Consider the following 72089-nt stretch of genomic DNA (forward strand, 5'->3'; position numbering starts at 1 on the left):
CTATGGTCTTTAAATATAACACATCTTAAAAAGTAGGGTTGTGTGTATATTGTAAGGTCTATTTGGCCGAGACTTAATCTATTATGTCACTTAACATTATATTCATTGACTCCACACCCTAAAAGTTAATATGGCAGCAAGAGGGCTGAAAATCCAGAATTCGTTTATCATTGTGGCAATGGTACTTGACAGTCGTGAATATATAATGTCCAAATATTCATTTAGAATAGTGTAATTTGACTGAAATTTTCAATATACATGTATTCGTTTTTAATTCTCTTTTTCTGAACTATTATAGCAAAAAAAAAGGCCATTTCTAAATCTAAATTTTACGTAATGTCCCTTTAACTATAGTCGGTGTTAATCAATACCTTGGTAAATCAAAGATAGTGAACAAATGTCTTGAAGAATAAATCAATATTTATTGATATGGATAATAATAGAAAGTAGGAAGACAAAAGTTTCATAAATATGCGAAAACAAACATATATTTAAAATAGCTTTCTCTATAATTCCAAGTATACCGAGTTTATTATATTCTTTTGAACTTCTGTAGGAATCGTTACGCTTGTAATAAATAAAAAAAAATCTTTTTATAATTTTCTACTTGAGTAAATGTGGTTCAAATATTGATATATTTCTTGTTATCTGAGCTATCACGTTATCAGGAACATTGGTCACGGTTTAAAAATAAACCAAACGAGAAATTATAGCGTTTCTAGAGTAACTTAACGATACGACAGTTGAAATAAGGCTTGTTATCTTAAACATACTTAATAGCAACTAATTTTATCGATAAAATATCAGCTGAGAAACTATTACGATCGGATGTAGAAGTTGGAAATACGGGTAACATAATATCTTCTTCGACTTCCTATCTAAGACTTCGAATTACCAGTAAAAAAAGCTCTTAAGATAATTTGAAGACTACATAATTTAATGTGTCCGTAAGGACCCCCTCCCTCCCACCCACACACACACCTCGTTTTTGACTAGAGTTTATTAGTTAATTATTATTATTCCGTTTTCTTTTCTTTATTAGGTGGGGTTGATTAGTGGAGTCCCAACATTCAGATTTCTAGAAAATTGACTATATTTCGAAGCGCCCCATCCTGGTAAATAAAGTTGACAAAGTATTTATCGGTTTACAACAGGCTGTTATATCGTGTGTAAGTATGAAATCCTGAATAAGTACACACAAACTTTTGATTTCTGATTAATTCTTATAGGCACCACACCGCCTTAATTAGTTCGGCTTGGGATAATTACATGTTATATAATGCACGATCTATCTAATTAAACAAGCATGTCTGTGGAAGGTTTTTTGGTTTGTTTAAAAAAAGAATTCATTTGATTGACACAACATTGGCTTAAATAATTAAGCTACACCATGAAAATCAAACGCTACACATCCCAATTTAAGCATGCAAATCAGTGCTAAGGTGTAATACAAGTACGAGCTTACTATGGGCCGAGATCTGTGCATGATGTTATCGTGGCCATCATGAAATTGTGACGTCATATCAACATTGGAAATCCACCAATCTATGCGCAATTGTACTTGAATTGACGGAGCCTAGGGCTTTTTTCGAAGAGCGTCGTCCAAAGAACAAGATGAGTAGGTTTTGGGAGTCCAAAAATGATGGCCATGTCTAAACATTAAGGCCACCTGCACATTTCGTCAAGGTCTCGAGATGTAAATAGGGTTAGGGCACATGATTGTTGACGGGATTGTGGATAAGGGCTAGGTCTAGGGATATCGCTAGCCCTGTTTATATCTCGTGACTTTGTCGAAATCTGCAGATGGTATTAATATTTAGACCTAACCCTGTCCTATCTACTTAGATTACGTAACTACTTTAGAGCGGTCGCATGGTTTGACGAAAGCATCAATATAACACAATTTGTAAATTTTGCTAACAGGTATCTAAAAACCAGCCATAAACTGAAAAATTGTATTCGCTGGATCCCCCCCTCCCCCCCCCCCCCCAAAAAAAAAACAAACAAAACAAAACAAACAAAACGAAAATCTAAGGTCCCTTGTACACGTTGGCATGCACGCAAGATGACACTTATAATTCAATTGTTGTCCGGGAGTAATATTTCCCTTATAGCGCACTGTGTTTGTTTATTTCCCCCAAAACACACAACACAGCGTACAGTATGGCCATCTCCATTAGCCCGATTGGTGCAGAAATCTACGACGTTAAACCCTTTGATTAGGTCTTTACACGGGTGATATTTTAACTAAACTTAGTAACCTTATGTTGTTAAACAGCGATGCACCAAAATAGCACGTGCCATTAAAGAACGATCAAGCTAAATGGATCATAAAGTTTGTGGAAACGCTTAAACAAAATATCAGAATTAATCACAGGATCAAAGAGAACGTGTTTCTTTAACCATTGTTTCCTGTTAACGTTAACTTTCTATTACTTAAAACTTGAAGGTCTTATCCGCCAGATTAGAAATGAAATGAACTGGGGTTTAACATCCTATAGACTATGCAGTGCGGGAAATTTTGCCCAGACAGGCCGTTTTCGCAAACTCTTCATAGAATTCCAAATATCCATTAGTACACTGGTATACATCTCGATCGTTTTGCCCCATTCCTCATACACCATGCTGACCCAGGAGAAACCAAGAGAGCCAGTGCCTTACTCACTGTGCCACCGTGACTCCCCGGTAAGCTAAACAGTAGTAATTTATGTAGTTCAACAGGTAGACTCAATAATTAAAGTAAGGATAAATTGCGTTTTAAATTTCTGAATCAATTTCGACGTGGAATAATTACATTAACCATTCTGTTCCCAGCATTTGCAATATGTTATTAAACACACCATGCTTCAATAAAGCTTTATAATTAAATATATTGTTAAGTAACATGTAACATGCATTGTTTAACTTGCAATATGTTATTAAACACACCATGCTTCAATAAAGCTTTATAATTAAATATATTGTTAAGTAACATGTAACATGCATTGTTTAACTTGGAAAACCTGAAAAGTATTTTTCAATATGACATTAGAAGCAAATACAGATGAATAATCTGGACCCATTTTCATTTTATAACCTTCTGTCAGTATAAGATCCAGGGACTTCGCATAGTTAATCAAGTTATATACATGTATTATTACACACCTGTCTGTTGTGGTACTTTAGTAATAAGTGGCATAATCCTGCCTTTTCAAAGCGTACATCTGGTCTACCTTTTGACGCATCGGATCGAGAAAAACTTTATTTTCACAGTAGACTAAATTTATTTTAATATCTGATAACAGTAAAAATAGACACTATTTACTGATTGCAAACTCTTGTTACAAGAGCCCCAGAGAATATTTCACTTGTAATTTAATAATCTTTTAAAATTATCCAGATAATATTAATAGATCACATTATATAGAACACTACAGTTATAAACTCGATTAAAAAGAGAAAATCCCAAATTAATAAAGTCTGAAATTATAAATCGTGATCAGCATCAAAGTAATTCTTTTTTCTGAAACTCTTTCGTTTCTTTTTAGTTTTACGTGAACATAAATTTGATTACTGGGTGGTATGTGTTTCAAAATGTAATTTTCAAAGACATAACAAGAACAAACGCGGTTAATTACACATAATGTTGCTTACTGCGTTTGGAAGTCAACTACTTGCTTAAAGCGTAATTCACATGCTTGCTATAAAATCTGCTTTTCGGCTTTCCAAACATCGAATATCCTTCTATTTAATCTATATTTTGAATCGATTTAGTTCACATGTGTAACTTTTAATCTATACTTTGCATGGCCCGAAGGGTGAAATGAATGCGTGTCGCTCTATGGGAGACTTAAATTTTACTGTAAAAGGAGAACTGTTTAATCTAGTAGTCCTATTTTATGTAAATTATGTAACATAAAACAGTTAAAGAGGCATACCCAGTTTTCACTGCGTATACGGGTTTAAAATACCACAAAAACGAATTTATACACGCAATATAGGTTTTTGGTCTATACATTCGACTGTGTATTGTTTCTTTATTTTAATTTTATTTGACATTTTGACATTTTGTTCCTTCATGACATCAAATTACAGCCATCAATTTAACTATGCCGTTCTTAAATCAAAAAAAGAATGACACTACCACATAAATTGACAAATGACTTATACCCCTTGGCCACCAGCTTCGATAAATACAAATTAAAATATAAATGTGGTTTTGGATTTGAATCTGTAGGTTATGCGTGGCGTTGACGGAAGAGATGTTTTATTAATATTTTTTTTTAAAGAAAAGAACGCACTTTTAACCGAGACGAAAGGAAATTGGCCTAGGGGTTTGTAATATTTTGAAACATGATATATTGATGATAATTCATTTTTATTTTCTTGTGTCGCGTAATCTTCAACAAATCAAATAAAAAGCTACAATACTAACGTGGCTTTGGATCACAATTTGAAATCTTCAGTTAGACACTGAATAAAATTTTAACAAAACATAGGGATGAAATGCCAGGATAGAAATTTGGACTGCAACGGGGTCTTTTACACACACACACAAGCCCTGGCACGCACAAACAAGGTTCTTACCAGAATCCAAGCTTACATTCGGATGAATAGTCCGGCATCCACGTTTTCTTTTGTTATTTTTAACAAGCCAACAGTGAGGCTGATGTCCCCCGCGGAAATCCCACAATAAACAGATGACACATATTCATTAATCTTCGATCTCCATCAAGGCATTGACCCAATAAACACCTACACCAAGTTTGAACACCTATCTCAGTTAGAAGGAGAGTTATTGTGTTCCAAAGTCTCAGCCAATCAAATTGCTTATCACTCTGCTTACCCTGAGCAGAAAATGCTCATTATCGAACTTAGTCAAGGTATTGATGTAATGAAACTATACACCAAGTTTCATCACTCTCACTTAAATAAAACTAAAGTTATCGTGTCCCAAAGCATCAACCAATCAAATTGCTTATCTCTGCTTACCCTAATTAGGCATGCTCCATCAAGGCATTGACCTAATAAACACCTACACCAAGTTTGAAATTCTAGCTCAATTAGAAAGAGTTATTGTGTCTCAAAAAGTAGGACGGACAGACGGGCGGACACATTTTAATAGTCCCCTGCTTTCTTCGAAAGGCGGGGTACACATATAACATTATTTTTGCTGTAACAAAATGTCGAATTTGGACTGCCGTAGGGTCTTTACACACACAAGGCCTGGCACGCACAAACAAGGTTTTTACCAGAATTCAAGTTTAAAGCTGCATTTCCTTTAGTACCGATCCGGTCCGGCTCCGGTCCGGTTGCGGATAAGAAAAAAAAACAACACTTTCATAGAATTTTAGTAAGAGTGTTTCCTTATGTGCGAGTGCGGTTCTGTATGCGGAGTCCGGCACGGTTTTTCGAAACGGACCATGTAGCGTTCGGTACGGAAACGCATGCGGAACCGTGTCCGTATCAATGTTTTTTCTTCTTTTACGAACCTTGGCAATGCCAGTGTCATGTTGAAAAGAGGGCCCTTCTGCTTGAATAACCGCATATAAGGATACACAACCTGCCGTGTGCTATGTCTACTCCCGAGCCGGAACCGGTTGCGGATACGGAAAAAAATCACTTTCATAGAATTTTAGTAAGAGTGTTTCCTTATGTGCGTGTGCGGATACGGTAATCTATGCGGCGTCCGGTACGGTTTTTCGAAACGGACCATGTCGCGATCGGTACGGAAACGCATGCGGAACCGTGTACGCACATAAGGAAACACAGTTTGGGTAGCCCGCACGGCAAAAAGCTAAAAATAGGTAGGTACATTCCAATTTTCGCCCTTTCTTGGACACGTGTTCATCAGAGAGAAAAAAAGATGAAAATCGAAAGAAAGGACATAGAGAAACTGATTGAACTTGTAAGTCGCCATCGATGCCTATATGATGCAAGCTGTACAGAATATAAAGATGCACAAACTGGTGCACAATGTCTGGGAATCGATTTCCCAGGCCATGGGATATGATTCTATATCAAAGGTGAGTGATCTAACTCGATGCATAGTGACTGATAAGCAGATTGTATTCTATCATCACACCAATCAACTGTATCGCACATATTTCATTGCTGTGCCATCGTCAGTTTTGCTATATAGTTTACATTAAAGCTGCATTTCCTTTAGTACGGATCCGGTCCGGTTCGGTTGCGGATACGGAAAAAAACACTTTCATAGAATTTTAGTAAGAGTGTTTCCTTATGTGCGGATACGGTCTGTATGCGGCGTCCGGCACGGTTTTTCGAAACGGATCATGTAGCGTTCGGTACGGTAACGCATGCGGAACCGTGTCCGTAAACGCACATGTCATAAGGTTTTTTTTTCTTCTTTTCCGAACCTTGACAATGCCGGTGCCATGTTGAAAAGAGGACCCTTCCGCTTGAATAACCGCATACAAGGATACACAACCTGCCGTGTGCCATGTCTGCTTCCGGACCGGATCTGTACTAAAGGAAATGCAGCTTAAATTCTGACCAATAGTCCGGCATCCGCGTTGGTTTTTTTTTTTTTTTTTTTTTTTAAAATAAATATAACATACGTTTATGCCATAAATAACTATGATAATTTAAAGCCCGCGTGCTTTAAGGTGTAATACAAGATGAAGAATAGTTAGCCACAATGGAAGACGCTCAGTCATAATATAGCTCATGGATAATTCTATCTGGTGCTGATATAGCCAATGGATAATTCTGTCTTTGCACAGTAAAGGAATAAAATAAAACCAAGTACGAACAATCCAAACCATTAGACAAAATTCGAAGTCCTAAAAAAGCGGTATATGCAAAATAGTGCAATAAAGCAAAATAGTGTAATCAACATATGGGCTGTTCACCGTGTACAAAATACACGACAAACCCTGCCTGGCGCCACACCCGCCATAGCTGCATCCAATCTATTAGGCGAAATCTCGGTAAAATAGCCAATGGACTATCGGTATGCAAAATGCACGTGATGAACAGTGTTAACGATACGTAGCAATCAATATATGTATATTTGTTATGTTTTTGTTATTGTTCCTAATTAATATATGGTTGGGGAGAGAGAAAAGACAATATAAAATACCTGCATGAAAATTATGTATTATTTTATTCGAAAAAAAAGTTTGAAACCTTCAAAATTTGGATGGAGCCAAACTCCTGAAAAATAGTACCAATTGGATAAGGCTTCGGATTTCCAATAAAACGTTAGTGTATATTTGAATTATCTAGATAAAATTATTCTATAATGATTAAATGCTGGATTAGGACAACACCACGATCTCGAGGGGCTGTACAAATAAACAATATCTTTCCTTCAGTTTTTTTCCCATATTCCATCCGAGACGACAACGTAACGCTCGACAATTTGTAAAGTCCACTCACATTGGTAGAATTGGGCATAAAGTATGTCTTACGCCGATCTATTCTGTATTTAGGACTCAATTCCATGTTATTTTTGCTGTAGCAAAATGTCAAACGTCACGTAAAATTAATTCCATCCGCAAACACATAACCTCAAATGGTCATTATTTATCATGCAATATCTGTGGTTCTTTTTCGCTATCTTTGGGCACTGTTACGTAAACACTCATATGAAATGGTAATTCAGCTAAGCTATCCTAATATATGAATATTAAATTCATTTCTTTTAATCTTCCTGGTGGGAGTAATATGTCCCATATGCAAAGAGCCATTTATGTAGTGACATAACGCGTTCTCATACCTGTTTTTGTTCTTATTAGTTTCGCTTACTCCACAGTATTTCTGTTTCGTTAAAATCTCAGGGGGGGGGGGGGGCATTTTTAACTTCATAAATCTTTGACCATCTTTGATTCCCACAACATATGAGATAAGATCTTGTATAGAGAATATATTATTATTCTATCCTGAATAATATTCGTGTACGTTATTTCTCATCGGGACGCGTTGAATAAGAATATAATTAGAAACAATAGACATTTGGAATTTTTTTTATCCATGTGGTATATTATGATGTCAAAGCCGTCGTGGGATTACTTTACTAGTATCACTCAGTAAAATCTAAATCGAAAATTGCCAGCTAATAAACTATACTCTATTAAAGCTTGATGTGTACGCCACGTATACCAAGCCAGAAATTAGAACAGTATCATGAAACAGCTTATAACCAAATACGTATCTGACTCTTTCTCTGGCATTCATGATGGCCAGGTGGAAGTCAAATACAAATAAAGCACCGTTATTGTCATTGTTCAAGGTCGTTAACCATCAAAATGACGTGAGCGCCGGGTTGTGTTTCCACAATTATTGTTAAAAGGTATTCATGTAAATCTGGAAACCTTCTATTGGTTTAATTACATCAAATATTAATTCCAATAAGACAGTCTTAAAGACTTGATTTAACGTAGAGATAATGCACAATGCTGCAATAATATTTTGTATTTGACTACAAGTCAAGGCCTTGAGTATGGCTTCAGGACTTGAAGCCAAAGAGCATACAAGACAATGACCGAAAAGTTCAAACACCGATCTAAACTGCAAGACTTCATCTGAATTTCTTTTATAGATATACAATCCTACACTGCAAACAATCGAATCCTTAAAAATGAAACGGAGGCGTAGAGCTATAGCAGGGTCCACCATACCAACGATTTTACATTTGATTACAAGTTTTCAATTCTTCTTTCAGTAAGATGGTGTAGCTCACATTTCTCAAATTGTATTCTTCTTGTGAACTTTGTAGTTCGTTGTCATCATACATCAAGTTATATCAATCTTATTGTCCCCCGAATTTCGAAGAAAGCAGGGGACACTTTTGGGACACAATAACTCTCCTTCTAATTAAGCTAGAATGTTCAAACTTGGCGTAGGTGTTTATTAGGTCAATGACGTGATAGAGGTCGAAGATGAGCATTTTCTGCTTAGGGTAGGCAGAGATAAGCAATTTGATTGGTTGATAACTTTAGTTCTAATTAAGTGAGAGTGATGAAACTTGGTGTAGAGTTCCATTACATAATACCTTGACTAAGTTCGATAATGAGCATTTTCTGCTCAGGGTAAGCAGCGCGATAAGCTATTTGATTGGCACAGACTTTGGAAAACAATAACCCTCCTTCTAATTGAGTTAGAACGTTCAAACTACGTGTAGGTGTTTATTAGGTCAATGTCGTGATGAAATTCGAAGATGAGCATTTTCTGCTTAGGGTAAGCAGAGATAAACAATTTGATTGGTTGATGCTTTGGGATACAACAGAGTGATGAAATTTGATGTATAATTTTATTACATCAATACCTTGACTAAGTTCGATAATGAGAATTTTCTGCTCAGGGTAAGTAGAGCGATAAGTAATTTGATTGGTCGAGACTTTGGGAACACAATAATTGAGTTAGAATGTTCAAATTTGGTGTAGGTGTTCATTAGGTCAATGCCTTGATGGATATCGATGAAAAACATTGTCTACTTACGGTAAGCAGATATAAGCAATTTTGATGCTTTGGGGCACGATAACTTTGGTTATAATTAAGTGAGATTGATGAAACTCCGAGCATAGATTCATTATATCATTATCTTGACTAAGTTCGATGATGAGAATTTTCTGTTTAGGCTAAGGAGCGATAACCAATTTGATTGGTCAAGACTTTGGGACATAACAACTCTGCTTTTAATTGAGGTAGAATGTTTAAACTTGATGTAGATGTTCATTACTGAGTTCAGTGATTAACATTTTGAGCAAAAGCGGATAGTTGCTACGTTTGAAAAAAATAAATGTGCGATTAATTAATAGCCTATGTGTCATCTATTTATTTTGGAATTTCGGCGAGGGACATCAGCCGCACTGTTGGCTTGTTAGAATTAGTGTACGGGCCGTGATTCACAGCGCTGTCTTAATAGGATCTGAACATGTTTTCTTAATCCACGTTTTAAGGTTTAAAATAAACTATAATTTAATTAAACAGTGCTAGACTTTCTGACACTATGATAAGAGTGAGTTTAATACATCTCACCCGTAATATTTAGACAGGAGAGAATTTCTTCCGCTTATTCCAATAGAAGCCGAACTAATCGAGTTATTCTAACAAATTGGCGACAGATAAAGTAAAACGGATTTCATCTCATTTGATCTTCGGTCTGAGATGGCATTCATATGAGCAAAATTGTTGTTATTAACGTAGACAGAGGGCTATATAAACGATTGACTAGATCTTTTTATATCTTATGGGATGAAACATGAACCAAATTAGACGTAGGACGAGGAGGTTAATATTAAAATAGGATTATACACATTTGTTCCTACGTAGACCTAAAGGTCGAGTATTGTCGTAAATTGTGTCTATATGTACACTTTAATAAGATTTTTAATAGCAGGACATGGAATTTATATTACAATTGTGGATGAATATTGGACCTTACAATAATATAACAAGTCTGGACGAAGGAAATATCTGGTTGTCATTAGATCGATTGTGATTCGCTATATGGAAATGTTTCTGAGCGGTCATTTAATCTGCTTTCGGTATGGCACAATTGCATTTTCGGTGAACAACACCAGCTGTTAATGAAGTATTATTCTTTAAGTTTAAATATCAGTAAAGGTCCGTAAATCGGATTCCTGTTATTACTTACAGTGATAATATAGTTCTTTTCTAAGTAATAATCTACTAACCAGACGTATGCGTTGGGTTTAATCTCCTCATAATGGTGTTATGAATCAAAATGTTTACTTTGCTGTAAATGGAATAGTGATATTTGTTTTCAATGGTTATGGAAGAGTATTGGAAATGTTCGTTTTGAAGTGTTTGTTCGCTGACGCGTGGGATGAAATCGCTCAACGACTTATTCGTAATTCTCTTAATGTGTTGATGAAAATAGCATTTGCTTGGTGATAAATGACCAAATAAACTGTTACAATAATATATAAACAATCCCCAAAGATTAACCATCTATTTTTTTAAAATTTAATAGGTATCTAAGAAGACTGGGAAGATTTGAAAGTGTGTGACATTAACATCTATGAAAACTCTATCCCTTATAATGAGCAAAATGCCAATATCCAATTTGATTAAGGAATTTAACCTAGTTCTTAATATTGGACGACAAACGTTTTTAACCATTATATAGTTTCTATTAAAATAGAGACCCGGTCTACATTTATTTATTAGCTATTTCATTTATATTGTCATGTACACATTATGTAACAAAACTTCAAAAGATATCAATTGCCCAAGCAAGGTGCCGTACTTGTGCCTTTTGGCAATTTTTAGATATATAAAGTGATTGCGATTTTGTACCAAGCTAATTTAAAGATGGCGGACTTGAAAACGAAACAATAAGTAATAATATGTATAATTTCTGTTATCGCTGGGAGGCTAAGTGAGTAAGGCGTTGGCGTGGTTTCCCCTTGTCAGTTGTGCAGGACTGGGGGACTGACAAGGGCAGCTGTCTAGTCGTTCGGATTGCATGAGAAAACCGAGGTCCTGTATACACATTGGCGTGCACGTAAAAGATCCCCTGGCAGTAAATTCTGAAGTCATGTGCAATTCAAAGTGATTGGCCCCGTGAGGAATGTCTCCCCGGCGACCAAGCTGCCAGTCCGTATAAGGAGCTTTATACGTATATAATCAAGGTAATAGTTGAAATCACGTCAAAACATTGAGTACCTTAATATTTATGGTAATTATATATAATTCAAAACAAAATATTCATGATAACTGTCGGGCCAAAGAATACTGGTGTGTGCAGACTTCTTCCTTAGATGATCTGTCAATAATTGAAACAGTTGAAAGTCCAAAACGATATATCAAAAAATTAAAATGGCATAATTATTAATGTCTCTGACAATCAATCATTGGTGGACCGGAAATACATCCGTCTGGAACAAATTCGCAATGTCGTGAGTAATTACGTTTCATCCTAAATGTAATCGGATATTCTCAGCCATTTCCGCGTCTGAGTGAAGCAGAAGAAAATACCTAAATTGCTCGATTTAAATACTGTACGGAAACATAAAATGGAGGCTAACGTCTCTAGAACACAAAACTTCAGTCATTTTGATATTAAAATACGGTTCATTTTATTTGCCGTGATATATTGAATACCCCGGATGAATATTTTGCCTGGAAGAGAGAGAGAGAGAAATGAGGTTTAACATCCACTCGACACAAACTAGAACATTTCGGGACTAACATATGGTTTAATTTTATTTCAACAATTCGCTTGCGCGTTGGGGTCTTTAGCAGTGAGAGGAAACCGGAAAAAACCCACGAGGTTGGACAGGCGACCCTGCTCCTTGTCACCGGGCATTCGGAACCACGCCAGTTGACTCAATGGCGGGCCTTATGATACAGCGCGCGGAACTCATGTGAGTCCATATACAAGTCTCGTCTCCATCAGCAAACTAATGGTTATATACCTTTCAACTGGGTCTTCACACACGAGATTATTACTATACATGGAGTTATCACAATTTCGCTAACTGGTATCAATGTATAGAGTTCATATCTACATTGGCCATACATGTGGAATTGATATAATTAGTGCATACTTGTTTAGAACAAAGTGTATAATTGAAAAGCCAATATCACATAATATCAAAACCAGCTGGGGTCAATAAGTTCACTGCATCTAAATAATAATATGTCTTATTTTATACGACAGACAATTTTATGAAAGTTATTGAGCACTTTGTCACAGCTTGTGTAATAGAAATGAATTTGATCCTTCTTCGTCTATACCTGTTAATCATGTTCCTGCGAAACTTGTTACGAATCTTCGTGGGATGAAAGTGGCTGTTATTTGTAACTATGTTATTGTCCGACAGGTGAGCACAAAACTATCACGCGTGGAAAATTTCATATATTCGGTCAGTTACATCCCATAATCTCTCTTTATCTCATTCAACTTTATAGATTTTTTAGTTTGCTTCATTTTTTTCTGTTTCATAATCGGTTGCTTTTGATAATATCTTGTAAAAGTCAATAGCGCCCGGGCTTGTCAGTTTTTTTAACTTACATCTGGGGCTTGATAATGACATATTGCACTGCTCACTTATACCAGCACCTTTTTACTGACAATATCAGTGTCTTTAACATGAATATCGTTTTTCGTAAAATATCGTATCTTTCACTTGAGTCTTCGTGTTGAAATGGTGTCACTGTTGACTTCCGGGTTCTGGACACATATGTTTTTTCGATTTACATATTCGTTACTATTGCGCGTATACAGGTGTACCAATTTCCATTATAAAGTTCATTACATAGTTCCATAAAATCTAGCAAAGTTTGTCCTTGTAGCTATAGTTAGTAGAACGAGTACTGGACTCTTAACATAACATAAGCCCAATGGCGGTCAATTTTCCACGAGGTGAATTAGCCACACATGAACATATCTAATTTAGATAAATTTTAATTATATTGAGACGCAATGAAAACGTTCCTGCACTATTGTAACAGGAAGTGCTGGTCAGAAATAAATTTGTATAGCCGCAAACTAATTAACCCTTTCCAACGTCGCCACTTGAGGGGACAAACTTCTAAATGGATCCTTCTCCACAATACTACGTCTGGTTGCGCTGATACTCAAGCCCTCTCGGTGATCAGGTGTCAACTTGAGCATGTCTTCCACTGCAGAAGTTGCACTAGCCCTAGGTTTTTTTTTTAAAAGTCGCAGTTTACACCGTTTGTTCTGTCCCATAAATTCGTTCTCGAATTGGCATAATATCTTCCACGGTACTGTAGGCATTACTCGGACCTTAACTGTTTTAAAAACCACATTTCATGCCCTATATTCTAAATCACAAAGTTGTTGTCACATTTTATAGCCCATGTCTGCACTATAAAATCATGATCTTCGACATTTTCTTTCGGTTATTTTTATTTTATACCACATTTCATTCAATTGTTCATATTAGTAATTAACATTAATTGGATTAAATAAAAAATACACAAAAAATCTGAATTATTATTATTCCGTGTATAACCAAAAAGAGAAGGAAAGGGGAAATTATTACCAAATAAATTTCTTTATACAATTGTACGTGTAGAATATTGCCTGCAGAAAATCAGGTATTTTTTTAACCAGGAAATTAATAAATTGGTTGACGAAAAGCAAAAACACATTGCCGGAAGTAACAACTTGTAAAGAATATTGTAGCAAGCGTTCTATTAACTGCGTAACGCATGATATTTTCTTCCGGGTAGATATATCTATAGAGTTACAGTTTACACTCGATTCTATTTCGAAGATGGGAGCTGAAGAGTTCTCCTGCAAAACAACCGGAAATTAAATACGCCTGTTTACTAACGATCGTCAATGGGTGTTTTTTGTTTTGTATGTGTAATTTTCCCATTTATTGGCCTACTTTTGCTGAAATAGTTTCGCTGATCATCTTGGGGAAATATGTCTAAGGCACAAATACAATAAGGATTATAATTTGACTATGTTGTACTGTGTATGTTCGCCAACATACTTAATTTATTTATACCCATAATTAATCATTTAATTTATATAAGGGGCACTGTGTCCAGCATTAGCCAACTATATAACGGTATTTTTTGTTGATACGTGGTGTCCATTATTAATCATTTATATATCGGTGCTTCTGTGGGGCCAAAAACCGACAGTGGGCATATAGAAAGTCCGACAGCAGTCGCCTCCGATAGACCACGACAGGTGTGGGCGCATCCGACACCCTATCGAGCCAAAGGCCGATAGGCGATTTTTCTGTCGGGCAAATAACCACATCTAGTGGTTCGATAGGCATTCCTCAACATGTGGTGAGTGCGTGCAGACGCGTGTTGTAAGGATTTGGACGAATGATGGATGTATGGATGAACTTTTTTTCTCTTTCTTATAAATACAGATTTTCAAAGCCAATATTTAGAGAGTTATTAGAAACCAACAGCAGTCGGCTGTTTTTACGAAAAAAATGTTCATCCATAAAGTTCTCAAATGGTTTCACTCGATGCCGGAACACTCTCAATGGGCCGCGAAATTCGTCCAAATCCTTAAAAAAAAACGCGTCTGCACGCACTCGCCGCGTGTTATGGAATGCCTATCGGACCACTAGTGGGTTTTTTTCCATTTTTTTGCCCGACAGAAAAATCACCTCTCAACCTTGGGTCCGATAGGGTGCCGGAACTAATCAGTGTTTGTATGCGCCTTCCCCCGGTCGTAGCCTATAGGAGCCGACCGCCTGCTTTTTTGCCACACAGAAGCACCGACAAGGCCGATATTTGGACCGTTAGATTCCGTCAGTTGTTATCTGAGTTACTTGGCGGCCTCCCCTGGGGTCTTCAAAATTGACTATTTCCTGGATCTCGTTGTGTATAATCGCGTGGGCAATTTCATTGTTCGACACAGAGAAGCCAAGTGAACAGTCAAACATCTCAAAATGGCTAATAAATGCGCCCTCTCCAGTCCTGGTCTATCGGAGCCGACTGCTCTGGGCCTTTCTATGCGGCCCCTGTCGGCTTGTAACAACTATCCGAATATTGGTTTGAAAAATCTGTATTTACGAAAAATATGTTCATCCGTAAAGTCCTCAGATCGTTGGATTATAATCATACATTTCAACTTTCATCAACATCGGATAAAAAATGTGACTTCTAGAGTATCCACAACCTTGTTATTACATACTTTTACACTATTTGCGTACAAGGAGCGGCCATTTTGTCCGGCAGTTTGGTTCAGATTTTTACGAAATTTGAAACTCAACCTTCATTGATGTGTAACGGTGATATATTTAAACGTTTTTTAAAATTGAATACAAATTGTGACTTCTATCGGGTCCACGAGCTGGAAATGCGATTTTTCGAAAAATCAGGGGCCATAATCAAGGACGTTACGTTCGGATATGCGCGAATATCGAAAGGAATCAAGATCTTTGGGTTATAAACATAAATTTAAAGTGTCATCAAAATCGGATCAAAATTGTAGCCTCTAGAGGGTCCACAACCTTGATATACCATATATTTACACTATTTCCGTAAGAGATGCGACCATTTCGTCCGGAAGTTTTGGTCCGATTTTCACGCAATTCGGACTCGACCGTCATTACCGTGTAACGGTGATATATTCGGGCAGTTTTTTTTTTTAGATCGGATAATAATTGTGACCTCTAGAGGGACCACAAGCTAAAAATGCGATTTTCGTACAATCAGGCGCCATAATTCAAGAAGCTACGATCCGATATGCGCAAATATTGAAAGGAAAAATGAAAGCAGAATTCATATCTATATAAACGTGCGTTGGTCATAAATGTGGCGGGGTCAGTTCCCATTGGTAAGCCAATAGTTGTATTATCTGATCCCCAACCTCAAATATGGCGTTGTCAATTAAAAAATGTATAAAGATTTGAAATGTAGCTTTGTTGAAATCCACAGTGTCAGTATTTCGACGTTATAATCTATTTAGCATCTTGTGTGTAAATGACCATCAAGTTTCCGAAAGCGCCCGTTCAAATTATCTGAATGTTGAAGCATAGTATATAAAGTAGAAAAGTCAAAGTTTCTATTGATTTAGCATTATGTTTATGATTACTTTTCTCTAAAGTGTCTTCACCAATTATTAAAAGGGATGCAATATCTGTAAATTGGTCTGTGAAATACTTTATACCTATGTGAATTTGTAACAACTTAACTGGATGGAATGGGTTTTCTGGAACACCAAAATTGACTGTATTGATTTTATTTGTGATACGGATGCCAATTTCAACAACCGTAGAAAAACTAGCAATTATCACAAGGACATGTTAAAATTTGTGACGAAAAGAGAGATATAACTGGTTATTAATGTGGCTTTTTACCGGCTTTTAAATCTTTCCTTGAACTAGATCGAATGAACTAGTTCTATTGCAGTTTGTTTCTGAGATGTATGCTGTTTTTTTATTTATCAATTTACGGATTTGAATAGCTTACTTGTATTTTATCTATTTGTTTTTCTAATATTTTAAGGGACTGTAATAGCCATGTAACGTTTTCTGTAAGGAGCGAACCAAGGTAAAGTATGTACGAAAAGTTCTTAGAAATTAAAAGGAATGAAGTGTAACATATTACTATTGTGCTAATGGGGAAGGAAAAACCTCTTTTAACCATTTATCCTAGCCCCATACGACTATTTGAACCTGAGTAATTAAAGGTCAAGGTCATCTTTAAGAAAACTATCGAATACCGCGTACCTGCTACTTTGCTACAAATAATTGTTAAAACATTTAATAATTCAGAAACGAATAGAAGTTATCATTGTAAAATTAATTTTCTAGAACGAACTTAATCTAGTTGCATATTTATTTTTCAACTGCTATATCATACATACTGGTTCACATTACGGTATTGTAACACAGTTATCAAAGACTTTGTTGCACTGGGCTAATTATCCTCCCTCCATCCCCCGAGTGATCCCATGTAGCATTAAAGCGGAAGACCAACGATTTTCAACAAGCTTTCCATAAATCTTAAATATATATTTCTGTATACTCCCCTCTGTAAAACAAACAAAAACATGTTTGTAAGCGAGAAATTAAACATACAAATTTGGCATAAGTTAACTGCTGTTTTTTGTTTACGCGTCGTCCTTTGGCCAAAAATTTGATGGGCTGGGCTGTTTATTAGGATATCAACACGAATTTATGTTTTTTTTAACGTTTAGTACACAAAGCCGTCGCGTAAATTCATTCACACTGAACAGTACGCGGTGGCCCAATTCACGCCACATATATAATTGTTTACATCACGTGGTTTGTTTGACAGCTTGCAAGTTATGGAAGTATAACGTTGCCAATATTATTTCATTGTTCACGGTGCAAACTGCATAGTCAGTAGTTCAAAATACGTATTTTAGTTTTACAATTTGCAATTTCCATTGCTCAACAATACCAATGCCACGGTGTTAAAATACAGAATACACTTTTCAATAATACAAAATACAGTAGAATAGTTATTTTGCACATTACACTTCTGCATTCTGCATTTTGCATAATAGACAAATGCATAATAGAACCTTGCATAGTAGAACATATACCTTATATGGGATGTACGACGTACGTCATTTACATACGGAAAAAAATCCGGACTATGACGGAAATTAATGATTTGCGCGATAAAGCCATAAGACCGAGGTCATTAGAAGGGGGGGGGGGGCAGTTCTCGATTTTGTTAGTCTTCAACGTCCAGGCTCTATAATGTAATCAGTTCGACGATTAGAGGATTCTGAAAGATAATAGTCTGGTTTAACGATATTTCAAGTGAATCAATTTCTTGATAAAAATTAAATTGAATATCTTATTTAATTGACAGGTCTCTAAAATCCCTTTTTTGGGTAAGGTTAAAGAATCTTATAGTAACCGAGCGGAATCTCTCACCCGTATTCCAGCGCCAATAAAAACCTCGATATAATTATCAGGAAAATAATTGTTACCTTTATATTAGAAAATAGCATTTTAAGACATAGTAGACCCCCCTCCCCCCAAAGAAATTTGCTGAAATAAAGATCCAATTATATGTCGTGAATTCCTGTTTAGAAAATCTGATCGGCCAAAAGGTCGCTGACCTATCTAAAGGCCTCTCCGATGATGACGATGATGAGGATGATGATGATGATGATGATGAGCCACCAAAGCTAGTTTAGAAGCTATTGGGTGCGCAGTGAGCCTACCCTAACTCGATTCCCCACATATTTAGTAAGTTTACGGTAATATATCGTCAAAAGCCAGCATAGAAGGCTTCTGGATTTTTGTATTCTCGTAGTTTATCCATCCCTTGACTCTGTGAAATACAAAACATGTTGTAAAACTAAAATACGTATTTTGAACTACTGACATTTGCAGTTTGCACCGTGAACAATGAAATAATATTGGCAACGTTATACTTCCATAGCAAGTGACATGTATTCCGTCTGCTTCGATGTTTTTGTGCTTGCTGGCAGTGTTTTTCAACATAAACAGACCAAAATTATGGGCATGTGAGAGATGATATATAGTGCATTTTGGCACATAATGTCGACGTGAACGACTTTTCCATTGTTTCTTCCATTTCCTCTTGAGAATAGCTGGGCTTGAATCTGTATACGGCATTACTGTAGACCCATAGAAGCGATATCTTATATTCCGATACGTTGTTGTTTGACGTTGACATGCTTTGGAAATTGATGTATTTCTTTGAATATATATGTGCCACAAGTCCGTTGAAAAAAATAAAACCACTGTCCGCAGACTCAGCACGCACACAAACATTCTGGTGCTCCTAATAGAAGTGAATTTGCATAGTCCATATGCGATGTTACTAATGCTCTAACAACAGCAAGCATCCGTATTAAGATTAGAGCGTATTCTCGAAATAGCTCTCATTTGAAGGTGCATTTTCCGTATGATACTATTGATTTTGGGTTTGACGTAAAGATTTTACCAGACAGTCTCATGATGTTTTTCAAACTCGCCAGACGGTTCGATGACCTTAAATGATGAGACGCTACGTGACAGGTTACAAGGTTTTACACCACGACAGCCTTGTCATAAACAAAACGAATTTCATCTTTAAAATAATGACGCATCAATTTATTTTCCTGCCTATTTCACGGATATCTATATTAATTTTTTAGTAAAAAGAGGAAGAAGGGATTATTTTTCCCAAATTCCTAATTCATCACCCTAGTTTTTAAACTGACAAAACTGAATGGCAGAAGTTAAGATGTGTCATACATATTGATGCATGGTCACACTTTAGATGAACTGGCAGTTTTCCCTTGCGTCATTTATAAATGGAAAAAAAAAGATCAAGCATGGAAAAAAAAAAGATCAAGCACGCTTTCAACTAATATAAAAAATAAACGGCAAGAACATTTAATTTGTGAGAACATCCTTTAGTATCGTGCTTTAGCTGAAACAAAACCCCCTTAGCATCGCGATTTGTCGGGTTTCTTTTTTATTGAACAACATTGTACAATATTATAAACATTAAACGCTAAGAAAAAAAATCAAGATAATAACAAGACAGCTCCACTTTTATCTTCACAATATCAAGATATAATAATATACCTTGACTGCATTAGTCAACCTTTTAAAGCAAATATCGAAAGAATTAAAATCGGAAATAAACCATTGACGTGTATCAAGATATGTGATTGTACGATTTTTGAGATCAATAACCAGCAATATTCAGATAACTTCCGTGATACAACAATTTGTGTCAACACTACTAAGGTATTAGACGTATATAGGAATATTTTGACACTGTAAAGATTCTTCACTGGTTATTTCTACGATATAATTAAGACATTCAGGAAATGAAATAAAATGGGCTTTAACTTCTTACTGTTCTGCTCCGACTGGGATAATGAAGACGGGCATACGCCATACAGTGTGCTACTAGGAGGCAAATTTTGCCCTGACAGCAGCGCTAAGGCCTATTCTTATATGGAATTCCAACTGCCACGGCATCTTTTACGTGCAATCTGTACACGGGACCTCGGTTTTTCGTACCATCAGAACGAATAGACAGCTGTCTTTGATAAGTCTGCGGGCCTGCACCACTGACAAGGGGGAAACCACGCCGGAAAATCCCACCGATGACATAAATTTGTTAGAATTAAAATCCTTTCACAATCGCGATCAAAACTTCCCCAAGGAAAAGATCGATGAAGAACCTTGTTTCCTACTTTTCAACGGAACCACCTTGTCCATGTTTGACTCGTAAATTGTATATTATGATCGGCCTGCTCTTCGTTCATATAATCATCACTCTCAGATTCAAATCCGGAATATTGTAGCCACTAAATTCTACACTCTAACAATGTTATTCAACTAGAAAAATTGATGTTCTCTTTTTCATTTTCTTGATTTGTCAAGATTTGTCGTGCTTAGTACACATATCCAATTCTTCAAACCATGATTCATTGCATTATGTCTTATTTGTTCAATTCAACTCCTGTTTTCAACCAACTTTATGTTTTCTTTTACAATAAAAAACCCTTTAAAATCTCGATTTCTTTTTTACACCACATCCATTACCTATCAAATTTAATTGCACGTATTCACATTAACCAATGATTAAAGAGGTTTGAAGAACGATTTCTGTGATGTCTTAAGATAGTCTTTATAACCCGTTCCTGTCATTGTTTCTGGTAATTGAAGTTCAATGATTCCATGTCAAGATGTTTTTGATCTCAGATTTTGTAAGACAATGATCACACAGTAGTCTTTATTAGCAACCCATTAAAAACATTTAACGATATTTGCTACATTCAAAGTCCCAAACGAAGTAACTGATCTACAAAATTAAAGTTATTCTTGGAAAAAGAGACGAAAATGTCTGGAGAACAAATTGAGATTTTTCCCTTAACATTAATGTGGGAAATAAAATCTATGCTGCTGAATTGCGTATAGTTAACGTACAGTACGGTAGATTGTAATCTTAACCCTTGGTAGGGGATGGGGTCCGTGAGTCATGGAGATAACCAACGCCATCATTAATCACTGACAAGCAATCGACAAACAGAAGGCATATTGATATACGCGTTCTATATTTGTTTTTTTATTTCGACCAGATACAACAGTATGCCTGTTATGCTTGACATACTAGCATTAATTTCGACATGTAGAATATCTGACCTTCATAATCATCTAAATCACAGCTCTATGCAGAAGAAGGGTGTCTTCACATCAATCTTTGATTTGTACAGCAATATCTCAGAAACACAAGCATCCAATCGAAGGTGTATTGACCCTTTGTTACGAGCCATGATGTATGATATAAAGTCAATATCGATACTATTTATACGACAACATCTATCAGCTACAAAAAGTTTTGCAATTGGTTTGTTTTTCAAACCTTAGAATCCCATCTATTGCGAATTATACCATACGCCACAACTTTGTTGATGGTGATACTGGGGACGACAATGGACACGTAGTCATCCTAACTTGTATACAGTTTTGGCAATTGCTAGGACAAGAAGGGTGTCAAACATGCGATCCAGATCCAGATCCGGCCCGCTAAGGGGTTAAATGTGCCCCGTGGAACAAATTTCAACAAACTGAGGGGGTCGATAATTCTTAGAAACTAGCAGTGGAAATCATTTATTATTGTTTTCCGGGTTCAGTAAAACTTCTGTCCTGTATGTCAGAGGTATCTAAGTTGTATTTATTACAAAAGAAAGTTGTGTTCAACATTATATCTTGACAATTTGCAAACCAGTTTTAAAAAAAATCCCTGTGTCCATAAAGTTCAAGGACGTTTGGCTTTATCTTGATATATTTTCGTATATCTCCGATCCACTTGATATAATATTTTAGTCTCATGTGGCCCCTAAATCGAAATGTGTTTGATACCTCAGATTAGTTAAATGAAGCTGTGTTCACAATAGGGGTTTAATCTGAATTGAATTCAGAATAAAGTCTTATTCCGGACTTAGGCGTCACACTCAGTTCGCTAAAATTCGAACTGAATCTGAATTAACGAATCCATATATTTTTCCGAATTCAACCTGGAACAATTATTCCGAATTGGGTTATTCGCAGATCAGCAGTTTTACCGGAAACGATAACTTTACGCGCATGTTCACTTCTACTTCCGATTTATCGTGAGAAATCGTGTATGACATTAAATACTGTGCATAAATTTAAAGTTAATCATATATTAACATTAGCCTCTAGAGCGTCCGACGGGCGACGGCAATATACGACCACATTTCAATGTGATCATATCAAAATCTAAATACAAAGATAGATGTGTTAAGATCACAGCTTACCATTCACGGTCTAGACCTTGGGGTGGGGCAGGCAAGCTTTAGTCGTCTCGAATCTAGTGGAGTCTATCTCTAGCATGTATTGTATATGATTAGTGCTAAAAGGATTTGAATTATGAAATGGGAGCCACTATGTTTCAGTGAGTAAGAAATACATGCATATACGTGTTGATGTATAGCAAACGCTACCAAAAGAGTAATCATCCTCATTCGCATTTGATTTTGGTGCCAACGAAATCGTGCCCGGCGCTGCATGGCAAGGTGCCTAATATGTAGCCTTGCTTGCCCCAGTAAATTAAACATAAGCAACATAAGATCACCAATACGAATGTCTGGCGCATCCATCTTGAATATAAATGACCTTCACTGCGCATTCAGTGTGGCGCTTTTCATTCTGAATTCAATCCGAATAAGCTGTAATGTGACACACCTCTTTTAATCCGGGAAAAACCAATCCGAATTCCGGAGGCCGGTCACCGGAATTCGCATTGAATGCGCATTTAGTGTGAACGCAGCTTGAGAGAATTACTGCGCCACCTTTGCTCTTGTTAAAGGTTACCAAAACCATTTCAGTCCTATACCATCCAAATAAATGTCAATGAATGCATGTACTTAGAATAAAATGGAGATAAACGACCCAAAAACAGTAACTTCTATTTTCGTGTTGTAGATTGCACTTAAATCTTTCTCAATTCGTAAATGACGGAAGATTACCGTTAAGGACTAAGCAATTCAAATCGATTTAAGAAATCAAAAAATAAAGTAGCCCTGTAATAAGATGCACTAAATACGACCGCAGTCGATGAGTTTGATTTTATCAGATGAAATAAGAAAAACATACTGTTGATCAGCAGAATAAAAAGTTCAACAAAATTTCTGGTCTATTAAATTTAATAGAAAATCGCTACTGAATTGTAGACTTATTAATTGTTGCCAAAAATTTGTATAAAACGAGTGACCGTTTATTTGCCATGTCGTTTCGAATTTCTTTATGGAAGAGATTGTCAAATATCGTGCATCCAGAACAGAAAGGTTGTTATCGTCGCCATCTTTTTGTAATAGTTGTTAATGAACTTGTAATTGCCCACAAGATCAGAATTTCAAACTGATACCTTAAGAAAAATATTACATGCCGTTGTTAATGAACTCATGTCGATCACCTCTCCTTGGGCGAACAATCCCAGCTGATTAATATTTTTTATGGTAAAGCAACAATAAAATAACATGTTGATGGTTAATAATCGTCCGTCGACCGCTATAAAATCTACAAATATTACACGGATCTGAAGGTATTAGGATGATAAAAGGTGTTTTTGATGTTAATCTTGGCAATAGATACAAGCACTAGAAGTATTTAATGCTTGATTGATCACCTGGTTATTAGGCATGAAATCAGCATGGTGTTTGAAGCAAGCGATATTTTCACGCCATAATATGCTCGTGTTGAACGACAGGATAAAAGTGTACAGTGGCCAGCCAGTATGTTAGACGCGTACCCATAACGTCGTGTGACTTAGTAAATTATTAACTGACTGCTTTAACGTTGAAGATATTTGTATTATCACAGGTATTAAAAGCCTTAATGTGATTATATGTTCAATTACAAACGGATACCGAGTGTTAAAACTGGACGTTTTTGAGGTAATTTCTTTACAAATTCAACATCAAATATTTACTACAAACATCAATTAAACAATGTGTCAGCTTAGAGAATAAAATAAATGTCTGGTAATCGAAGAAGACTATAGTCCTCATCCGATCACGAACAGCAACGCGTTAAGCACATCTTTGTTATTTCTTCATAATATTCCAAGTGTGCGTTGACAAAAGGAACTGTTACAGATATCAGAAAATCAATATAGGATTTACAAGTAGTAAATAATGTTATTACACCTAACCATAGCTTATAAACAAGTTCATTCATGGATGTTTTAAATTGGATAATAGTTTTTAAGAGGAAGTTAACAAAATTACAGTAAGTTGTAAAGGAAAATTTTCCTATATTACATTTCTCATACATGTTTACTTGTTTTACTCAGGATACTTCTGCGGTATGAAATAGAAATCACCTTGCCTTTTTTTTAAAGAAAAAAGGATATTGTATTTTCATTTGTAGAAAATTGTATGAAAATGGAAAATGACTTCTTATAATGGAGCGTCATGCAAGCGTCTCATATATCAAAATAGCTTTTGGATTTTTTTCATAGAAAAACGATATTTATTTTCCACAAAGGACAAAAAAAATATATGACATCATAATACTAATGTCTCTGTCAAGAATATTTAGATAGTTTTCAAAAATTAATGACAATTTTCAATAAAATGAAAGGCCATTTCAACTATTTTTTTTGTTTTTTTTTTTAAATAAAATTATAATGTAATTATCCAATTTATCAAAGGCTTTATTTTAAATTTCGCAGCTGTCATTGGTTTAAATATTTCTGTGTATAAATTTAATGACCATTCCTAGTGGAATTCAAGTTTTGTAAAACTATATTAATGGTTTCCGGTATTTTCTGGGTTGATTTCCCCTTGTCACTGGTGCAGGTAGTATGACCTGGCAAGGGACACCGCCTGGTCATTTAAATGACATAAAAACTGAGATCGCATGTATATGTCAGCCTGCACGTAAAAGATCCATTGACATTTGGAATAAGAGGAAGCATAATGCCCGCGTTAATTAACTCGGATGGGGCAGTAATTTATAGGACGCTAAACCCCATTTCATTCCACTTAACTTATCGCTTTCCATCACTGGATTTGATTTTTTCATATGGCGAGTTAACTTAAAATTGCTATGGTAACTCGATTTTACCGAATTCTTCCCCAGGTTAGGGTCGATTATGTTTGATTTTCATATGATAGATTTTTCTTCGGCATTCATCAACATTAAGTCAGTAGACCAACTTGATCACGTACATCATATATCAATCAGATCGTGGCAATGCCACACTCGATATATGAGTGTTCCTTCTGTTACAAAATAACAACATCGCGTTTACATCGATTGGTATATCCTTAATTTTACAGTTATAGAAAAAACAGGAGGGGGGGGGGGTAATAGTTACATAAGAAGAAAAAAAATGAACAGTTAGCTGGGTTTTGTTTTTAAAATCAATAAGAAGAAGGGTTGTTTTCCATTTGTGTTCTATTATAATTATTGTTGGTCTTCTCTCTTCCACAGATTGAACTACAATACCAGAAATAGCTCCGGGTACATTGGTTGACTAAAGATTGTCTTGGACTCAGTGAAGTTTAATCCAGAGTATTTATTAACCTTCTAGATCTGGCAAAAATAAGGTCAGTTATAGGTTGATGTATTTGATTGGATTAATGGCTGCTGATATTTTATGATATTATATCCAATAAAAGAAGTACAATCGAGTCGATAACCATATGGATTTGATCAACTAAACAATAATTAGGGTCTCTGATACACAACTTAGCAGTGGCGGGTTTCGCGAAAAAGTTGGGATATGCTTACAATTTTTAAGACATCTGAAAGTGATTTCACTGGAATAAAAAATTAATTGTTTCGGCGGCGGGGGAGGGGGCTAACGCGAAAGCTTTAGACCACAAGGCTTGTCATTACGTTTATTGGTGTGGTTTCGATCCTAAGCTTGTGTTCGTGACAAATAGTAGGAGAGCCTGTCCAGACTCGACGGATTTCTCCGAGCTCTTCGACTTCCTCCCACTGATAAAGTCCCTAACGCACAAATGAATTATTGCGATTACGTTGAATCATGTGTTAGTCCCGAAATGACCTAGTTTATTTTCCCTCAAATCGGCGCAAATCACGATTTCTCTATCTCCCCTCCCTCTTTTAAAAAAAAATCCGTTTGATATTTTCTGTTAGATCAATTTATGTTTTGATTATCAATTTAATCACCCTATTTATTACATTTATTTCTTTCGTGACTAAAAAAGCAGTCTGGTCCTATGTTCACCTCACTCATCATTTAACTATTTTAATGGGCGTTACGCTGCTTCAGCTAGCCACCCAATTTACAAACCCCGTCGATAGTTTCATCCTACTCGCCACCCTTGAGTGCAGAATCGTATTCTGAAGATCAAAACGGTTAGAAATAAATATATTCCCCAGTAATTTAAGCAATCAAACGCCTCTTTCCTGTCGATTTTGAAGACACGTGCGGGAAAAAGAGTCTAGCAATCAGATTACATAAACTCATCCATATATATTTATAAAAAAAGAACAAATTGCACATCGTTTCCCAAGAGGAGACGTCTGACGCTTTTGAGAAATAAATAGCGTGTTGCTTCTACTTCTATTAAGATATAGATAGTTATGGGCGGCAAATAGTCGGTTGATTATGTTTTGTATTTCTAGAACACCGAGTTGATACCACCTAACATTTTTGTTTTAATTAACTGATCTATCAACCAATTAATTGCATTATAAGTGTATTATATATCGTTCGGTATTAGAAGGTATCAATGAATGTCTAGCCAGACTTTACACACTGAATGTAGTCGATCATGATGAATTGTAAGATTGTGAGCAAAAACATTAAGTATCAATCTAGGCAGCGCCAGTTTAGGATCTGTCATTGAGTCAAGTGGTGTGTTTTCGATTTCCCCATTGCACATGACCAGGAGTAAGGTCGCCTGTCCAACGTCGTGGGTTTTCTCTGGGTCCTCCCACTATAAATACCCCTACGCGCAAGCGAATTATTGAGATAAAATTAAACAATATCTTAGTCCCAAAATGCCAGCAAGTTTGAACATTCCACTTCAATTAGAAGCAGAGTTCTTGTGTTCCAAAATGCAATAACAGACGGATGAACTCATTTTGGTAGTCTTCACCTCTCCTCGGCTCTCTTCGAAAGGACAAATATCTTATAAATCTAAAAATAAAAAGATTGATTCCAATGACTGTCGGTAACGTTTGGATTAAAAATTAGTTCAATTTGTACGGTCATATGATCACGGACAGTAGGAAATGAAATGAAATAGGTTTTAACGTTCTACATTTCTGCAGTAACCTAGTTAATGAATCTGGGACCATGTAGGAAGGATGATTAATAACATTAGATCCATAGATCGCAACAGTTATAATTTATATGGATGTTATTTAGCATATACATGTAATATGTTTTATATCTAGGTTTATTCTCTGTGTTTGACAGTTTCAGCCTACAGGGATAATACATTAATCCAGCGGTCCAGGAAATACTTATAATTAATTAAATCCGTTCTGGCCAATATGTGATCAATTTTATGGATGTGTACAACTGTCATTTATTAAACTAACGATAACTATTAGAGTTTATATAAATATATACATTCTGCAGATGACAAGGAATAAAATAAAACCAAGTACGAACAAACCAAAACATTAGACAAAATTCGAGGTCCTAAAAAACGGTTTCAGCAAAATTATGTAATCAGCAGATAGACTGTTCACCATGTACAATATATACTGCATTCATACGGCTGTCGTAGAAAATAAATATCGTTTTTTATTGTGTTATTTTGTACAGGAAAGGGTAAAATGAAATGAAATGAGGTTTAATGTCCTACTTTTCTGCTCCATCGTGGCTAATGAAGGCTGGCATAGCCATGCAGTGGGCTATGAGAAAAAAATTGCACGGACAGCGGCGTATACTCTTATTTCCAATTCTAACAAAGTTCCTTTTTAGGTGCCCGCCAGATTTTTCGTCCCATCCGATCAACTAGATTCTGTTACTTGGCAAGCCCTCCACTCGTCGCCGCTGGCAAGGGGAACCCACCGGAAACAGGAAAATCCCGATGGACCTTCTCGACCAACACCGGGATCGAACTCGTGACCCCCATGTTAGCGAGTGAGTCTGGGAAAGTGTAAGGCGGACCTTGAGTAGAAATTGAATTAATTCTTTATAATCACCTGTTTGTATTGACGAACTTCTAGATAGATATCAATGGTTAAATTGGACATCGGTCGGAATTAAGAGTTGAAAGTAAGGAATGTATGGTATGAAATATGTAAGAGCTGTAGATGACAAGATAAGCCCGTGGGGAATAAACTATACTTCAAACAGGTGTATTAAATATATCATCTTGTCATATTTAATCAATAATTCATAAATTATTAGTTATTTGATCCTAATTTGCTATCTTAAATCAATAACTGAAATCATTTTAGCAAACTAAGGTAAACAATTCCAATAGCTATACTTGTATTTCTGTGCATTAAATATCTGGAAACACAACCATTTCAAATCATTCGCTGCTAACGTATACATTGTTGTTAGTGTGTATTTTTTGCTATAGAGAACCTTGAGAGGCCCAATATAATTTATATATAGCGGAACAAATATTTATTGAATGCTACACCGAAAAACTGAAATTTCTTCCAGTACCACCTGTAGACGGTTTTGGTGATTTGGCTAGATAATTGTTGTGATGGTTATGGATTTTTAGACGCCTCCCGCTATTATTTAGTATTTTGATAATAAAAGGGGTTACAAAATGAATGTGTTATTATAATTACTACATTATTCGCGTGCTATAATAACAGGAATTAAATTCATCTTGTTTTGAAACATTTCGGTCAGCAAACACTTAATAACACTTAGTCATATTTGTGATAAATATACATCGGTTGTTGGCATCTTCAGCTATTATTTATTAGTTATAATAGATATAAGATAAAGCATCTTTACATACACCAATTATCACACATCAAAATATCACAACAATAATCATTTCTTCCGCATCAACAGCCATTATTGTTATGCATCATCAGTCTGTGATACAATTTAATTAACGGCCATTCTTAAAGAAATAAAGTTAACCGTGATTATTAAAATTTCGACAAATATCGGAGTACTTTTGGTTTGACACATATTTATTTACATCTGTGACTCGCGAAAGAGGTTTAACATCCTACTTTTTCGAACTAACCGAGATAACGAGGACTGGCCATGCAGTCTGGTATGGAGGAATCCCGTCTACTCTTCTTCGAACCGCGGGGGGTTGGATGGCCGAATGGTTAGCACGTGCGCGTTGTATCATAAGGCCTGTCATTGAGTCAACTGACGTGGTTTATAATCCCAGGTTGTACGTGACAAGGAGTAGGGTCGCCTGTCCAACCTCGTGCGTTTTCTCCGGGTCCTCCGGTTTCCCCCCACTGCTAAAGATCCCTACGCGCAAGCGAATTAGTGAAATAAAATTAAACCATATGTTAGTCCGGAAATGACCTAGTTTGTGTCGAGTGGGCGTTTAACCCCATTTCTATCTCTTCGAACCTCTGTTTTTCGTTCAACAAAAATGAATAAACACCTTTCTTTGCCAGACTCACCGTCCTGTACCGCTGACAAGGAGAAATCGGGCTGGAAGATCCAGTTAAACTTTCTCGTGTGAAACCGGGTTCGAAGCCGGAACCAGCACCATCACTTACGTATACGATAATAATCACGTTTCCGGTTCATGCGGCGGTGTTTGATGATAACAGAGATTACAAATATATTATTATAAATAACACATTATTTGCCTGCTATAATAACACAGATTACAAATATGTTATTATAATTACTACATTATCCGCGTGCTATAATAACAGGTATTACATTTATCTTATTTTGATACAGTCCGGTCAACAAACGGTTAATAATGATCAAACACAGGGCGTCCTTTTGGTGTTATTTGAGATTCTTATCTTAGTTAAACGGACTCCTAATGATCCATGCTTAGTTACCATTCCATTCCATTCCATTTCTAACCTCTACTAAGCCACCGGGCTAGCTATATTCGCGTTTAAGGTTTCGTGGCGAAGATCCCCGGATTATGCTACTTCGGATTTCAAAGCACGATTCCTGCCTCCAATTTATAATAATTAAAATATAAAACCAAACAGATGTATTGTTATGATTTATACTGCTATTGAGGTGATCGTCTTCCTTTTCTTTTATGGCCGATAAATGAAAAGGGGGTTATTATTAATGTACTACAATAACAATGATTGTTTAACGAGATATTAATCAATTTAGGTTTGATTGGTTTCCTAACAAGCAATTCATTTATGATTGGTTTCTGTACAAAAACAATGTAGATGTTACCATTTATTTACCTGAATCTAAAATAATTAATTATTCATAAGAAAATTATTTGATCAGTATCTGTATAGATATAGGCGCAATTATGAAAATGAATAGGAAACAAAGTGTACTAGATACACTATTGCGGTATAAGCTCTTTGGCATAAATTGATTATTGGTGAACGTAGAAATTACAATTAGTAGAAATGAATTGGTAGGTTGCACTGAGATATCTTGTTATTTGACACAAATTTAAGAAAATATTTGACAAGGATTGTTAAATGCTTAATGTGTCACCCCTCTGGGTTGGTGCAAACTGGTCAGAATAGTCTGTTAGACACTCATTGACCGAGAGAAAGTTCATCGGAATTTTCCGACGTGGTTTCCCCTTGCCAGTGATTCTGGATGGACAGCTGTCTAGTCATTCGGATGGGACAAAAAACCGCGGTCTCGTGTATAAATTGGTGTGCATGTAAAAGATCCCTTGGCAGTTGGAATTCGATATAAGAGTAGGCCATAGTACCGCTGCCCGGGCAAAATTTCCCTCATAGCACACTGTATGGCGTGGTCCATCTTCATTAGCACAGTCAGAGCAGAACAGTAGGACGTTAAACCCCATTTCATTTCATTTCCATTACACATTATATCTCAAAAGGCCCGATAACGCCATTAATCAAGGTTATTTGAGACTTTATTTTTTTTATTTTTGACCCGCCTATTTGTTGCCACGTTATGTCTCAACGAAGACGGACCCATTAGGCATGTTTCTTTGGAAACATTTGTCTGCGATATTAGCAGAGGTTCAAGCGGATTAAATTCCACATTCGACGACGAATTGTTAATGACAAGTTTATGTAGCAAATAGATCATGAAGAATGCTTCATTAAATGTAAATGAATGGTTCGTGAAACGTTCATAACTGTAAAGTTTACGAATCACATGGTTTATGAAAAGTTCATTATGTCTACATGTATATCCAAATAAGAAATGGTCGTTCTTTGAGTAAAATCCACAAGTTATAAGTTTAAGATTATGTTCTCTTAGAAATACGCCCGTAATTGTCAAATGTAAAACTATATTATTCTCTCACATATTAAAACATGTTCTTAAAATTTACGTAATATGTGCTACACAAGCCAGAATCAGTTAGCACTCACTTAAAAAATCTTTTTTTTTCATTTCTTGATTCATTCTGTAAGGATTAATGTAAATGTATATTTGTGATAATATAACTGGGCCCTGTTTCTCGAAATCTTAACTAAAGATAAAATCCAAATTTTAGTAGATACTTCAATTTTGATTGGCTAAGCACTAAAATCAATCTAATATTATCCAATCAAATTACTAAAATTTGGATTTTATCTTAGTTAAAAATTTCGTGGAACAGGCCCCTGTATTCTTAAACTATGCCATTAACTTCCGTTAATTGATCAAAGTGTATTGCTGCCAAAGGGAATATCTGTAAGCACGTGCGTACTATACACATGAATATACTCTTAAAAATACATACACAGTAAATCGGTATCCCAGATTTCATGTTTTCATTTTCTGATTAGATTTTGTATGGATCAATGGAACCTTTTATTTTTGTTTAAAACAATATAAATTTACAAAAACTGGAGAACAGACAAATCAGCTGTTAAGGATACAGACATTAATATCGAGAGAAATAAAGGATGTATTTGTAGATATGTTCCATAAATATTTATGAATTTATCAAAATATATCTATAATTAATAAAATGTATTCTTAAACTACACAATTCAATCCTGTTAATTGATCGGTGCCTTAAAAGGTTGAACTCTCTGAAATTTAAACTGCTTAGAAAGAAAAATTATGCCTTGCTCCTTACCTATTTCTAAGTATGCTATGTTCCCTCATTTGGGTTAAGTAAGGAACACGAAAATTATCAGACATAATTCAGTATCTTCCACTCAACATGAAATTTTATGAAAACATTAAGCGAATTATTTAACCGGTTGGTAGTAATATCGATATAACACTGAAAACTCAGATTAACGTAGATATTTTTAATATTGCCCAAGCTTGGTGTTTTAATACAAAATTTAGGATTGGACGGAATTAAATGCAGTGAAAAGAAACGAAGTTTGTGGCAAGTCAACATTAACATGGCTATATAACACCAAATCAATACGAGACAGAAGTTAAATGAAATAAAGTTTTATACCAGGTCAGCATATACGGGGAAGCGAGATTATTGTCACGCAAGTTATTATCATAGAAAAAATATTCCTTTGCTAGGGTGCCCCATGCAGCGAAAATTTTCTCTTCTGAAAGTTGAAATGAAATGAAATGAAATGGGGTTTAACGTCCTACTGTTCTGCTCCGAACTGGGCTAATGAAGACGGGCATACGCCATACAGTGTGCTATGAGGGAAATTTTGCCCGGACAGCGGCCTACTCTTATATCGAATTCCAACTGTCAAGGGATCTTTTACGTGCACGCTAATGTGCACACAGGACCTCAGTTTTTCGTCCCTCCGCCCTGCGTCACTGACAAGGGGGAAGCACACCGGAAAATCTCGATGAATTTTCTCGGCTAATGCAGGGATCGAACACCAGACTTCCAGGCTATGGAGCCAGCGTCTTACCCACTTAGCCACCGTGACCCCCTACTGAAGTTGAACTCGACACGGCGAATGTTCACGCTTCAGTGGCTTGTCTCGAAGTGATTTCTGGCTATTCACGCGGTGCGATAACACTCAGCGCGAGAGTCAATGGGTCTGTAATTAGCCATCAGACGTGAAATTCTCTACATATCTATCAACTATTGCAGCCGTAAAAGATCTATTGTTGACGATTCTGAATAGCAGTAATATTTAGCTTTTTGTTTATTACAGCAGCTTTAGAAATTACGTTCGTTTTATTTTTTATATTGCTTTATCATTAACTATACCGTTTGGAACAGCATCTTTTGGTTTAGTACAAATAATATCTATGTAACATTCGGGTTAGGCAAGAACATGATACTAGCAGTAGTTTCATTTTACTTTTATAAGGTCCTTAAAACAATTGTTGAGTTGCCTAACGTGCGTGTTTCTAAATTCAATTTCTTGTTCCAGCTTTCTGTCATGTTTTGTAAAAATGTAGTCTTGATTATCCCGGCCTGTCAATTAGGCGGAGATTGGTCGGTAGACTGGTTAAGCGAGACAAATTTCAAAACAAGGGCCGTAACCTATTTTTTACTCAAAAGTGCCCGGATGTTATGGCCGACACTCGTAACCAACATTTCAGTCTATTATTTGTCGCTGGTTAAATGGCCATAGCTTATTAAGTACAACATAAGCGTTTATTTAGTGACTATAAATGTGCGAAACTGATATAAGGCTTGGTGTATATATATAAATATTGTGGTGTAATTGTCGAGAAATTTGGAGATATTTATTTATTGGCGGGCACCCTACCTTTGCCTTTGTCGTATTATGGCATTATAAGCCCGTGAATAATGTAACATTGACATATATGTGTCCTTTTGTTTTGTATTCCCGAAAGATTTTGTTATCCTAATAAGTGTTTTTTCTGGAAACTAACAGATACATATTTTATAGAACACTTCTGATCATGGAAAACACCGGGGATTAAATACTGTATACCAAATATTCAATACTAATTGATGACTACTCCAAATCAACCGGGAAAATATTAAACGGGAGATCTACATATTAACAAAACATCATAGATTTTCAATATAAAAAAAACTGTTATGTCTTTTGGTTGGTTGGATGTGTGTGTGATGGGCTGAACGAGGGAAAGGGGGCGTTGGGTTGTTATCACATTTCATGACTCATTCATTGATTAACGGCGACGGGTGTGGTGTACAATGCTTGGTAGTTGGTAGAACGGACAAGAGACGATCGGGATGGAATTACTTGGGGGGATGATTCGTCACCAAGCGGCGCTCACGAGCCTGTTCGCCTTGCCAGAGTTGTGGCGATGTGGGTAGCCGTCCCGACGCCTGTTTTTGGTCGAGAGGGCTGCCGATTCGCCATTCTCCAGGTCAAGTGGAGGTCCCGACGTTGGCGAGAGATAATAGGAAGAGAACGGGTAGGAATACTTCGTCAGCATGCCGCGCTTTTGAGATTTCCCGCCCGGCCTGGTATACCTTTCAGCGAAACAATGTTGGATGATACCCCCTCTCGTCACTGCCGTTCTCGAAAAGCGGAATGATATCCGAGATCGTGTCACCGCTTCGATCTAACACTGAGTTAAGCGTGGCGGGTGGTGAAATAATTTACCTGTTATGGATAGGCGAGAATGATCGAAACAAGATTCGTTCGATCCATATATTAGGGCAATTAATCAAGATCGATTTTTTGGAGAAAATTACTCAGCCGCCATAACATAATGTCTGACCTCGCGACTTCGACCAACACACTGTTTATGGCAAGTGTATGGACACGGTCATCGAGACCCGAAAGCATCCGCCGGTCTGGAATCTTGTCGCCAATCAAATTAAAACTGCCCTGTTCGTATTTCTTCTAAACATGTATCACAGAGCATCACATACCTACAGGACAAACGTTTTAAGTGCCTTTCACACAGAATTAACAAGTTCCATTCATTAAATATGCATGTCTGATTCGGCATCTTTAAAATCCAGAAATCGCTTGCTCCATTTCTGTTGATATAATAAGTCTTTAGGCATTTGGTTCAGTCTGAGCAAGGAATTTCAAAACATGATACTAGAATTCCATCTTATTGCATTCCATTCTAATTTGCCCTTTCTTGATTTAATTTTTTGATCTATTTCTGGATTAATTCTCTTTGGGGTCATTTTTACCCGAACCAAGGCGTCTGTTTCACTTTATTGGCCAGATGTCAAGTCAGTATACATCTGAACTTTAAGATGTTGTTAGACCTAAGCGCAAAGCTACACTGTTAAAAATGGATGTAATTAAAAACTAAGTGTAAACTTTACACCACAGCTAGCGTTTTTTTTTTTAAAATGTACCTTTCCAAGGGTAACCAACTAAAAACACTACACCTAACAAGTGTAACCGATATTCATGTCTACTGAATAGGTGTAATTGTAGGGTGTTTGGATAAGTGGCACCGCTATCAGCGTTATACTGCATTTACACCAAAGAATGTAACTATTATTGAGGAATTGATCCTAGAACATCGTTAATTTTACAGTGGTTATTGGGTTGCAAAAGTGTAATTGATATTTATGAGTACTGACCACACGGATAGGTGTAATTGTAGCCGCTAAAGGGTGTTTGGGATGAGTTAGCCCTCATCAAGCGTTTTATTTTATTTACACCAACAGGTGTAATTATTTTAGGAAACATTCCTCCGAATAAGCTGTCAAATTTACACCGTATCTTGCGTTACAAAAGGATTCGTGTTCTCCAATTTGAGTGTGTGTGTTTTTTTTGTGTAAAATATGGCGTTAATTGCATTAGTAACAAAACTATAACTCATTTTAGAGTGTTTGCTCTTAACGAATATAAGTCTTTCAGAATATTATCATGTATAATAATCTTAATAATATTTCATAACGCCATAAGTATGGATTAGTTTAGCTTGTATACACTTAAAGACGTGTAAATGTTCCAAAATATTACCAAGTACAATATCTTAATTAATTATTCTTAATTCAGGTGAGGTGCATAAATGAATAAACCACATTATTCAGCTAAGTTGTAAGGATATGTGTATTGATTTTTCCTCATGATTTATATTCATTATGAATTGATAAAAATTGTCTTAATTGCCCAACAGCGGTTGAATTTGAATCAGTCTGATGGATATAAATATTTGTCAATTTAATGTTGTTGTAAAATCAAGCGAAGTAGCCGGAGTCGGGCTAAACGCCCTATACTAATTATCATATAGCCAATTTCAATTTTCTGAACTTAGACGTCGTTGGCTTGAAATGAATATCCAACAAAACAAATTACACTGGCGTTGGTGTAATATATATTTAAAATGGAAGTGTAATTTACAAAACATCCTTGATGGGGTAATGCTTAATCTACACCCACGGGTGCAAACAATTTAAGTGTAACATTACCCTGTCTGAGTGCATCAGACAGGTTACACTACTGGAATTGGTGTAATGTTTTACACTAGTTTGGTGTTATCGGTTAAGGCGATCTATTGAACTTAAGAATTTTTACTTGTTGCATATTTAATCCCAGAAGAAATTAAAACGTATTTTACTCATGTTGTAAGTATTTTCTGACGACCATCAGAATTCTGCAAAACCTTTCCCCAGATACCAAAGTCCAGAAAATGGCATTTCAGAGACCAAGTAAGCGCCCCCGTGAGACAAAGTCCCCTCAGGCCCAGTCCCCAAAAAACAAAAGCCCAGTTACATGATCTAAATTTCTTTTCGCGTCTACGGCGCTCAATTCTATTGTGTCATTATTCTTCAACTCGCCCAGTTAGTAGTATTATACCACTAGTGAGTGGAGCGACAGACTGTAGAATTGTTATTTCTACTCTCACAAAAAAGGCGAAATTGACGGACGGGCCTCAAGACCCTGCCCCATTTCTTATTTTCTCGTTAAGGAGACTTTGATCCCATTTGTCATGCCATTGACTACTATTTTTCAGGCCCAGTCCCCAAAAATTAAAAGGTCAGTTACATATCTGAAATTTTTTCGTGCCTGCGCCACTAGATTCTATTATGGCATCATTCTTCCACTCCTCTGTGGTCTTATACTGCCCCAGCACTGTCATGTTCACGGTTATAGTGAACTGTATTATTAGTAGTACCGCTGATGCGTGGGGCGCCAGACTGTAAAAATGTTCTGACAACTATGGCAAAACAGGCGGAATTTACAGGGGCAGATTTCGAGATTCTGTCCCATTGACTCCTATTTCTGGTTCTCTTGTTCACAAGAATTTGCTCCCAGCAATGACCTCAAGTGACAGGATATTGGTTCAATTTTTAAAAATTTCTCAGGTTGCTCAGTGTTATAGCCACTGCTCCTAATGTTCACATAAATTTAATTACAAAATCAATAACAATCATCATATATGACATATACTTTATAATTATGTCAACTTGAATAAAACTGCTTTCCGACGAGATAACGATCGGCGAACGTCTATAGGCAATACGATCTATGTTCTACAGGGACGCCCAGTGTTAATTGTTATAGCCAGTATTTTGTTGACATTCATCGTGGGGTGGGACTGTGGATAGCGCCCTAGATTTGGAACCGCCCCACCCCACCCCCTATTCCAAACTTCCCGATCACCTGCTGGCCTCTAGAAAACTACCATCTGTGGTGCTCAGCCCCTGACTGCGTCACTCGTAATATTAGGGACATGTGCATCAGTCGGTCGCATTTTTCCTAAACACAACACCCCCTCCCCCCCAAACAAAATCTTTATGTACGCCCCTGGTAATGGTGATTTGCGGGATAATGGGACTCTTAGTCGGGGTGAAATAGTGGATCGCATAATTTTCATGTCATCCAAATATGAAGTACTGGTTATGTTGTCATTTTAGTGAACAAGCAAAGTTTGAGTTTCTGATAGTATTGGTTGTGGACACCGTATTAGGGGTTTAAACCATGAATTCCTCTTTATACGCAAACATATATGTTTATACCATAACAATCTCGGATGGGTTTGTCACGGGCTTAACGAAATGTGGCGTATGACAAATTGTGAAATTTCAGTTTGAATAAATGTAAATAGGCAATTTCTTCACATTTCCATTTGCAAATGCTGAAAACAAAACAGGCCTCAGTCGAAAACTCAATTACAAATAAAACGATGCATAGTGTAAATATCAAAACGTGCCGAAGCAAATGGTATGACTTTAATTCGTCGTGAGATGAATCTTATAGCGTGCTCATTTACATTGATCTAGCGTAATATAAATGATACGTAGGATATTAGACTACTACCACTATATGTCATGGTCAAACACGAAATTAGTTACAGCCTTGAATTAATTTATACAAATCAGATCTGATTGCCGGAAGTAAAGCGTGGGTTAAGAGAATGTGAACCAATATAATCCGATATTACATAATAGAATTCAAGTGATGACATGGCTAATATAAATTCCATCAGCATTCTCTGAAAATATTTTTTTCGTTTACAGATACTTTATCTGGAAGTTGTTTCAGCATAATGTTTGATCCCAAATAAACCTTAAGACTACCTATTTAGATCATAATCAGAAAAAACACTAAAATTAAAGTGAAAGTAGCATTCCGTCATTGAAACATACTCAGACATCGATCCACCAATAAAATATTTGACATTAGTGTAATAATCCTAACTATAGAAGCTGTATTTCCTGATTAGTCCATACTGATCACGTGTTTTTGTATTTTTAACTAAGAACATTGAGAATTATTTTCAATCTTAAAGTCGCAAAGGATTAGACGACCAGTAAACATTTTCATTATTTCAATTTTACTAAAGGCTCTCATTAGATAGGAATTCAGGCGACTAAAACAAAACAGCTAGATTAGAAACGACCTTGGCCTCGATGTTCTCATACAGAAATGACATATCCATGAAATGTTGGCTGTCGATCGAAGATAGCAATGCAATGTAATGTGAACTTATAACAGTCCATTTTTGTTTTTAGTTCTTCGGGACTTTGTTACATAGCTTTCTCTTTACTTTAATGAGATATATAAGCACTTAGAAAAGATCTTTAGTGAAAACAACCAAATTTTATTTTTAAATTTTTATTTTAGATCAAAATTCTGTTTATGTTGCCTGAACTGTCCAGGTTACAATAGATGACTTTCTCAAGTTCTAGGCTAAACATAAATTTTAATAGTCGCTTTTTGCATACCCCTTATTAAAATATCTAGTTCAAATCCACTGTTTTCTCGCTCGCTAATAGATATACTTCTAAGTTTTAATATGCCTCGAGTAAATGTGTTAATGACACGTTGAAGGTTTTATTCATTTCGATCGCAAGTATGTAAAATCAACGCCAAGTTAAAGAACGACGAAATGAGTGGCAATAAGACAAGTTAATATGACAGATGACATTGCAATAATAGCTCGGAACGTTCGATAATATAATTTTGTCTTTAATAAAAGGCGGGAAACGTGGCGTGAATGTTGTGACAAGACGAGCTTCGATTGTCAGCATCAAATCATTTATCCTTAAAGCGAAGTAAATAAGACAAATTAATGACGTATATAATCAAGGCATGGCACAATATCGTCAATATTAGTGGGAAAACTCGGGTTAAAGCCAGATAAACAAAAAAAACCAAAACGATCACTTCAACAAAATTGGAAAATAAATTAAAAGAGAGAAATATATAGAGGATATTTGTCGTTTTAGAGTGAATAACATATTTTATTTCATCGAGAAGCAAGAAAACTTATATTTTCACGAATGCGTAGCTTGTGAAAATATAACCTTTTTCTTGCTTAGAGATGAAATAAAATATGTTATTCACGACAAAGCGACAAATGTTCTATTTATTTTATGATTTTACAATCATTTTAGGTAAAAACAACATGGATTACTTTAGCCAGTGGAATAACACTTTTATTTCACTGATAAAACGCGGTATTCCACTACTGATCATAAAATATAGGGTGCTATACTGGTGTTTATTGAACAAACCTCATGGAGAAATATTACTGCCGTACATAGAGACGCATTGTCCATTAATACACCGTAAAGCTATAGGCGTAAGCAAAAACATGCAACGGCCTGGGATTTGACGATTTGTTCAAGCAAAACAGCACAAACGTTAATCTGTTAAATGATGACAAATCATATTCAAAATTCAGGCGGGTGTATTAGTACCGCCGAGACACACCATCCATTAATACGTGCAAAAAAAAGCTATGTGACAAAGTTTACGGTATTAAAATCGTATAGCATTAGAATCCGAGGAGAATATGCAGCAAAACAGGATTTGATTAAATAGTAATATAACATAACATATAATCTGTTTTATTATAGAAAATCATTTACATAAATGTAATGCTATTGCTGGTCAGGGAATAGTCTTGCCTCGTGTGTTCAATATAACCAATAATTGATGATGTCGTTAATGTAACACTATGTTATGCAACAAAATCACAAAATTAATGACAATGTCACAGTCTGTAGGAACAAGCGTGATAAAACTAAAAACTGCGCTATGATAAGACTAAGAATTCGTGATGATAAGAAAACAGTTTCAAGAAACTTCTCAAGTATAAATTATGAGGTGTGATTTAAAATCCGATGAATGTTTTCATATAATTGGTAAGAATGTGCGCTTCATTTCATGGCGTAAATAAAGAATGACATTAAACGATGTTTGCGACATCAAGGGCCCTTTAAAATTGATCACATAATTACAGATGGTGCGAAATCGGATAAGATAAGATAATAAGATAATTTAAAAGATGTTGATATAACTTATTCTGTAGATTAAGTATAATAGCTATAGCAAATAGTCCATGTTATTTGATAAATATCTATTTGGAAACGGATATAGGTGACCTTTCCTATATCTCCTTGCAAAATGGAATTTATTGTGTTGACAGAAAGATAAACACCATTAGTTTCGTTTCACTTAGTTGTTGCTTCAATTGATAATGTATTAGCTATGTAGCTTTAACTTTGTCGGAATGATGACATGATACCAATAATTCAGTACACATATAAAACACGTTTCATGGCTTGCAAAACGTGATCCAATAACACGCCAAAGGGAGGTAGAAATTGTGTAGATTTGTCCTTACTTGCGCAATTCGAGGTAAATATGTTTAGAAACCAATACATTCTGTTCCCAATCAGTACATTAGACACAAGCAGTAGATAGCAACCGCTTGCCACGTTGTTATTCGAAATAAAAATTGTAAGGACGGAGTCCGCCGGTTTTATTCCAAATAACAACCGTGGAAATAGGCTGCTATCTGACTTAGCCATCGATACAAGATTATCGTCCAAGTAACAACCACTGCTTACCTTGTGTAGGTGAAATTCAAGGCATGAGGTTGTTGGAAGTTAGTATTACCTAAATATTAACCCCGAGTGTCTTGAGGGGGGGGGGGGGTGTAACATATTATAAAAATCCATCGTCTTCCTGTACTGAAGGACATTATTCCTCTAACGACATCCGTACTGGGCTTGATAGCGACAACACACCTCTTTATGTTTTAGTTGTTTTCTTGCTGTCATAGAGCAATTTGTTTTGAATTTAGAATTGCTACTGTTCTGATCGTCCTTTACACTCATCAAACCATTAATACAGCCTGGCCCATTTATCATTATCAGCTCGAAGACGTCAGCAGATAATTGTCGTCTGGAAAAGTTCAAGGGTCATTGCCCTGTGACCAAAATATTGACGAAATGTCTATTGGGATATATTATGGGGTTCATTAAATCGCTTGAAAAGGTGGTGATTTATCAACGTTGATGGATCTGCTAGTTTCACAATATAAACAGATACAAAAATTCATGTTATTTCATTTAGACCAAGGGCATGTTTTGTGTAATTCCTTATAAAAGGTAGGCTGAAGTCTCAATTGTTCATAGTTATGATTTCCTAGATTAGAAATTACTCGATTTCGTTCTTTCCCTGCAACACGCTTTCCAACACAGAACTATGTCCAATGTACCACTTTTACTTCTTCAATCTGATATACATCAAATCATTAAGCTAGCTGTCTGAAACAATTTTACAGGGGTAAGTCCACCACAATGGCCAATCTACAGCTATATATACACATTATATTCAGCGAATGTAGAGCTATACGGTTTCGATAAGTGAATAAAGAAATTAATAGTAGGTACCAGGTAGTGCTGGGTATTGCCAGCTACCCTTAAACGTATGTAATACCCAGAGTTCAAATTTTCATCCAATTTGATATATTCCAAAGATCTGGGTTCCTTTCGATATTGGCGCGTATTGGCCCCTAACTTTCTGGATTATGACCCTTGATTGTACGAAATATCACGATTTTAGTCTGTGGACCTTCTAGAGATCACCATTTTTTTTTATCTAATTTACAAAACCGTTCAAATATATTACCGTTACATAAGAATTATGGTTGAATCAGAAATTCGTGAAAATCCGACCGAAGCTTTAGTCAAATGGCCACTCCCCTTTACGCAAATAGTATAGAAACATGTAAAGCCCAGGTTGTGGGCCATCTAGAGGTCACAACTTTTATCCGATTTAGAGGAAACTTAAAATGAGTATCACTTTAGTTCTTAGTTGAGTTCAATTTTGGTGCTCATTTTCTCCTAGTCTTTTAGACAAAATGTGAAATATGAATGAAGTTTATGGACCTTCCAGAGGTGAAACTTGAACTGTGTTAAGGATCAAAAGTTCGTGGTTGAGTTCGACGCACCGAACCTTACATTCTAGAGCTATAGATCCTGCTTTTTAAGCTAAATGTGAAATATCTATGAATTTTGAGGGCCCTCCAGATGGGCTGCAATCGTTGTCCCAATCTGAGGAAACTTAACAAATATGTTAAGGATCAAAATATCTTGAATGAGAGGATGAGCCCTATTGATTTTATCTCTTCCCATACATTTCTTGCAAAATATTGGTGTATATTACATGGTAACTGCTTGTTTCAACTGGTCATAACTGATTGCGGTAACCTATTTGATGGATAAGGGACTCGAGGAAAGAGTGTGAGATGGGGTTGAAATAAAGATCGATTATTCAGTTAACTAATCGTGACCCTCAGAACTGGGGGTCTCTCAACCCAGGGAACAGTATAAAGCATAGGAGGTTTTTCTACTAAAAGTCTCACTTCTATGTTAAAATCAGGCGTCGTTGTATCTAATTACTTACGTGCAATAACCTGGAGAAAGGACTACTTGCGGCCAGATTATAGGGCCTGTGACTACATGGCCTACTTCTCTTTGAAATACATAATCGGACAGAGTGCACAGTTCTTGCAAACTGGTGGGTTTAAGAAAATGTACGAATTGTAAGCTGAAGAGCACTTCGACCCAACCATGACGCAACTAAGTTGAATACCTCATGGCAAGGAAATAAATTCCTCATATTATCTAGTAATTGAAATAACGTTTCATATTCCGTTTTATAAATCTTTGATTAGTTCAAGACCCAGTTCTCACACTCGAATTATCTCTGTTCAATCGTTATGTCTAAGTTGATAATAATTACAGTTGATGTGGTGAATGAGTTGGTATGAGGAAGTCTATCAAGAGATATATTTACAGATACAATATTCATATAAAATCACTCAACCTTGCTCCAGTCTAGACCATATTGATATCTATATACAAGATGAAATCGCTATTTAATTAACCGAAGATATCTTCGCAATTGACATCACTGCACTGTGTATTATATCGGTTAGGACTTCACTCCGTGTAGGACATTTGTTTCTAAACATTTTGTATTCCGCATGTCGATATTCGCCTGTCCATCCGACTGTCTGGACGACCGCCTGTCTATCCGTCTGTAAGCTGTTAATCGCACTATAACTCCGGTTGGTGAAGGTGTTCATTCCTTGACTAGGTTCGATGCTTTGGAACACGATAACATTGATTCTAATTAAGTGAGAGTGATGGAACGTGGGTGTATAGCTTCATTACACCATTCTAAGTTAGATAATGAGCATTTTCTGCGCTGGTTAAACAGAGTAATATGCAATTTGATTGGTCGAGACTTTGCAGCACAGTAGCTTTGATTCTAACTGAGTGAGTATTCAAACTTGGAGTATAGTTTCACCACATTACTACCTTGACTAAGTTCGATGATGAGCTTTTTCTTCTTATTCTAAAAAGAGACTTCTATTTGGAACACAATAACTCTCCTTCTTATTGAGCCAGAATGTTCACACTTGATCTAGTAGGTGTTTGCCTGAACTAAGTTTGGTGATGAGCATTCTCCACCGAGGCGATAAGCAGAAATTCATAATTTAATTGGTTGAGGCATTGGCGCACAATGCCTTTGTTTGTAATTGAGTGAAACTGGTGCATCACACCAGTAAAGAACAAATAACCCGTTTGATTTATAATATGAAATTTTATTATACGTCCAGGTGTGGTTCAACTAATGACGCCATTTTTTGTTGTTTATCGCTCCTTTCTCTTCGCTGTCCCGTCCGTCAGATTTTCTCGTCGACGGTCCACCTGGGAGTGATATCGCCCACTTGGGAAACATCGTCTTTTATAGTATCACTTGTGGCTATTACGAAAATTGGCAATGGCTCGTGAAATATGAAATCCATTTTTTCTTTCTATACAGTCTACGTCTAAAGCCCATTACCGGTTTATTGGATCCCCAGGCCTTACCACTTATAAAGGAGAAGTCAATCGGATTTTTTTTTAAGTTTTAAGTTCAATGAAGTTGTGCCACTTCTTTTTTTTATTTTCTTCGCAAGTACACAGGCCAATTGAAGATCACAAATCAAACTGCAGTTCTATCACATCAAAGGGTGGGACGTTGACTTTTAATTATGGTGTATAATTCTTTATTGGATGCTTTAAAAGATTAAATGAAAGTCGGATCATTTAAAATCCTTAAAACATTTGACCCGAGGTACTTTTTTTTTAGCAAACAGCTCAATTTCCAAATTAAATACTGATGTAGAAAAAAAACCGAACACAAATCGGTTGTTGAAAAACAAGTAAAGCAATCGCGGACATTGACTTTCTCAATACGATTGAAATGGTTGCCTAAAAGGAAAAGCTATTCGGACCTAAACTAAGGAATTCATAGCCAACAAATATCACATCCTTAGAGGTTATGCTATATTTTAATTAGGTTTGTTCACTTTAAATTTGACCAAATATTTTCTATGCCCTTTTTTTAATGAGATTGCTTTGTCAGCTAAGATAAATCTGCGAGTGAATTTGGTTTGTTGAATTAGTTGTAAGTTGTGATTGGTGACGCATAGCATTCTTAGTCTTTCTTAGCGCTGGTGTCTGTTGGGATTCTGTCCTGAAAGTACACTTGGGTAACAGCTTCATCACTGTAACATTTGGATCTCACTTTTAGAACTTTGTCCATTCGCTTTACTGTCTTTGTTGTGTTGTTTTTTGAGTATATAGTTTTCCTGATTTGTCCGCTAAATGATTCATGCAAAATACGACCAAGACCAAGTTTATAAGATAACGGAAAACTGTTGTGTACTGCTACAAGAAGGGTTAAATACCTGAAATTCAAATCAAATATTTTTTTAGTTTAATGGGTATGTATAGTTTTTGGTTTGCGTGTAACCATAGTTCAAGTTGGGGCTTGAATTAGATATTCTGTGGTTGGTATAATAGGCTAAAACGGTCTATAAAATCGGACAATTAATAATCGCGCAATCAACATGTCAACAAAGCTCTCCAATAAAATTTGTAAATTTTATAGTTCAAGCTCGAAACAAGCCTGATTTCTGTATAGTGCGGGGCCATATCTGCATAGGTGTGAGTTGGATCCTGCGCAGCTATTTCAAATTTGGTGAGACAGCCGGGGGGAGGGGGCGTACGGGATGGCTTAGTGGTCTAGAGTGCTCGACCTCTAGCTGACCGGTCGCTTCTGGCTTGCGCGGCTCTGTTTCGATCCCTGGTTCCAATCTTGCCTCTGATTAATAAATTGTAGTAATATAAATATTCTGATTTCTTGAAACAATTATAACAGGTACTGCACATGTAGTCGATCAAATCCTACGCTAATTACCTCCAGTAGATTGCATAAGTCTAAAGTTAGACTTTTCCAGATGTGACTTTGATTTGAAAAAAATATTTTTGATCACCCAGGATAAATAAAATAGAATTTAATGGAAGATTTACACTAACACATTTAGTAGTTAGAATAAGGCTATTTGCTTTACCGGACTTATCAAAACAGCAAAAGTGTTAATGGTGCTTTAAATAAAATAATAAAATGCTGTTTTTGTTTCGCACTGGACTAAATTGTCCCTCTTTTGTGTGGACCCAACTCGAATATATTTGGATTTTTTTTTTCAAATTATACAGATCTCTGATAAAACTGACTTCCTTAACTCTGATAAAGTAATAACAAGTACTGCGCCATGACGTGATTTCTTTGGTGAGATCAATGAAGGAGCAGGTGGTGAATGAGACACTTTTAGTTTTTGAAGTTGATGAAGTGCTGGGCCTAGTAGTAGGGACTATGAACATAAAGGCCCTAAACCAAAACGGCTAAAGTATTTGGCCATAACTACATAACGGCCAAACATTTTGCTCATGATGGAGAAAAATAACTTTTGTTATAGTATGTATCAAAAGATATTTATTAATATTATAAATCTGAATACCAACATTTGGTAATAGATAATATTTACATATACATTTATTTAATACATAAATTTAATTACACTGTAGACATTTATAAATACACTGTATACACTATAACATACATAATTTACATACATATGTTTAATATGGAGGTGGGGGCGAATGGTTTAACATGTACACATGAAATCATAACGTCTGTTATGAGTCAAGTGTCACGTTTTTAATTTTCCGCTGACAAGGAGTAGTGTCACTTGTTCAACCTTATGATTAGTTAAAACCGTGTTAAAAGATTATGGGGTTCTTTTTGTATGCACAGAAACTAGATTGGAGAACAGGCAGAAGCCTATAGACCCCCTCTCCATAAAATACATTTAATAATTTTTGAAAACATATGAAAGAAGTAAACTAATATTAGATGACTATATACATGCTATGTACGTACCACAATCAAAAGTTCCATATTTCATTCATTTATTCAGAATCTAGATTACGTTATGAGTGAAATGTTATTTTTGGCAAATGATGTACCAATAGTCAGTTGTTATTTTTATCAAAGGTAAATAATGTTTGATAAAATATAATATGACACATCCCAATTAATGTAGACAGCGGCAGTTGTAGTTTCGGTTGGACTGAATGTAGGTGTTGCCTTCTCACTATCTAGTTTTGCTTTTATTCTCGCATCTTTTAACGACTTTTAAGAGACTTGATTTGTCCGTAAAACGTCTATAACACCTTGGGTGAAATCTGAAACCACCCCCGACTTTATTTTCAATATATCCTTCGTAATTAATCAATTTGTACCGAAAAATTGCTTAAATGGATTGGTCATTCCTTCCAGCTGTAAACAGGGCCCTTATTCACGAAAACTTAAACTAAGATAAAATCGAAATTTTAAGAAATACTGCAATTCGATTGGCTGACCAGTAAAATCAATTTGCATATATCGATTTTATCTTAGTTTAAGTTTTCGTGAAAAAGGGCCCAGTCTTTAGCTACCTCGCGACATTTGTCCCAGCTTGTCTTTGTAACTAAGTGGGTTAGACGCTGGCTCGCTAGCCTGGAGGTCGGGTGTTCGATCCCTGCATTGGCCGAGAATGTTCATCCCGATTTTCCGGCGTGGTTTCCCCTTGTCAGTGTTGCAGGACGGAGGGCCTGACAAGGGCAGCTGTCTAGTCGTTCGCGATGGGACGAAAAACCGAGGTCCCGTGTACACATTGGCGTGCACGTAAAAGATCCCTTGGAAGTTGGAATTCGATATAAGAGTAGGTCGTAGCGCCTCTGACCGGGTAAAAATTTCCCTCTTAGCGCACTGTATGGCGTATGCCCGTCTTCATTAGCCCAGGTTAGGAGCAGAACAGTAGGACGCTAAACCCCATTTCATTTCATTTCAGTTGTCTTTGTAAAGGGTTCTACACCTTTGTTCATAACACTAAGTGAACAATAGAAGTTAATTGGGCGTTTGTTTATCAACAATGCAAGCGCGGAAGTAGACAATAACGCAATTGGTCGATTGTGGAAAATACAATTACGTGATTCGACGGTCCTGTGACCTCGCGTACCTATGAAATTTACTATCAATAATTAATCCGGATTTCAAAGAAGAGTATCATCGCAGAACTATTGAGTTTTTTGTTATACGCCCACATTTTCATGTGGACGTATATTGTCGCCGCCCCTGTCCGTCCAGACGTCCACAATTTGTTTGTGGACACTCTACAGGTCACAATTCTTATCTAATTTTGACGAAACTTGAAATATAGTTTTATCTCCAAAAGATCTCGGCTGCTTTCGATATTGGCATATATCGGATCGAAACTTCATGGATTATGGCCCCTGTTTGTACGAAAAATCACGTTTTTAGCTTGTGGACCTTATAGAGGTCACAATTTTTATCTGATTTTGTTGAAACTTGAATTGTACGTGTATAACCCACAGATCTCGATTCCTTTCGATATTCGCGCATATCGGACCGTAACTTCCTGAATTATGGCCCCTGATTGTACGAAAAATCGCGTTTTTAGCTTATGGACCCTACAGAGGTCATAATTTTTATCCGATTTAAAAAAAAATGTACTATTATATCTCCGTTACACCCTAAGGACGGCTGAATTCGAATTTCGTGAAAATCGGCCCAAAACTGACAGGCAAAATGGCTGCCCCTCGTTTTCAAATAGCGTAAAAATATGGTATATCAAGGTTGTGGACCCTATAGAGGTCACAATTTTTATCCAATTTTGTTGAAACTTGAAATGTAAGTTTATAACCCAAAGATCTCGGTTCCTTTCGATATTTGCGCATATCGAATTGTAATTTCCTGAATTATGGCCCTTGATTTTAGGAAAAAATCACTTTCTTTTTAGCTTGTTCTCTATCCATCTCTCGAAAATGTGGGCGTATCCTGCCTGGCAGTCGCTGGTTAAACATCACAGAAAACTATTATTACTATATTAACTAAATACTGGTAAAATTTCTTCTAGACCGGCTTTGGAGGAACGAAAATATTTTTGCAATGATAATTTGTGCCCATGGAATTCGTCCTGTAAGAATAGGTACGATTTGACATGATTTGATCATACCTTTACAGGCGATAAATCAGCCAAACCAGATATAGACCTGTAATTTACGAGCCAGTCCAGTCTTTTAGTAGTCTTCAAACAGATTAACGCTGGCTCGTGAAATATATTTTGATCTAACAAGTTTAGAGATTGGATGTTTTATAATTCAGCAAGTCTTAAGTTTTTTAAACATGATGTGGAAAATTAATTATACGCTGAATATACTAATATAAGACCAATTGTCCTCAGTATCACCTTTGGTGGAAGCGGGCATTACACCCCACGAACACCAACAACTAAATGTCACTGTGTTTCATAACATCCTGATTATATTATAAAACCAAGTGATTGATTCTCATAAAAATTGTGCTCTATAAATATGTCACCCGCTGATTTTTTTTTCTGTTCATCTAATTCTACCAGAATTCTCATATTTTCTATATCGCAACCCGAAGTGAAAATATTATCAATATTTGGAAGAAACTGAATCTCGCAGATTTTTTTACCCGGAAAGAGAAATCAGTTCTCATTTTTAGTAGTAAAAAAAGGAATCAATCTTTTAACAGTCAGATAACATAGAATGACAGACTCTAACGTCATTTTTTCGCAAATACAAATATTTCAAAGCTTCCCATTGGAAACAAAAACCGAGGGTAGTTATTTCTAATGTACTAGTAATCCGGAAAATGGTATTTTTAATGTTTCATAATCTATTGGAAAAACAGAAAGGATTAATAATAATACTCTTCAAGATTCAAATAAATAGGTTAAAATGGAAAACTGCCATATATCAGTTTTGAAGTAAATTTGCCATATTCTTTTGGATTTTCGTGTTTGTTTGCTTTTTAAACATTGAATGAAAGAAATCCTTCAGAATCTTTGACTACGGTATCCTCTAAGGTGGAACCGGACGTAAAACTCCACTTAATATTATTGAATATAATCCTTGAGTGGCATTTAGCGATTGAACACATTAAAAACACAACACAGTTTATATGGAAATACAATCACTGGTTTATAAGTATAGCACGACGTTTCGATAAGAGAATACTTGTCGAAACGTCGTGCTATACTTATAAACCAGTGATTGTATTTCCATATAAACTGTGTTGTGTTTTTAATATTATTGAGAATCTCCTAACCTCAAGCACCCTGGAAACCCACTTCCACTTAATTTCAATTTGCAAGTAGTTGAGGTTTTTTTCCAGTGTTAGAGATTGTACGAGTTTTAACTGTAATTATTGGATGATGTACTAGATTTATTTATGAGATTTAACAGGCTTGTAAGGGATAATTACTGTAATTTTTTCTGACAGCTCTAATATTCCAAATTGAATAGACTCACCGAAACACTTCAGTATATATTTTTGGATTCGTGACCAACAGAAATGTAATACTATAGAATACATTTATTGGATATAGCATATAATTTTGTTTTTAGGGCCTACATCTGGACAATTACAAACTATTGTATATATTTAAAAGGACAGTGTCACATTTTCAGCAAGAAAATAAATATGATTAGAACAACAATGATATAACTATAGAAACACCTAATTATTGAAACACCTACTTTTGCAGAAAGAAAATAAAAGTAATTAAGTTGCATAATATCACAATAGCACCTAACTAGTGAAACATATACTTTCAATATCAATTTATGAACGACGCATGCATCTGATATCTAAGACGTAAGTACCACATCTTTGGGTTGGCTGATGTGTGTCTCAATTTTTGCTCACAATTTAAACATGCATTATGCAATAGCTAAATCTGCCTATTTCAGGTCTTTCTTTAGGCCTGAAATGTTATCTAAATTATTAATTAGACATTAATTAACCTATCCAGGCCATAATCAACTCTAGATGGCTGACATGGCTTGCGATCTTTAGTGGATTGTAAGCCGATTTACTGCATAACTTTCCTTCTCATTAAACGATTAAATGGATAATCGAGACTATGCTGTTTATCGTACTGACTTTAGTAATGATGACCGAGGCTTATACGAATTTTAGTCGCTTAGTTCTCGTCTCATAGTGGATCAATTTGAATGAAATTTTCACCAAATGCCTTCTACCTTATCTAGTTTTTAACTATTATAGTGAGAACTGCCAACTCGTTACCGAATCTCCCATAATGTATCTTTAATTTCAACATGCTCTTTTTAGCTGTGAGATAAAATCAGAAATCATATTTTCCGAAGATCACCAATGACTTGACGCAATGACAGACCGTATGATGACACGCGCGCGCGTTACCCCCCCCCCCCCCCACACCCTACCAAAAAATTACGAAACAAGATGTGTAGATTGTAAACACCTAATATAACAAATTTAACCAATACAGACAGAATGTAACAGTTTTTCTTAAACAATAAACATATAAAATCTTATTTAGACCAATCAAATGCTAGTCCATCTTAACCCCCGGCTCATCGTTTGACGCATGTGCTTCCTCTTCTTCCTCTTCTTGTGGGGGGGGGGGGGGTGACCGAATAGTTAGCACGCGCGCGCTGTAAAATACGGTCTGTCATTGAGTCAACTGGCGGGGTTTCGATTCCCGGGTTGTACGTGGCAAGGAGTAGGGTCGCCTGTCCAACCTCGTCGGTTTTCTCCGGGTCCTCCGGTTTCCTCCCAATGCTAAAGACCCCTACGCGCAAGCGAATTATTGAAATAGAATTGAACCATGTATTAGTCCCGAAATGACCTAATTTGTGTCGAGTGGACGTTAAACCCCATCTCTCTCTCTCTCTAGCTCTCTCTTCTTGTGCTTTACGTCGACTTCCACCTAGGTGGATATCGCGGACAAGTGTCTCCCTGCGTAAATAGAAAGTGATTGGCATAGGGCGAAAATAGAAGAGCAAAGATAGTGAAATAGATCTTAATCGGGACCTTTGGGGATATGGCCTGCAGGTAGTGCACCGCCTGGCAGTACGACGTCAAGGCACACTCCGCCTAGATCACAACCTAACATGCCGATACAATTGTATTTTCACGGAGTTGGGAGTTTTTGCTTCTTTTAGTTGATTGAAATCAGTAGACCGACTCCAGTCCCAACATTCATCGGAGCATTTCTGTGTTATCTCGTTGGCTCACAATGCAGATCCTGTATTATGAAGTCATTGTGTTTGTATCCAGAACAAAAGGTCCTTAGATGGAGCTCAAATAGAGCACACAGTATAATCTCTTTAATCACACGGCTACTGATGATGAACAAAGTTAACATAATGTTAAATGTATGGTTCTCATACTTGTCCTATATTCTGGGGTAGACTTTAAGTCTCAGATTGTAATGACTTTAATCAATAACGACAGTAATAGGTATAGTAATAGGAATTGTGCTATTTCTTGTCCCAAGTTATGAAAAACTACATATATATATATATGTTAAAGTTGGAGTCCTTAGAAACATGACACCCTGTCCACAATTTAAACAGGGCAGTAGTAGAAACAGGTACAGTTTAAAATAAATTGCTTATCTATCGCTCTCTTTGACAGAACAATAGTAGCAAGTGATATATCAATATTCAATCCAAATATTGATGTAAATAGAAGAAACTAAAAGAAGTACCTACCTGTCAAACCTCGACAAGATTTCGCAATCTGTGTTCCGGATTGACTCTGCTGTCACAGTTGCCAGTAATAGGGTGTGCTCACTCTTCTATTATATACTCTTCAAAAAAAGTAGGGGATATTGAAATGCAAATACCTACGCAGGTTGTGATAAATAGTCATGGACACTTGACCTGCTTTGAGAGTATGTTCACTTATCGCCCCAACAGAACCCCTGAGCTGCACATGCGACACGCAATAGCGCCATACACGTGGGAGGGGTTCATTGTCAAATTTGGCACTTCAAGGAAGGGTTGATGAAAACTGCCGCGTGCTGGTTTATCTATCCATGTTTGCTTTCCTATCGGAAAGATTTACTGTTTAGCGTATCTTTGCTTTAGTGTGTTACGTTTAATTTGATCGGGAGACGTGTTCGTCAACATCAACCGACAACACTGCAAGAATTGGCCTTGGCACTGCAAGAGGAGTGGATCAGATTGCCCCAAATCGTGATTGGACGGTTGATTAATTAGGAGCATGCCACAACGAATTGCTGAATGTCTGAGGATTGATGGAGCCATTACTCATTATTAAGACAAAAATCAAAAACGTCCATTTTCACTTTTGACGGTGTATCTTATTGCGGGTGAAATGGGGCCGTCAGATAAGCCGCCCATATAAACCGTTTATGTCCATGTGTCGGCAATTGGCCGGTTATTGACATACACTGGTTACCTCTAATAAAAACAGCAGTGCATTTCCGCAGTTTTGTATTGTTTCTGAATATCCCCTACTTTTTTTGAAGAGTATAGTATGGTCTTTATATTTAGACCGGAGCCACGGTCCAGGCAGAATTTCCCTTAGAGCATACTGCATTGGCGTATGCCCGTCTTCAATAGCCCTGTCTGTGCAGAACAGCAGTCTGTTAAACCCCATTTTATGTTATACAACTCACAAGTATACACGTTATAAGTAGGCGTTACATAGGTATATGGCCGACATAATATTACACTAATTTGTTATTATGTATCCCGGGCCTTTGAATTTGGTATCCCTTCCGTACCGGTGTTCACTATATTTTATTAAATATACCGCTGGGACAATTTAGCTTGAACCTAACTTATTAAAAGTTCCAAAATCGAGTTTGACAATGTAATATCCAATGCACTGGTTTCTACTACTGCTCTATATTTACTAAGAGTTTCAACATCTGGTTGTGTTTGTTGATGTTTCAAGGTGAAATGGAATAATACTATCTCATTAACAATGTTATACTTTCATGCAGTAATTGCATTTTTCTGCCACAGCGAGGGATGCCAATTTTGTTTAGGCCACGGGGTTTCCATTCATTATTCGCATTTTTATGCAATCAGAGATATAAAAAAAAATCTTGAAATTGATATACCGCAGCAAGTGAAATTGGTTTTCGTGATAATTTGATAACATTGTGCGGGGTTCGTACCGTTTATGCATGGCACACATTATCGTCAGTTTTACAGGCAAACAAATACGATCGACAGCCCACACTGGAACTCAACGCATCGGCACTATAGAAGTCTGCTGTTCTAAATACAATCATCGTAGACCATAAGAAACGTAATGGAAATCAAATGGGGTTTAACATCTTACTCTCTGCACCAACTGGGATAATAAAGACGAGCATACGCCATACGGGGGTTGGATAGCTGAATGGTTAGCACGTGTTCGCTGTATCATAAGTTCTGTCATTGAGTCAACTGCCGTGGTTTCGATTCAAGGAGTAGGGTCGCCTGTCCAACTTCGTGGGTTTTCTCCGGTTTCCTCCCACTGCTGAACTGTGACGAACACTACGCGCATGCGAATTAGTGAAATAAAATTGAACCATATTATGTTAGTCCCGAAATGACTTAGTTTGTGTCGAGTGGACGTTAAACTCTCTCTCTCTCTTGTTTAGATCTCCGTCATCATGTCAAGGATTATTTTTACGCACACGCCATCATGTACACGGACCCTCGGATTTTGTCCCACCCGAATGACTAGACACTGTTCCTTGCCAGCACCCCCCCCCCCCACACACACACACACCGTATTGCGCTCAACGTAATGAACTGTCTCTTTAACTGCATAGTAAATAGAGTTCTAAACAATTAATTGTAATATGAAATTAGAAATACGTATCTATTGATAGCATCAGATGTCTTCTGGTATTCGTCTTTAATGGCCAATTTATTTATTTATTTATTTTTTTATAAAGCTTTATCTCATTACTGCAAATTGATAAGTCTGATATGTTTTTCATATCAGGTTTTTTTTTAGAAGTTAATATAAAGCAAAAAATATTGATTTTTCTTTAAGCCTTATTTTAGACTTTACATCTAGATAACAATTTATGTTGTATAGTTATCTGGCTAGGGAATTGATTATACTCTTTGTAACTGATGACCTAATTCATCTTGTGTGCTTCACAAGGTATATACGACATGGCATACCTTTTACTCTGTTAAACAACTTTTGCGGTCCAGGGAGATCGGTGAAGGGAGGGGGGTAATTTTAAAAATATTTATTAGAACCTTAAAAAACTGCATTAATGTAACTTATAATGGTGAAATGGCATGCAATGGGATTTAACGTTCTACTTTTCTGCACCGACTGGGCTAATGAAGAAGTGCAAACGCCGTGCAGTGTGCTATGAGGGACATTTTGCCCGGACAGTGGCTCTACGGCCTATCCTTATTTCGAATTCCAACTGCCAAGGGTTCTTTTAGTGCACGACGATTTGTACACGGGACGTCATGTTTTCCTCCAATCGGACTACACGTTAGGCCCTCCGCCCCATACCATTGAGAAGGGGGGTCTTACAATGCAGCAAGAGGGCTATCGCAGTCTAGGTACTGGACATAATATCTTGACATCGATAACCTGTTTTATAATGGTCAGGCAAATTTCTCATACCTTAACCTTATCTAATAGTTGGCGAATGTTAATGCCACGAGTGGGCTATTGACCAAACATTGGGCGTATTGAGTTAATGGGTCTTGTTATGTTGGTCGAAACTCCGCGAGGGTCTTCAAAGATTCCACAATTCGTAAATCTTTTGTAACGAAATATCCACAAGGCTCGCTAAAAAAAAGTCTAGGAAAATCCAAAATACGAAATTGCTGCCGGAGACTATCTCAAATACTAATTTTATTTCTTGTGTAACATTTCATAATATCTACTCTTTTTATCTTTTAGGTATACACATGGAGTCTTAACTGTTCAATAATTCCCAGTCCTAAACTCTAAAAAGATGGCGCTAAATTCAACCGGAATAAATTTCACGCTCTGTATGTCAGAGGATGAAGAGCCGCATCACGAAGCGCACCAGGAGTTTTACGAAGTTTCCCGGATGATAACGGGACTGATATTATATCCATGTATATGTTTTCCCGGACTTTTAGGAAACATTTTAACTATAATAGTCTTATCACAGACGAATATGAGGACGTCTACCAACGCTTTTCTCAGTGCTTTAGCCGTAGCGGATGGTATCAAACTTATTAACGACATATTATATTTCTTAGTTATAGTTTTTTACAAAACGGACACAACAATCGGTAATAGGGCCTACGGCTATCTATATCCTTACGCTCATTTTATTTTCAACATGTCCGTTTGTGTGTCTTCATGGTTAACAGTTTCCGTAGCTGTTGAACGATATATTCTCGTTTGTCATCCTACACGTGCACGCAATGTATGCAGTCGTAAACGTGCCGTTTATACATGCATTGCGGTATATGTTGTAATGACTGCCTTAGCCTTACCGTCTGCATTACGTTATCGGACTATTTGGTGCTTGGATCCGGAAACGAATGTGTCTATGATTCATGTGATGCTAACAGATATGTGGAAAAATCAAACATTTGTGATCACGTACACGTGGGCACAGAATTTAATACGTTCTATCATTCCGTTGATCGTTTTGGTAGCTTTAAACATGTGCATTATTGGAGCACTGCGAAAAACGCGTGCGAATAAGAGGAACAATTCCCGGCATCGTGTAACCGTAATGATGATTATGGTAATCGTGGTATTTATGGTCTGCATTACACCGGATGCCATTATGTCCACGGTGTTCGGATTTGGCTATCACGAGGCGGGAAATTTGGTAAAAGGAGTTCGTGAATTTACGGACACGTTGTTAGCTCTCAATGCCGCATCGAACTTCGTCATCTATTGCTTATTCAACAAAGTGTTTAAAAACAGTTTTACAAATTTGTGCTGTCAGGTTAAAAGTCCCAACAAGTTTCAAACCGAAATGGACGAATCACAGTATAGAAGATTATCGGAAGCGAAATCCGCTCTAACTAGTGCTGAACCCAAGACAACAGTTATCAAAACAGTGAATTAATTACTATAAAATAAATAATGCTTGACCAAATAAGAAATTGAAAACGTCGAACGTTTCTTTTATGAAAGCCATAGGAGAATATGTCCAGGAAAGGTGCCCTTATACTTTGGTAAACTGACGATAATTTGTGATATTAATAAAATGTAATTGTTGTTTTAATCATGGAGTGTGCATTGTAATTGATAATCCTATTGTGAATGCCGACTAAACGGATTTTGTTTGTATCTTAAATAAACTAGAATTGCAAATCGTGAAATACTGTTTATATCAATCGTGTTTAATCTAAAAAGAAAACTGATAGCTATGTGGTGTGCTCGGGATAATAATGAATCTTTATGTTGAAACGTTCATTTAGTGCCGTTAAATTTACCCGCGTCATCCACTTCGTCCGTTACTTAAACTTGGTATGGATAGTGATAGTTTTGCAGTAACATATATCAGAAACAAGATATCATCTAGCAACAATAGAATATCCGTTCTTACCAAGATTAGCTAACACTGAGGTGATAAGACCAATTATGCATTAAATGACGAATATTTAAAGTCTCTGGTTGTCATTGAAGGATTTTGAACCCTTTGCAAAATAAAATATTTGGTAATAATGATATAGGCCTTAGACAAAGCCTCGATAACATTCAAAGTTGCATTATTAAGAGCTGAATCTGCCTATTGCCAGTCTTTGTTAGCTTCAAATGTTATATAAATTATTATTTAGATATTTATTCACATGAAAATCCCATAATCAACTCTCTCGGGCATCAGCTGGCTTAGACCAGCGCTGCCATTTAATAAATTTCCGAGACCTTGTTTATTATCGTAGAAATGGTACTTGGCAATCAAGACTAACTTGTCAAAACTTCACACACTCATAACTTCACTCAGAATAAAATAATATTTGACTGTAATTTTCAATATATTCATTTCTCGTTATCTATTTCTAAACTGTCATTGCAAGAACTGTCATCTAAATCGTACATAATACATCTTCGAGGTCGGTTACGACGTTTTAGATGAGCCCTTAACGATGTGGCGATGATCTTGAGAAGACTAAGCCAGTCTGCATTATTCAGTCGTAATGTTGATCAGGGATGTCTAGTCTGACGTTTTCATAGAAATTCACATTAGAAATATATAAGTTAAGTAAATTCCCTAGATAATAGACGTTTGTATATATGATTTATAAAAATGATATTTCATGTTGTGTGTGTTTTAACAGATCGCTGCCTCGCTAACAATTTACAAAACTTTTACTATGTAATCGGATCTTATTTTTGGTTAATCTTGTTGTCTACGGTCTCTCGTTGAATATAATTTGTACATATAGTCTGAGTGCTCGAAATGAATTCTAGTTGTGTCCGGGGTTGCTTTTCAAGTTATGGGAAAACAATAAATTGGTTATTGGTAATTCGAAATATATTGTACTTGGATGTGCGTAAAAAATAAGTGTTGATGTGTTTATTTGTTTTGATAGGTAGCTAAATGGCCACATTATAATGCCCATAGAGCCAATGTTGAGAAACATATGCTACTAGATTTCGACTTCAACTGTCGACAGTTTCAATCTCATTAAAATCAAACGAATTTTCAATTCGTTGTTCGATTAGTCGAGTTTTATATTCTGTATCTTTTCGATCACGTCAAAACATCATCTACTTTTTTATATTTAGAAACTCACTCCAGTTCGCGTATAAGACATGTGCCTGAACGGTATCTGTACTGAATATATATTAAATCCATTGTAGCGTAGAAACAATCTAAATATTCATTTGTAATAAATTATCGACATATTAAATGAAAATTAAAAAAAACCAAACAAAACCTAATTCAGCATATTCTTTCTAAATAAATATTTAACTGTATACAGATTATCCTATCACTATCAGGCATCAGAACAAACCAATGTAACACTTTATTTTACCCAAACGGTACAGAACCTTTTAATTTCGGAAATGCTCCTTGATTTCGGTATTTGAGGGAAAGAAAAATCAAATACGATCTTATAACAGGCTATTCTGTTAACAACGAACGGTTTCTTATTTAATTGTGGTTAGGCGCATCTGCCAAAATGTCTTATGTTGTCGCACAAATGTATAAATTATTTTGTCGGATTTCACTACACCACGCAGCTAATAGTGTTTTCACAAAACTGTCCCATATTATTTACCTGTCCCACACGGGGGGATAGCTCTTTCCATCTGTAAATTGCCTCGGCGTTTAATTATTTTAAATAATGTAAATTATTTTATTCTTTGTATATAATAAGCTTGTAAGTAAGAATTATAAAATCTTGATTTATCTTACAACTGGTGTTGTTAATTTTCTGTATAAAGAGCTTGTCAAACGATGTTACGGATTGAAAATAACTTATCACCCATTTTAAGGTGTGATCCAATACCTCATATTCACAATACTTTTTGCTAGGTTCCCACTATCACGATTCGTGCTGCGACTGAAATCGCAGCTTTAATCGTGCGGTAATCGTGGTGATCCTATCAGGTTTTATTATATACTGAGCGCCATGGAAAACGCATCACTTAGTTTTTCGTATAACAAAATGATCCAGTAAACATATCTTATTTATTTTGCTTCTTATTGTGAACAATATTCAAATGGGAACACATCAATAACAACACATTTGTACACTTATGGATGTTTAATCTGTAATCAACGGTACAAAGTCAGAGGGGTCAAAACCAAAAGTACGACACAGATGTCAGTAGCGCGTGTGTCCTCCACGGGCTCTTACGCACGCTGTGCAGCGACGTCGCATGGAATTTACCAATATTTGAAAGAAGTCCTGGGGCAGATTGTTCCATTCTTGGACAAGAGCAGCTTCTAAAGCAGCAATGGTGTGCATCTGTGGTCTCCGATACAGACGGCGTCCAATCTCATCCCAGACATGTTCTATCGGTGCCATGTCCGGAGACATGGCTGGCCAGTCCAAGACATTGATGTTGTTAGCAGCCAGGTAGTTCATACTAAAACGGGCGGTATGAGGACGTGCATTATCCTGTTGGAAGTGCTGAAGTTGTGGGTGCGCTCGAAACATCGGAACAACAAATGGTTGCAAGACATCATCACGGTAGGCTACAGCATTAACGCGACCCCTGCAAATGTGTAGGGCGGTCCGGTGATTTAATGTGAAGCCTTCCCACACCATTACACTTCCCCAGCCCCATCGATTCGTTTCGAAGACGCAGCAGTCTGCAAGACGTTCCCCAAGACGTCTCCACCCACGTTGACGGCCATCAACGTGATAAAGATGAAAGCGACTCTCATCACTGAAGAGCACACTTGAGCCCATATCAAACGCCGCTGACGCTGATGATCCCTGAGGACAGCTCCAACATAAGGTCGTCGTGCACGGAGTCCTACTTCTCTTAGACGACGTCTTACGGTGTTGGCACTTACTGGTCCTCGTCTTCCGACGACTGCTGCACCTGTTCGAGTCGCTGGGCGGAATCTGTCACGCAGATGAGTGACCCGGATGTAGCGGTCTTGAGCCTGGGTTGTAACGCGTTGTGGACCAGGACGTTGACGGTCACATGTTCCACCAACCTTACAATTAAAGTGTCTGGCAATAGAACGTATAGACATACCAGTCCTGGACATTCCATGGCTTCATTCCGTTGATTTTCAATAAGTCTTGGTATCTCTAGCTCGATTCCTTCACACGTCCAACAACAAATTACGACAGATTGACGTTTCACAGTTCATGTACTGCACATTAAGTTGAAAACATGCTTTTAAAGGGCTCACACACAATGCTGCACGTGAATATTGGGTTTTTCATGTGCATCTCGTGCAATTTTTTTTTTTTTTTTTTTTTGGCACACGGGCCGATATTTTTTGCGTTTGGGAGCATTGTGTGAAACAATAGTTCATAGTACTGCATAATATTATACATACAAAACCACCTAGTAATACAATATTTCGGAAAAAAAGTGATGCGTTTTCCATGGCGCTCAGTATATATTGGGCTCAATCGTAGCAATCGTATCGAAACGTATCTGCACATACCAGATCGTGGACTCAATAGGGACAATCCTATCACAACGCATCGCACGACAGTGGGGACCCAGCATTAGAGAATTTGAGGATAACATATGGGAATTTTGTGCAATGAGAGAGAGAGAGAGAGAGCGAGAGATACCTTTGCCCTGGCAGCGGTGTTTCTGATGAATGTCTGTCTACATTTCAGTGAACTGTCGAAGGAACTTTTACTACCAACTAGACTACTTATATAATACTATAGGGGTTATTTTAGTTCTATGAAAGGTGCTCTTTTTAATATATTGAAGTGGTTAATGGGCTAAAGTAGGTATTTTTCAAGATTCAACTTTCTTAGACTAACTCACAGACAGTTCCTGCCACCACCAATTGCTGAACGTAGGGCACTATCGTTCAGTCATCTCGTGCACAGATTAGTCCAAATAAATAGAATAATGTTGACGTAAACCGGCGCCCATACGAAACACTTACCCCAAAATGGTAATTGCCCCGCCCTACTAGCTGTGGGCTTCTCAATGAGACATAGCGTTAGCCGCCTAGGTTTACAGGCCGGGCGAGAACATCATGTGTAAGTATCAAGAAGTGTGTGGCTCTTGCCTAAGGTATTTTCAGACATCATTTGTTATTCTCAGAAGGACGTTTCCACAGTCTCCTCCTCGGCTGAGAGGCTGGGAAACAGACATCATTTGGTATTCTTAGAAGAACGTACTCTTAGCCTCCGGTTCGAGGCTGGGATAGAGACATGTAGTGTTTTAGCCGTTAGGTCTGGGTTGTAGGCTTGTTAAACTCACACTGTAGATATTATAACTCCTTATGTACTATCATAGATGTTGTAGTTTCCTGTATTTGATATATGAACATAGTTATAAAAACACAGTGTCCCTGGGTTAATTGATCGTGTACACAACGTGGAAGTTAGAGTTAATTATTTATTTAACAACGCGGTAGAGTCGCATGCATGTTTTGGAGCCGTTGATGTTAGGATATCGACCCTGAAAGAATTTCTTGGAAGAAGAAGAAGTTCCCGGGTTTAAATGGAAGCAGATGAAATTTCCAGGTGGATAGATTACCCTTGACAATGTTCGAGGTTAGGTAGGCACATGTTTCCTAGTAAACTGACCATGGAAAGCTAAACAGACCAAGGTATAGATTCAATGAAATTTTAAAGATTAGGGATTTTCTGAAAGTAAATTTAAAAAAGGACGCTACAGTGTTACTGTTATGATATTAATATTAAGAAAGATAAAGGTTAGGTTTAAACATACGAGTAATTTTCAATAACCGGTGGAAAAATAATAAGAAAAACTAATGAAACGAAGAATCCTAAAATTGATACGAAAAGGTTATGGTAAAGAAAAAGAAATGATGTCCTCGGTCTAAGTAGGAAGGAAGTTCGGAAATAGAGATTTTGCTCGGTTGACACAAAACTCTATGAGGATTGTTCCGTAACTTAGATCGTAATTACATCTATCAAGTCTATACGAAGGTTGAAGACTTGGTTTTTGTTTGTACATGAATGTACAAACAAACGGGTGACAACGCGAAATGGGCTAAGTAGGTAATTTTCAAGATTCAACTTTCTTAGACTAACTCACACCGTTGGCCGCCTCGGCGTACAGGCCGGGCGAGAACATCGTGTAGAACTACCTTAGGACTATAATAGTACGTGCAGGAGGACCACACTACACGCAAAACAAAAATCTACAAGATAAACCTGCGGACAAAACAGAAAATAGACATTGCACCAAATAAACAAATTAATATCAAATCAAGTGAATGGATCTAAGGTATTTTCAGACATCATCAAGAACATACTCTCAGCCTCTGGTTCGAGGCAGAGATAAACAATCTGATTGGTTGATGCTTTGGGGCACGATAACTTTGATTATAATTAAGTAAGAGTGGTGAAACTCCGAACATAGATTCATTATATCATTACCTTGACTAAGTCCGATGATGAGAATTTTCTGCTTCGGCTAAGGAGAGATAAGCAATTTGATTGGTCAAGACTTTGGAACATAACAACCATGCTTTTAATTGATGTGGGGGGTTGCGTGGCCGAATGGTTAGCACGTGCATGCTGTATCATAAGGTCTGTCATTGAGTCAACTGGCGTGACAAGGAGTAGGGTCGCCTATCCAACCTCGTTTGTTTTCTCCGGGTCCTCCGGTTTCCTCCCACTGCTAAAGACCCCTACCCGCAACCGAATTATTGAAATGAAATTAAACCATATGTTAGTCCCGAAATGACCTAGTTTGTGTCGAGTGGACGTTTAACCCCATTTCTCCCTCTCTTTAATTGAAGTAGAATGTTTAAACTGGATGTAGATGTTCATTATGTGAATGTCTTGATTGAGCTAAGCAATTTCATTGGTCGATGCTTTGGGACAAGATAACTTTGATTATATCTGATAGAGTGTGATGCAACTTAGTGTATAGTTGATAATCAGTCTAATTGCTTGATACCTTTGAAAAAATAACTGTGCGATTAAATAATATGTGTCATCTATTTATTTTTTGATTTCGGCGGAGGACATCAGCCTCACTGCAGGCTTGTTTCTATATATATATTGATTAATGAGTGGTCAAATCACTATTATACAAGCATAGAAATCATTCTAACACGTAAAACATTCACATAAAATTCACTAAGCCACCAGGGCTTCCCTTTTGGGCAAACCATTGTTGTGTTGTTTGACCAATCGTGAGGTTGTTCACATAAAGATTACAAGCTCCCTTCACCTTTCGAGTTGAAAGTCGTCCCCGTAACTGATCGAGTTTTTCCCATCAAGCGAAATGATAATGATGTTACATCAAAGGAATGTATTTATGATTGTTACGACATACTAATGATCCGTTATGCTGACAAAATCCATCCGCTATAACAATATAATATGATATTACATGACAAGGGAAATCACATTAAGATATAAAAATTACATAATTACATAATAATTAATTGATGAAGCATTTAATTATTATTCTTATCTTTTCTGCTAATACCAAGATATTAATATTACTTACTAAATGTCAATGTCCAGTTTTACTTGGTCCAGGAAAACAACCCAATCTCTTATAATTTCAGCAAATACATAAATATTCGAAAAGTCAGATTCATCATAAACACAAACGAATAGTTTTTATGATTTTAAAATCATCTAGTATTACTTTTCGTTTAATGTTTAATATTATTTATGGTTACTGGAGCCAATTAGTTGAGAAAATGATAGAGTTGGGCAAACGGACTAGAATTAAATCAAAAAAGTCTCTATTGGAAATAACATACCATGATACCCGATACGTCGCTCACTGTCAGGTTATTTTAGGTAGGTAGTTTTGACCCCCATGTATTCCTAAACAAAGGGAAACCCAAGGCATGTAGACAGCACACAATATGTGTTCAAAGGAATGTGGCGGTTATTATATTCTATAGAAACGACAGAGTTTTCATGCAAGGGGTACACAGATGGTTCGACTTGGAAGTAACCCTTTCTTTCAGTACTTAAGATAAATAACTACAAATTGAACATGTTGTTAAGTCCGAGATACCCATGAGGATATCTGGACATTGTTAGCTGATAATTGATTTCATGTAGACTAATTTGATAAGCATTAGCAACGGGTTGACCTTTGAATCGTAAACCCAGGAGTTATAACTGCTGATTGGATGGAACAATAAAGTACTCTACTTTATAGGACATCCAAATGAAACAAGGTTAATTGTGTGTTGGGGTTGGGGGTTTCTTGCGCTAAATAAATCCAAGCTATCTTGGCACATGGTGTCGTTTCACTTCAGATCCACTTTTGACGTTGTAAGTGTAAGAAATATCAGCTAATTAACATTAAAGTGGTACAGTAATGTTTTTGATTAGTTATCTAACCCTGTGCAGGTTAGACATGGACATAGGCCAAAGACAGAACAAGGTGACTAGTCATCACCATCCCGCGCCCTTGCACTTGTTTGGGAAGCATAAGGAAAACAACTGATTGGAATAGCAATGGGACTAGTCAGAAGATTCGGTTCATTCCCATATCCCCGACTTGCCGAGTTTTAGAGAGAACATTTTGGTCGGCGTTAAGGGGTTGAGTGGTCAAGAACAATAGACCCAAGCTGAAGGATAAAACTAATTAAGCAGATAATTTTGGGAGCATTTATTTTTTTTTAAATTTATAACAACCTTTAACAACATAATTTTAACTTTTTGCACGCATAAAGTGTCCAACATAGTCCAAAAATTCTAACAAATTCATTCTTCCTTGTTCATATCTATGTTTCGAATCTTCAATCTTCCTGTTGATATCGGTGTATTTTTTCTTTTAGGTGGTTGTCGCTGGCCACATGAATACTGCAATAACTGAATTTCAATCGTCTTTTGCTCGTCTTGCAAAAATGCCATTACTTCAAAAATATTAGGATGAGCTTTTCCAATTAATTTTTTTGGGCGTCCGTGCCATCCCTCTAAAGAGTTGTTGGTTCTTCGCATGGATTGGCTGTGGTTCCATTGTATCTGTGTAAATTGGCCGTCTAACCATTGCGTAACCATATAGTCGGCCAGTTGTCTATATTTCTCATTATCTGATACTTTGGACGAGTCCATGCTTCGTCAATCTGCAAATAAAAGAAAGATACATATAAAAGAAAGATACATATAAAAGAAAGATAAAAGAAAGATACATATAAATTGTTTATATTTACAATATATTTATATTTACTAATATTTCAATCCCGATACACCGTCTAACGAATTAGCTTGTTTCTTCTTCTCGGTATGAAATTTGCAGACCCAGTTGTTGAACTGTACTCCAAATAGCATAGTGAAAATAACACCCCCAGCATTCTACATCAGGAAAAACTGCCTCACTAGCATTCTTTGCCGCCAACTCAAAGTCCATCTAAAAAATAATACATGTAGAATACGATATTAATCGGTGTATTGTGTACATTGATTAAAAATATTCTTACCTGAAAAATGGATGGTTGAAGGTTGAAACCGTGTTCATGTGCCACTTGCTTAAAAAGTTCAAACGCTTTCCGGTATGTCGACTCTCTCTTGTCAGGTAAAAAGACAAAAACCAATGGAACAGAACGATCTTGGATCAGTGCGTGGATGGCGTATAGTTGATAAAATTCGTGGGCTTACTTAAAATGTTCCATCGCCAAAAATTACATTCGAGTCACACAGACTCCAGATTCTGTCGTGTGGTAAATCCTAAAATTTTCTCATCGTCACCCTCATTGATAAATAAAAACTGTTCCCCGCTTTCTCTTTGTTGGAAAAGGTCGGACATAACAATGTCACGTCGCTGTTTAGGTAATTTGGGAAATTTCTTATTTCTGGCTCTATATAAAACTACACCAAAACTAAGTCAAATTTGTTCCCAAAGCCAAATAGCAAAAGGCATAACTACTGTAATAGGTTGATGTGCGTGCAAACTTTCAAAAAGATATCTTGAACGGTTTATGAGATATGCCCTGGAAACGAAATTGGGACGGGAAAATGCTGGAAACTAAATCGGGATGGAAATTCCCAGAATTTCTAAATAGCAAAAGGGACAACTACTGTAATAGGTTGATCTGTGTGCAATGTTTCAAAACGATATCTTGAAATTCCTAGAATTCCTAAATAGCAAAAGACACAACTACTTTAATAGGTTGGTGTGTGTGTACAATGTTTTCATGGAAACACAAACATATAAATCCCAAAAATTCCTCAATAGCAAATGTCATAATTACTATAATAGGTTGATGTTTATACAAAGTTTCTTGAAGATATATTGAATTGTTGATGGGATATGCTCCGGAAACAAAATTGCACACCAAAAACTAAGTCAAATCTGTTTCCACGGGAACACAAAAATTATTAAATCCGAGAAATACCAAATTTGCAAAAGGCACATCTACTATAATAGTTTAATGTTTGTAAACATTTTCACGAAGATGTGTTGAATGGTTTCTAAGATATATCCCGGAAAGAAAATTGTACACCATAAACTAAGTCAAATTTGTTTCAAACATAAATCCCAGAAATTCCTAAATAGCAAAAGGCACTACTACTTTAATGGGTTGATGTATGTACAAAGTTTCAAAAGGATATCTTGAACGGTTTATAAGATATTGTAAAAGTTGCTTTATAGCTGCTGAGCAAGCTTGATCGCGAGGTCTTAAAAATATAGTAAGAGATAGTTTATAGTCTGGTAAGTTGAAATGTGGTGATTATATATGCTATTTTTCTACAAATGATTCGTTGAGAGATGTCACGTGATGATGATAGCCCCAGCTCCAGGCCTTAATCGCCTCTATTGTTCAATTTAATCCTTAAAGAACAATATTGGTGCCAGTCATTATCACATATGTGATAGAACTGGTTAAACACAATCCAAATATTATTTTATCACGGTGATCATTGCTACGATAGATGCGTAATCACTGTTTCAAGAATCGGAAGTGACGAACGCAAAAGGAAAACACGAGTTATCCCTCTATATAACTGACTGAAGTGACGGGTGATAACAGATACATGGGCGAATTTCTGCTCATTAATAATTCCTTCGAAGACCAAAAGTTGTTGAGTGAGACTGTGAAAGGATATCTGACAATTCTTAAAAAAAAATTGACTGTCACTAGATAAATAGAAAAAGTCCGTGCATTACCATGTACAGAATGAATAAACACACGTGAATGTACGGACTGTTTCTATTTTTATACGCTCACATTTTCATGTGGACGTATATTGTCGTCGCCCCTGTCCGTCCGTCCACAATTTGTTTGTGGACACTCTACATGTCACAATTCTTATCCGATTTTGACGAAACTTGAAATATAGGTTTATCTCCAAAAGATCTCGGCTGCTTTCGATATTGGCATGTATCGGATCGAAACTTCATGGATTATGGCCCTTGTTTGTACGAAAAATCACGTTTTTAGTTTGGGGACACTATAGGTCACAATTTTTATCCGATTTTGTTGAAACTTGAAATGTAAGTTGATAAGCAAAAGATCTCGGTTCCTTTCGATATTCGCGCATATCGGACCGTAACTTCCTGAATTATGGCCCCTGATTGTATGAAAAATCACGTTTTTAGCTTGTGGACCCTATAGAGGTCATAATTTTTATCCGATTTTAAAAAACGTATTATTATATCACCGTGACACACTAAGGACGGCTGAGTTCGAATTTCGTGAAAATCGGCCCAAAATTGACAGACAAAATGGCCGCCGTTCGTTCTCAAATAGCGTAAAAATATGGTATATCAAGGTTGTGGACCCTAGAGGTCACAATTTTTATCGCGTTTTTAGCTTGTTCTCTATCCATCTCTCGAAAATGTGGGCGTATCCTGCCTGGCAGCCGCTGGTATGGTAATATATTCAAGCTGTTAAGAAACTACACATAGACCAACTCTTCAGGTACATTTAGGAATCTTTTGTTGAAAGATTTATATCGTTTGAAGTACTATTTGTGTCATGTTTTTGTAGAGAACAACTGATTGATGTCAGCGTTTAGATGACCTTTATATCACTTTCTATGCTACAGAGACCATATAAATTACCTTGTGCTTTGTCAATTTTATTTGACATTATTATTGTGTTTAATACTGTTCATTTGAACAATCGCTTACGTCAAATAATTGGTTGATTATAGTCCCATGTTTAATGAATGTGAACATAGACGTTATGGCCTATATTCCTGGAAACGTATTGGATATTGGGTTTTATATTATACTTTCAGAAATACTACCGTTCTAATGCGTATATGAAAATATGTGGATGCCATATTTTCCTGTGATGGCTTTTAATCCCTACAATTGATGGGCCCGCAACAACTGTTTTTCTGAAGAGAAGTTGAAGAGTGAATATAGAGTATTCTCAAGTCATCAGTGAGACGTCGACGTATAGACTTATATTAGAACTTCCATATATTGATTTATATTTGAAGAACGTTCATACTTTAATTAGAATTTTTTATTTTGCTTTTTTATAACTTTATTGTGTATTATCTCAATTATAGATAGTCAAGTATGGGTGACATTGAAGAATCTGAAAAAAGTCGAAGAGTCTCAAATCGTGAGTTAGTAGTTCCGAAGTCTGTTCTAGAAGAGCAAAGGGTAGGGATTTACGAGGTAAAATTACACGTTCAATAAATCGGGCTCGCACTGCTATTAGGAAATCTGAAAAAGAATGTAAAATATTTCCAAAGGGGAATTGTTGAGATAAATAGGGATTATGATGCGGTCTGCACGTGTCATGGTGAACTTTATAATTCTGTAAGTGGTGATTCCCAAATCAGTCGACTAGATCAATGGAAAACAGAGCTTACGAGGGAATTGTATGACAATGAAGAAGATGTTGAAAATTATATTAAATCTATTGAAGGTAATCCTGAGATTACACAGCCAAGAGGAGATCTGCCACAAATCCTGCCACGAGAGGATAATGATCCTTTACCAAGAGATCAGAACTCACAGTCAATATTTGAATACTTAGACGAAGCAGAACGAGACAGTGTGCCATCAAAACATTCATCTAATAGAATTCCTATTTCATCTGCTAACTCCCATTCTCGCCCAAGTCAAGGAGAATTAAAGCCACTTCCCCAGTCAACTACCCACAACCAACTATTTGATCTTTGGATTGACACGCTCGTAGAATTCCAAGTAACGGTACTGATCAGTGCTTCATCTACAATGTCAGTTGCTGACGGATTGTACCGAATTAAAGCAAGTTAGAGAAATTTGATGGTAACCCATTGTCATATGGGTTTATTGACAGATTTAAAATACATATCCATAACAAGCCTCATTTGTCAAATGATATGCGTTTAATCAAGTTGAAGATGCACTTAATTGGCGAAGCCGAACGTTCACTATCGGGTCTTGGATCAAGTACATTATGTATGCAACAGCCCTGAAAACTATAAAAGAACAATTTAGTCAGCCAAGTACAATTGCAAGAGTTCATATCTCAAGGTTAATTGATCGATTCAAGAATATAGCCTAAGATGTTAGACTTAAAGGTGGCACACAATCCTTAATCCATATAAGTGACATGGTTCGAAAACGTGTTATAACTGAATTCTATCCAGTAGACGTGGTACAAGGGTTAATCAGCGAACTGGATGTATGAGATGTGTTGTTGACGTTTGGGAAAGTAGGACGAGGGGAAATGTGTAGGGAGTGAAGTGCTGTAAAGGGATAGTTAGATGTATTATGAATGGTTAGAGTGGCTGTGGTGTTACGGTGAAATACTATGCCGCCACCGTAACACCACAGCTTTATGATTTGTTAGACAGGAGTGATGTAATGGGTGTCAACAACTGGGTATGCTGGTACCGTCGCAACGTAGCCGTGAAATATATATTGTGGGGGGGGGGGAGGGCGGAAACGGAAAAATATACAATGTTGACAGTATGTGCCAGGCATGAGGCTGCGCAGACCGAGCGTCGGCTCGATAGGGAGTGTGTGGGAGGGTCACCCTCATAAAAAATTTTTTTTTTTAAATTTCAGTTTTCTGTAAGCAGTGAAAACACTATTTTGGCATTGTTTGCGGGGTTAAACCTAAAAATCACATTAATACACCTATTGCACGATATTGTGAAACTAGCTGACGAAGACAGCTCGGGCGGCGATTGTTCGACTTGGGGCTGCTCTGTCAGTATCTAACAAACGCATTTAGTTCGCGTACAACTTTTAAAAACCGAATGTCAGTATGGTATTTCTCACATAATTGGTTATCGCAAAAACAGAGTAAACTGAAAGCGAGTAATCTCGACTCAAACCTATAGTCTATAGCCTACTTACAGTACTACACTCGTCACTAGGCTTCCTATATTATTGTTTGTGGACGGTTTACTACTCAGTGATAAGCCTGCGCCGCAAAAAGAGGTCTCGCCTTTTATTATTAGTATAATGACTTCCTCATGTGCGGCAGGTTAGTTTGCTTCTAAAAACACTGTTTTCCGTTCCAAAAAATCAAAAGTAATTTTCTACCAGATGACCATGGTTCTTTTCACCGAGACTAGATAATTTCTCTCGGTGTAAGGATATAGCTATGGATAAGTTCATACAAGGTCAATAAATCCGCGGTCACTTCGGGTCACACTGTTGAGAAAATAAACCGATGGGTTTGTTTAGTAGCAAATCGAGCGTGAATCAACTGAGTTTGTACTGAAAAATTTTTGAGTGATATGTATGAACTGTCTTCACACATTCGGTTTATAATTAGCGATATACAGGTACAGTGGCAAGTGTTGTACTTCACAGACTGTTTACCTCCGAACTACCTCCGCACGAAATCCCCGATTTGGGTACTTGTTAAAAGAAAAAGAAATAGTACCTGTGCGCATGCCAGTAAAAAAAAAACCTAAGAGTTCGCGCATAAAAATGCCCGAACGTACCAGGCGCCAGGTCATCTAGATTCCGGAGATATAGACAAGTTATATTACAGTAAATCCCAAGAATCTAGATACAACCATTCTATGAAGTTGAAAAGTATTCATTCTGCTCCAGCTCAACCATCCAAGAGGGGTTTAAAATGTTATATACCTGTATGTCAAGAAAATCATAGATTTTCTCATTGTCATACATTTTAAGATTCGTCATTAGAAGATAGATTTAAACTTGTATTGAAAAACGCAGTGTGCTTCTCCCGTT

General features: G+C 36.6%; 1 protein-coding gene across 4 annotated transcripts; it reads left to right on the forward strand.

Annotated features, from left to right (window-relative positions):
* Nucleotides 1–1050: 1050 nt before the first annotated feature.
* On the forward strand, nucleotides 1051–59735 carry LOC126820508 (nociceptin receptor). Of its 4 annotated transcripts, none has more exons than XM_050548539.2 (3): nucleotides 1051–1169; nucleotides 25899–26014; nucleotides 56277–59735. In XM_050548539.2, the coding sequence occupies exon 3, from the start codon at nucleotides 56332–56334 to the stop codon at nucleotides 57430–57432; it is 1101 nt and encodes a 366-aa protein (XP_050404496.1). In that variant the 5' UTR covers nucleotides 1051–1169; nucleotides 25899–26014; nucleotides 56277–56331; the 3' UTR covers nucleotides 57433–59735. The 4 variants fall into 4 exon arrangements, with proteins under 4 accessions (XP_050404496.1, XP_050404497.1, XP_050404494.1 ...); XM_050548540.1 differs by lacking the exon at nucleotides 1051–1169 and adding an exon at nucleotides 2630–2685; XM_050548537.1 differs by lacking the exon at nucleotides 1051–1169 and adding an exon at nucleotides 24200–24689.
* The last annotated feature ends 12354 nt before the right edge of the window (nucleotides 59736–72089 follow it).

Source organism: Patella vulgata, chromosome 5 (genome assembly GCF_932274485.2).
Source record: "Patella vulgata chromosome 5, xgPatVulg1.2, whole genome shotgun sequence".
In the NCBI taxonomy this organism is placed as follows: Eukaryota; Metazoa; Mollusca; class Gastropoda; family Patellidae; genus Patella; species Patella vulgata.

Excerpts from the sequence above, each read along its gene's own strand:
- LOC126820508 (XM_050548539.2), top strand. The coding sequence starts at position 56,332 with ATGGCGCTAAATTCAACCGGAATAAATTTCACGCTCTGTATGTCAGAG.